The 64873-nt window shown below is 34.4% G+C and overlaps 4 protein-coding genes and 1 long non-coding RNA gene across 6 annotated transcripts; 3 read left to right on the top strand and 2 right to left on the bottom strand.

Moving 5' to 3' along the window:
• The first annotated feature begins 16051 nt into the window (after positions 1-16051).
• On the top strand, positions 16052-23981 carry LOC106665295 (armadillo repeat-containing protein gudu-like). 2 transcript variants are annotated; one of them, XM_014391619.2, is made up of 11 exons: positions 16052-16245; positions 19605-19889; positions 19955-20101; positions 20157-20366; positions 20425-20673; positions 20739-20843; positions 20902-21126; positions 22009-22308; positions 23226-23414; positions 23474-23695; positions 23751-23981. In XM_014391619.2, the coding sequence occupies exons 2-11, from the start codon at positions 19629-19631 to the stop codon at positions 23955-23957; spliced, it is 2115 nt and encodes a 704-aa protein (XP_014247105.1). In that variant the 5' UTR covers positions 16052-16245; positions 19605-19628; the 3' UTR covers positions 23958-23981. The 2 variants fall into 2 exon arrangements, with proteins under 2 accessions (XP_014247105.1, XP_014247106.1); XM_014391620.1 differs by lacking the exon at positions 16052-16245 and having other exon boundaries at positions 19605-19903.
• A 6277-nt stretch (positions 23982-30258) lies between these two features.
• Positions 30259-30989, top strand: LOC106665194 (endocuticle structural glycoprotein SgAbd-2-like). The gene is made up of 3 exons (XM_014391453.2): positions 30259-30354; positions 30434-30612; positions 30666-30989. Exons 1-3 carry the CDS (start codon positions 30289-30291, stop codon positions 30940-30942), a joined length of 522 nt encoding a protein of 173 aa, XP_014246939.1. The 5' UTR covers positions 30259-30288; the 3' UTR covers positions 30943-30989.
• A 4746-nt stretch (positions 30990-35735) lies between these two features.
• LOC106665265 (endocuticle structural glycoprotein SgAbd-2-like) lies at positions 35736-36446 on the bottom strand. Its single transcript, XM_014391588.2, has 3 exons — positions 36371-36446; positions 36113-36291; positions 35736-36059 (listed from the first exon to the last, which is right to left on the bottom strand). The coding sequence occupies exons 1-3, from the start codon at positions 36413-36415 to the stop codon at positions 35783-35785; spliced, it is 501 nt and encodes a 166-aa protein (XP_014247074.1). The 5' UTR covers positions 36416-36446; the 3' UTR covers positions 35736-35782.
• A 6074-nt stretch (positions 36447-42520) lies between these two features.
• LOC106665268 lies at positions 42521-52219 on the top strand. Its single transcript, XR_001340288.2, has 4 exons — positions 42521-42564; positions 43784-43882; positions 43965-44083; positions 50932-52219. It is a non-coding gene; the product is annotated as an uncharacterized LOC106665268 (long non-coding RNA).
• An 87-nt stretch (positions 52220-52306) lies between these two features.
• Positions 52307-62213, bottom strand: LOC106665267 (endocuticle structural glycoprotein ABD-4-like). Its single transcript, XM_014391589.2, has 3 exons — positions 62124-62213; positions 59702-59820; positions 52307-52646 (listed from the first exon to the last, which is right to left on the bottom strand). The coding sequence occupies exons 1-3, from the start codon at positions 62130-62132 to the stop codon at positions 52373-52375; spliced, it is 402 nt and encodes a 133-aa protein (XP_014247075.1). The 5' UTR covers positions 62133-62213; the 3' UTR covers positions 52307-52372.
• Between the last annotated feature and the right edge of the window lie 2660 nt (positions 62214-64873).

The raw sequence follows: 64873 nt of genomic DNA, 5'->3' as shown, positions 1-64873 counted from the left end.
AGATGGATAGACAAATAGATAGCTACTTAGATAGTTGGATACAGAGAATTAGAGAGAAAGTGAGAGCATAAACGAAGTTCTTATTATGGTCACATCAGATTTCGATTGAAAGATAAGTCTTAGGGATAATATTTGTAGGGATAATGTGTGTGCGCGCGCGCGCGCGTGTGTGTGTGTGTGTGTGTGTGTGTGTGTGTGTGTGAGAGAGAGAGAGAGAGAGAGAGTGNAGAGAGTGCAAATGAGAGTGAGAGGGAGGGAGAGAGAGAGTGATAGAGAGAGAGGGAGATAGTGAGGGAGGGAGGTAGAGAGCGCGAGTGTGAGGGAGGGAGAGAGAGTGAGAGAGAGATGGAGAGAGAGAGTGAGATGGAGGGAGAGAGAGAGAGAGGGTGAGAAGGAGAGAGGGAGGGAGGAGAGAGAGGGGAGAGAAGGAGAGAGGGAGGGAGAGAGAGAGGGGAGAGAAGGAGAGAGGGTGGGATTGAGAGCGAGAGTGTGAGGGAGGGAGAGAGAGTGAGAGAGAAAGGGAAAGAGAGACAGAGAGAGGGAGGGAGAGAGAGAGTGAGAGAGAGAGAGAATTTTGAAGGGGGTAAGCGGAGTGTTCAGAAAATTCCAATGGCGACGAAGGGAAGGAGGGAATTGAACACACGACTACATGTCACGCTGATAAATTTAGTTTTAGGATATTAAAAAAAATTTTAAAAATTCGTTTACTTCTATACAGTGATAGTCTGACCTTCATATTTATTATTTGTAAGTTCATTTCATCAGGAAATAAAAGCCAACATTTACCAGTCGACGTGACCTCTTTTGTTATCTCTCCCAAAAATCAAAGATGGTCTGGTCCTTGATATCACCGTAGATAGATTTGTAAATAATATTTCTATATTAAACTTTGCCTAAATGACCCTTCGTGGTTGAAGGTAGGAAAAAATATGTTACATAAATATACAGAATTTGAAGTCCAAAGAAAAAACCCGATAAAATAACACGAGTCTACAAATTTGATGTCAATGAATGAGACGATAGAAAAGGGATAAATCGGTTTTCGCAATTCGTTCCTGGCCTCTCACTTTTTATGTTCACACACGGCAATAATAATCGGTTCATCTTAGTGAAAACCGGTAAACTGCAGCTTCTCAAGTTTGGAATCCTGTTTCTGGAGGTCAACTATGAAAGCTCGCCTTTTTTTAACGGGCTATTTTATTAAATGACCCAAGATGACTTTCATGCAACTCACATTTTTATCGTTTCATGTTTATATTTGTTATTGTGTTAGGAGATTTGTATCCGTTTAACGGGAGTTGAGTTGAGTCACGTATTTGAAATGTAAACTGTTCAAAAATGAATTTGACCAATTTAGTAGTATTTACTTTTGCTAGCATTTTTATTTTATTTCATTGAGCATTATGAGAGCAAAACTTAATTCCCATAAGTAAATAAATTGTGCAATAGTACCTATTCGTTACATTCAGTATTCAATTCAAAACGAACCGAAGAACACATTTTTCCGATTAACAGCGAGCTATTTGTACGACTACTTTATTGACAGTGGTGGTATTGCGCGTTGTGCAGTCGAGTTGAACTCCTAGAAATTTCCTGATCACCCCAGAGACAAACCACAAAACGTTTATTCGTGCTGCTCGCAATATGGGGAGATATGGATCAGGTGCTGTTCAATCACCAAGAAACCGGCAATTTCGGCCAAGAGCTGAATATTTTACTGCATGTTCGCGAAAATCCGAATTCCTATCTCCGAAATGTTGGAAGGGATTTAGGTGTTTCAAAAAATAAAATGATATACATTTTACATCATGAATGTAATTCATTTACACACATTCAATGTACATTCATTTTACATAATGAATGTAAAATAAAATAGACCTACAATTTTAAGCTGTACAGCTCTTATCTTGTCCAGGGACTTCGGGGCTTTGAAGTCTGATTTTGAAGGCGTCTAACGTTCCTGGCACATAGTCGATTTGGTTGGCTGAAGACGTACTTCCACACGTACGTTTGGAACGGAATGAGCTGATGAATTCAAGTTCCTCTCTATTGGCATACGAAACAATTGGAATTTTTTAACGTGGGCAGAGGAAAATCCGAGAATTTCGTACTGTTTTCATCACCAAGTGGTTCACAGTATCAACGTTTGGTGTGAACTTCTCGGAAATAAATTTATTGGGCCTTGTTTCTATGAAATTAAATTAAAGGAGCACCATTTCCAAAGTGCAGGAATATAATAATAACAATAGGATGCTTTATTTAAAAATAATTATGATTTATATGTGTGGTGATTAGTGACCGTTCATCCATATTTATTTAGAAATCGTGAGATGCAATCTGGTGTTATGTAGGTTTCAGAAAAACATTTTCTTTATCGTGCCAACGTTGCGATCTTTATTGAGATCATCTTCAGGGCCGGGGATTTACAAACTTTGCTTACATATAACAATTACATTTTGGATGTGGAAAAGTGAATTCATACATGCAAAATATATTTTTTATATATTCAATCAAAGTATTTCTACTCACTCAAAGTGTTTGTCTTCTGTGTAATTGTGCCATAATTGAAAGACGATTTATAATTGAAAGTTCGAAAGAAACACACACATAACTTAGAAGTTATTAACGAAAATACAAACTATCTTATAAACTAAATACTCTAAATAACAATTTAACGATTAAGTACAAAAGATGTAGAAAATACCAGATAACATATATATGTAGATAGAGTGTTCTTTTTAGTGGCCCGGCTAAATTTCTCTTGAACCAATGACGCAAAAAAAAAAAAAAATACGTTTTTAATATTTTTTAGTCTTATTGTGAATTTTTTTTTTTTTTGCTTTTTTTGGAGAAAAAATGGCAAAGTTATGTCAAAAAGAAACCGAACCAGCATAATTTCAATGAAGAACTGAATATTTTCTGTATTTTCGCGAAAATCCAAATTCCTTTCTCCGAAATTTTCGAAGGGTTTTACATTTTTCAAAAACTAAAATTACAGACGTACTACGGACTTACAATTTTAAGCCGTATTCGTCCCATCTTATCCAGGGACTTCGGCACTCTGATTATGAGTGACGTATAACGTTGGTTGCACAAATGTCGATTTGGGAGGCTGAAGAAAACGTTCTTCCATACATCCCATGGACTGATGAATCAAGTTCCTTTCTAATGCCATACTAAACAGTTGCAATCGTGGGCAGAGAAAAATCCGAGAATTTTGTACTGTTGTCATCACCAAGTGGTTGACAGTATCAACTTTTGGTGTGAACTTCTCGGAAATAAATTAATTGGGCCTTGATTCTATGAAATTAAATTAAATGGTGAAATTAAATTCCGTTCCTCAATTTTTTAAGGTAGGTTTTAGCAAAACTATTAGATGATGTTTCTTTGCAAAACGACAAAGAAGAATTCTCCAGCTGGATGGATGCCCGCACACAATTCTTTGCAGGTGAGACTTTATTTGAATCGTCACTTCCGGCATAGGTGAATAGGACCTCATGGCTCGATCTCTTGATCTCCTCGGTCACCCGATTTAACTCCACTTGGCTATTTTATGTTGGACCATTTAAAAACAATGTCTACGCCAATCATAACTAGCAACCTCAGCTGAAGAATTGCGGCAAAGGACAGAAAATGGTTGTCAATCCATCTCCCCTGACTGTATTGGTCTGAGCACCGGTGAAGGGTGGTTAAAAAGAGCAAATCTTTGCATCCTTATCGCAAGGCAGGCTCGAACATGAAATATGATTAATAAATAGCAAACCAAATGACTGTTTTTTTCCCAAACTTTTTGCCATATCTTTGTCATTTTTCGACAAGGTTAAAATCCGATTTCACCACTGTTTTCAGAGAAAAAACATTTTAAAAATGATTTGGCTTGTTGTATAGAGTCCAATTTGAAATTTTGAAGTTGAACTAGGCCGGAAATACCCTGTATTATTTTTCTCCAAAAAAGATAACAATTTGAAACTAGACTTAAAAATATTAAACANATCTTATAAAAATTGTCGTGGAGGGATCAGGACAGTTGTTTCAGGTCTTTGAGATGAAATAAAAATAACCACACCAATTAAATACAAATGAACACCTTTTTTTCTATTTTTTGGAAAAATAAAAATGAACAAAACAGAATAAATTCTTTTTTTTTTAATTAAAATAAAATAATACAAATAAGTATCTTTTCTATATTTAAAAATGAACAATACTGATTAAGGCCTTTTTATAAAAAATTAAAAAAACAAAAAAAAACATTGTGCCGGCAATAATAAAGAAAATCAATTAACAGAAGTGAACAAATGAAAATAAAATGTTCTCTGGACAAATGATTACCCTGCAGCTCGTTAAAAGTCCAAGGCAAATAGTTGTCGAATTCGTATGAAGCCGGTTGTGCAGTCCGACGTGCAGAAAGATCTCTTCCCTCCGTAAAAAAGGCTGCTGAATCCAGAAAAGTCCAGTTGTCGTCCCCGGGGAAAAACAACGAGAGCGCAAACCACAAAAAAGACAAGCCACCTTTCTCGTCGCCAAGCGTTCCTCGTCTGCCAGAGCCGCCGCGCATCAAGCGAATTCTCGTGCAATCGCGCTCCAATTTGAATGTGGTTATACGACTTACGGAATTAAGAGGGATGGGAATGTCGTATGTTCTCCGTCGTTTACTATAGGATCTAAAATATCGGGAAAGTAAAGGTTAGAAACGTTTTCCTGTAATAACCAGCATAAAAAACTCGCAATTTTAACACCATTGCGGCGGATTAAAACAGGTCAGATGAAATCCGGTGTGGAAAAAATTGTTATTTTATGGACAGTATGGTAGCTATCATGATAAAAAATCCACAAAATCATTGCCAATAATGCATTGAACCTTTGATGCCAAGCTGAGATGGAAGGACCACTTGAAGAAAAAATGGACGGAAATAGGTTTAAGGTATAGACAACTATACTGGTTGATAAGACGTGGCTCCAACCTTGCTATAGAAAATAAAATATTATTATATAAATAAGTCATAAAGCCTATGTGGGCATATGGTATTCAACTATGGTATTGTACCAAAACACCGCAATATCAAAATCATACAAACACTCCAAAATAAAATTTTACGGAACTTGGTCAATGCACCTTCGTACATTGTGTTCCCGAGTACTCATCGTCAACAAGACAAGATCTTTAACGTCCGCACCTAGCCTATTCGGCCTTATCGGACGTTTTGATTCTCAAGATGAGAGCTGACGCACTTCTGCATACGACGGAATGGTGTTACCGCCGCAGCATTGGTGTAGAGTTTTCCCAGCCCCTAAGGGCCAGTACAACCACGCTTTCCGCTTGTCCACTCCGAATGATCGGGCCCGCATTGTGCATCGAGTCATATGCCGCACCCGAGGGGCTAACAGGCCGAAATACATCGGTCCCCCCGCGTGCTCCCTAGATAGAAGGCCAGTCTATCTCTCTGAGTATAGAGGCTCCCCCAGCGTAGAAACTTCCGGGAACGCCCCGGCAGCGGTTTAGTTTAAAGTGGAATTGCTAACCACCCCCTAGATGAGCACCGCCTACTGTAAAGTCTCTTATCGAGCTCAGCCTACACCTGCTACGCGCATTCGAGGGACGCCATAGGCTCAGTCTAGGTGGTTCGATCCTTCGCTTCCCCAAGGGTACCACGCCGGTCATACGCACAACAATGACAAGCATACTCGAGTCTAAGACACCGACTCACTACCCGCTTCCATTCGCTTACTTACGCATCCGAGGGACTATAGCATGATCATTACGTCTTCAACGCTTACATGCTGTCGTCCGGTCGCAACGTCTCCCGTGAGGCCGGGGGGTTTTACGTTGGCCATACGCAAGCTTCACTGAGGTCACAGATAGAAGAAGTTGTCTGGGAAGTGTCTAAGTTCCCGCCAGGGGCGTCACCACGCACAACCATGAGTCCATTCCCAATGTAACTAGGGCTGAATTTAAAACTTTTCAGTTACCCCGTGGTACTGATGGCCATACACCCTCCCCCGTCTTTGCAGACAGGATCTAGTGCACTGGCCCTCGTGTGACTCTGCTAAAGCACCCGCCGCCCATGCCGACCCTTAGGCCGACACGAGTACAGCTTGTGCTTTAGAGAGGTTGCCACGCCCTCTGGGCTGCATGCACCTTGGTACATAAGGAAATGTTAAGATCCATGAGGTCACGGCGGAAATTTGCCGCCAAACACCAGGCTCGCCTCAGCCAGCACGAGAATGTGGAACAGACCAAACTCTTAAATAACGGAAACATGGTCAGAAGATTAAAAAGAACAGAACCATATGAACTTGTATAGTTAAAAATGAATAATGAATATTGAAAAAATGTAAATCTTATTGTACCAATGAGTTTGTAAGAATGAAAACATTTATTTATTCTATAATACTATTGTAAAATTAATAGTTGGTCTAATAAGACCAGTTTTAATAAATAAATTTAATTAATGAAAAAAATAATGCAAGGATATTAGAATCCAAGCAAATCGACTCAGCCATGTAGGATAAAAATTGGCTTTGCTTTGGGTAAGGAGGTGGATGTCGACATCCAAGGCTGATCTGATGGGTAAGGAGGCTGTTGCCCTTACAGCGACCGGTAGTCTCAACGGATATACCTAATACCTAATTAGAAAACACCTTTTTGGGGAAACCGATAAGAAATGGAATCTTGCATTGAGTAGTTCAACGAAAGAGGAAGAAACGAAAACAACTTTCAAACAGTTGAGAACATGGTCTGGTCTGTACGAGGATCACGCCGCAACTAACCAAAACACTCACCGTACGGTGCATTAAACTTAAAATGAACAACACACTAGATTTTCAATATTTCTAAAAATCAAGATCACAGCAGTGCAAAAAAGGCTATTTTTTCCTTATACATTACAGTACATAAACAAAAAACCTTATCATTTGCCGAGGAATCGTACATAGATTGGGAAGAGGTTGCACAGCGAAAACACTACAATATCCTCAACAACCTGCCAATAAAAGCACAGGAAACTCAACAGGTTTTCAACAAATTTCTCATTGCATCCAAAGACACTTCCATATGTGAGCTAACTACGTATAAAAACCTATACAACATTTCAACACTCTGCACATAAAATAAAGCAAAGGAGGCTACTAAATATTTAAGGCATTGATGATTCCTTGAGGTAATAATTATCAAAGCTGGGTTGATGCAATCTAGTGACTATTAAAATGGTTAAATATGACAATAAATAGTTTAAATGTGTTTTATATACGTCATTATACGTAAAATAAAAAGAACATGTTTCCGAAGACAAGTAGAGCGGACGATACTAAGGGTAAAATATGAGTCACGTTACATATTTTTGAATATAATGTGAATATCAATGATTTTATTTTATAATTTTAATATTATCTCAAGTATATTTTGTTACGATGGTGATTTTGTATGTGGTCATACCTTTGGTTGACAACTTCCCCTGGTATCCATTGTAATAAAAAAAGTGAACTATGAAGCGCATCAGATTTTTTAGTCAAAGTGACCGTTGTTCTTTGGTAGGTCTCTGTGAAATAAGTGGTTGATCCTCTCAATTGCCTTGAGAGGATCATGAGAGAGAGTGATCTTAAGTTCCCCTAGCTCTTACGTTTTGTCTAAAACCTCATATTATTTTTTTTAAATGTAATATATTTTTTTTCAAAGTTAAGCCTTTCATTTTTCTTTATTTTAAAATTACAAGGAGTTGCCACAAGTACAGAGTTCTTTGCAAACCGGATCACGCTGAGTAGAATTTTGGGCCCGAAAGCCCTGCAAGCCTCGAGCGACAAATGTCTTCGTTCTGCTGTTAAACAAGGTGAATAGCTGTCATACTCCTCGCAATTATTATTTTTATATTTTATTATTATTTTCGGATATTTTAACATTTAACTTTATTTTTCTTTGTATTCTAATTTGATTTTATTCTCATTTGTGAAAACAAATGCCGCAACAGAAATAAAGAAAGGTCAAATCTTTTAGATTGCAGTGAAAAAATAAAGAGTATAGGGAAAAAAATCTTTTGTGGTTGTAAATTTGTTTTTAAGATGTTGACAGCGGTGATTTTTGTGGTGGGCATTTGACAGTCTCCGAATTTGACAATTTTGAGCCCTCCTGATTTTTAATTTTTAAAATGAGGCTATGTATACCAATAATATTAGAAGTGCTTAAAGTAATGAAACTTGCATATATTTTTTGTGAATAATGTATTTTAAACTTAAAATATCCTATAAGTTTTTATACAATCAATGAATGAATGTAAAATGTGTAGGTTTTACGGATTATCCACCTTGTAGTTTAGAAACGAATTTTGAATTCCGTTGAGAAAATGTTCCTTCATTATTGAATTTTTAGGCTAATTTGTACAAACGTTCACGAATGTGCAAAACGTTTTCCCCATTTCGTAAGGTGCAATATCGTCCATTATTAACAAATCCGATGATGGGTGGTCTTCGACTTCAGGGACTCCTTCGGCACGGGAGTAACACGACCTTCACCGGATTTCTATTTTTTCCATCGGTCACAAAAAATCCGCTCACTCGGAATAGACTTAAAAGAGGGTCCTGTCTCGTTTTCAAAGCCGTTTTTATTCAAATAAGGGCTGCTGTTGGCAGTTTCGACGATTAAATAAATAGCGAGACCCGGTCACCTTGTGGCCTTGTAGGGTCGTCAGACAATTTATCGTTTATTATACCTCGAGGAAGGTCGTACACTCTCGCTCAATTTCTATTCATCCTTTGCCAAAAATCCTTTAATTTGTAGCAGATTTATCAATGAAACAAGCACGAGCAAAAATTACTCTCGAAGGAAAATAAAATCCTTAAAGAATCAGGCTATCTACTTAACGAAGTAGGTGCAGTAGATAGGACATTTTATTTTTTTAAACTATCCATAAAATTTTCAATTCATTAATCTTTATATAAGGTATTGGTCGAGGTAAAAAAGTCAGTGTCACGAGCGGGATTCGAACCCACGACCTTCGGCTAAATACGCCGCTACTCTACCACTTGAGCATCGTGACTTCGATCCACTCGGACACCAACCTCCAATCTCAACCCAACCTTTCCAATTTTCCCTCATTTTTGCCATTTTTATCTCAACCAATAACTTACAAAGATTAATTAATTGAAAGATGTTATTTGGTCAATGGGATCACGAAATCTAATCCATAAAAGTTTATTTACGTCACGTTTAGAGTATAATCTTGCGAAGAAGCTTTCCGAGTGCTAATACGCGGAAGATAAATTACTCAAAAATCAAATGTTTCACAAAAGGATAAAAAAGCACATTTTTTATAATCAAAATGATAAATTGTTTTCATATGATAAACACTTACAATAATCAAAATGCCATGTCGTAAATCAGTTTGCAATCGCGTTGTATTCGGGCTGCAAAAGGCAAAATGGCTTTTCCACCTGCAATTTACATGAATTTGGTTGACAATAACATTCTGTAATTTATAACTTATTAAACAATGAAACTATCAGGAAAACAGTTTTTTCCATTTAAACTAAAAATCGTCAAACTTTGAATGATCAGGACGTCTTATTAACTAGATCACCCAAAAAAGCAGTTTTTCTATGTGTCGACATTTGTGAATTATCTAAAAACAATTGTCAATTACTTGGGGTTTTTAGCGACACGACTTCTGATGGTTAAAAGATCTCATTTTTCCTACACTAATTGTAAATGCTTTTGTTGACCTTTAAGCTCTTAATATTTGCTTTGAGCAATTGAGACGTAACTACTTATAAATAGTTTTTTCTTTCACAATCCATCTGGAATTTATTCTATTTGTATAAATGTATTTTCTACAAAAAGTCAGTTGCTCGTAAAATCTATGTACATGATATGTGCAGTGCTCGGTCCGTGAGAGATAAATTACTGAAATATCAAATGTTTCGTATAAAACGTTTAAAAACATCTTTTATTTTTTATAAGCACAACGATAAATAGCTTGAATGTAATAAAAATATATTTAAAAGATTCAAAAATGGCATGCTGTAAACTAGTGTGTAATTATGTTGTAACTGATCGTACTGTAAACACAAATTTTCCTTTTTTATATTTTTTTGAATGACACAAAAACCTTTCAGTTCAAGCAGGTTTGTCAAACAAGCAGGAACAAACCGTACTATGGAAGGAAATAAAACCATTCTATTAACATGATCATAGCTAGTGATCATAGAACATCTTTCCATGTAGTTCTCCTACAAATAAATTTACTAAATAAATCAGTAGTAGAGAAAGCATTTTAAAATAATTGTCCAGTAATTTCTTAATTTTTTTTTTTAATTTAAGACAAACCTTTTCCGTAATTCGACAAAGTTACTTCTTTAAAACTTACTTTGGAAGACTAGCATGCATTATAGAGCATGCATTCAAATAAACTTCCAATTAATTAAGGTTTTTAGTTGAAATAAAAAAGTCAGTGTCGCGAGCGGGATTTGAACCCACGACCTTCGGCTAGATACGCCGCTACTCTACCACCTTCAAATAGATTAAACGACATTTGAAAAATGGCAAAAAGAAGGGAAAATTTAAAAAAAGGTGGGGGTGGAGATGGGAAGTTAGTGCCCGAGTGGGTCGAAGTCACGATAGCTCAAGTGGTAGAGTAGCGGCGTATCTAGCCGAAGATCGTGGGTTCGAATCCCGCTCGTGCCATTGACTTTTTTATCTCAACTAAAAACCTTAATTAATTGAAAAATATTTATTGGTCAAGCGGACCACGAAAACTAGTGAATTCAAATAACTCTCTATTCTTAGCAGGAAAATGCACACACTTAACAAACATTTAGTATGCTACCCACTAAACCATTCTGTTTTAATTCCATTAAAATTAAAACCTTCAACACTTGTATAATGTGTAGGTTTCCCGATAACACCATTGGTAATGCCACTTTAAAAAAATAGAGATCGAATCTGCTGGTTGGGTCGAATGAAAGAATAGCAATAAAACTGTTGAGCTGGTGTTTACATTAAAATGTATTGAATTTGAAAGCCATGAGTGTTTAATGTTTGAGTTTTTATTTAGATTACGAATTGTGATGAAATGTACATATTTACCAACTCTTTAAAAACTGGCCACTTCTATATATGTAATCATGTTATCAGAAACCTAAAAACAGGGTTAAATGAAGATGACTTGTTTATGGCTTATTATGGAATTTTACTAATGGATCCTATGCGATCGGCCAACATTCAATACCGATGCTTCCGTTGAATTTGTGTTGTGGTCAAAAGTAATAAATACTAGTGGTGTATCAACGCCAAGCTTTCGAGAATTTGTATTGTCTTCCTCAGGGCACAGTTCTTTGACACTGCCACCAACTAATAACTAACATTTTTTACAAGGATTTCTTAAAAACTATTATCATAGCCTGTTTACCTAAACTTTATGCATAGTAAATACTTAAATAAATAATTACATAAATAATGCTTTTATAAATTACTAAAAAATCCATTGCTAAACATCACGGTGGGGAGCCTTGTCCTTTTCTAAAATCCCATTTTATATTATACCATTAATATCAGCTTTTAAATGGTGGGAATTGCTGTACCCTGGTGAATGTCCATCATTTGTTTTACAAGGCGCCGACCTGTATTTTTCTCTGTGGTCATGATTTTGACTTTATCAAATTTTTCGATAACGCAGTTCCAGGACTTTCTTCATCATCGCAATCATATTTATGTTGACGCACTCGTTCAGTCAGATATTGTTTGATTTGACTATAATATTTATTTACGTACATATATCTTCATAATTGTGTGAAGAAGAAGTTGTGGAAAAAATTTGTGACATGATGTATAACCATCTGTTTATATGTTAACTGATTATCTGTGAGTAGCCAAAAGAAAGCAAAAATTGCATTATTATTTTATTGTTTTATTAATTGTTATCTGGCTCTGTAGTGCCCTGAGGAAGACAATAAAAATTGTCGAAAGCTTGGCGTTGATGGTATGGTATGGTGAAAAAGGATACGATGAAGCTGGGTTTGCACTCCCCAGGCACTTCAGCCTTCTGGCTTATTGTACCTTCCTAGTTCCTTAATTCAGTACAATAAACTCAATCCTTCTTCTTAGAAGTATCAGGCCTTTGACTGTCGCAATTTGATTCCCCAATTTTTTTCGGTACGTTAGGTTAAATCTTCATTGAGCTGTTGCTTAACATTCGAAGATGATATGAGTGGCTGTTTCTTCCTCCTCATTACATAGTCTCCAAATGGGATCATCGCTGTATACACCAATGTTGTGTAGATGTTTTCTCAGATGCCAGAGACCGGTTAGTAGTCCTACCACTGCTCTGAGTTTGGCCCTCTCCAATTGCAGCAGTGCTTTTGCCAGTATTGGCAACATCATAAGTTTACTATGTCTAGCACTGCTAGAGTTTATCCACTTCTCTTTTTGTTTTGTTTGGATCCATTCTGCGTTGGAGGTTTCTATATTTGTTTTTGTTATCCCAAAAATATGTTCGGGGCCTATGTATGGTCTCGCCTCTTCTGGCCAGCCTGTCTGCTTTCTCTTTACCCAAAATTCCCCTGTGCCCTGGCACCCAAGATATCATCAGGTTGTTGTTTCCCCAGGTTTTGGAGATTTTGGATGCATTCACTGTCTAATTTTGAAGTGATTCTTTTACATGCTAATGCTTTAATGGCTGCTTGGCTATCTGATCTTATGAGGATTTTATTGTCAGTGTAACCTGTTTTAAGATTTTCCAGGGCACAAGCATTGATGGCATGTATTTCTGCTTGAAAGACCGAAGTGTCCCTAATGAGTTCATTGGTACCTTTATGGGTTGTTTGTGGGAAAATGCAAATAATAATTGGGGAGGGGGGTACAAACATAAGTGCTATATGAAAGACAATGATAACATAGTTCTAAATTTTTCAGGTTTGAAAAAACAGCCAAAAACAGTGACGCACCTACTATTAAGCGTTATAACTTAATTCCAAAAGAACTAAGGACGCTACCAAAATTAAAAGTGCTTATTGAGGGCAACCCACTGTACAGTGTAGAAGACTTAAAAAAATGCTTTTCTCAATGTGTCTTCTTACATGTATTTATTTTAATGTATTTTATTCATTGCATCTTACTATAATATAACAGATTGTTCAACACAAATAAAAACAAATAAATTACGCAATCGGAGATAAATAAATTAAGTAAAAAATATAGCATTTAAATTCATTCGTAAACTTGTAAATTTGTTTGTTGTTGTGACATTATTAACTGAAAAACAGCTGTATAAACTGAGAAATAATTACTTTTTAAACTGCTAAATCCTGGGTACAAATGACCAAATAATTTTATAATTACGTAGGACATCAATTTGTTATTGGTAGAATTTTTCATACGTTAATAGTAAAACTTTTATTTTACTTTTATGTTACGTAGCTTTAAAAACAATGATTTTTCCCAAACCGGTTTTCCGCACAACCCGATTGAAATTAAAACTATTTGTACGAATATTTTTTATAGCTTTTCAAAAGAGTTAGTCTCTCGTAAAACCTGTGGTTATAATCTTACGACAAGTGCGGTGTGCGAGGAGAATAAATTACCTAAATACCAAGTGTTTCGTAAAATGTTTAGAAAAAGACACGGGTATTTTTTTATGACCACAGTGATAAATAGCTTTAGTATAATACAAATGTATTTAAAAGAATGAAAATGGCATGTTGTAAATCAGTGTGTAATTGCGTTATAATTGTTCAGATTGAAAAAGACAAACTACCTTTTCCCCGCGTAATTTATATGATTTTGCACCACGCAACGATTTTTTTTTCTTGAAAACAAAATCTATTGAAAGAACCTCGCCTGGGTATCACCGGAAACTGAAAACAAACCCTTATGCCGGTAGAAATTGACGGATTTCTTACAAGATGACATAACCAAGCATTATAAATTTTCTCGTTTAATCGGATTTTTGGAAGTTGCTATAAATTATAATAAAAAGCGCATCCCGTTACGGGAAGGTTGCCTGGCTTTGGGTGTCACAATTTTTCTCAAGTCAAAGTGACGTCAGTGTAACCCCTTGACCCACTGGTGACATTTAGAAGACAGTTATTACGGTATTGCGCCCAAACTCTAATAACACGGCATCAAGTATTATTCTGTGTAAAAAAGATTAACTAATGTCACTGTACGTCCGATCTACCATTGCAAAACGTGCGTAACACACAATGAGTTATTCAGTTATGCAAGCAGTACAAACACAGAAGGACTAGATCTAGTTACTCATTTCTATATAAACAAACAAACAGGAGAAACAGTAAGACAAGGAAAAAGAAAGGGAGAGAGAGAGTGAGTGAGTGAGAGGGATTGACATACGTCCATACCCATAAACTTTTTATTTCATTTAATATATTTACTACAATCTGTAACATTATTTACAACAAATATTTAAATGAACAATTGGCATGGATTATGTGTCGTGAGGGGAGTTAGCAACCATTGTTGTTTTCCCAAATACAGAAGAGTACTAATCTTCGTTTAGTAGGTCGCGAGGCCTTCTCCTCGTCAGTCGACCGGTGGTATTATAGGTGTGGTTTCAATTGGATAAGGCAGCTCGGTTGGGCTGAGAGGAGAGTTCAGTGTGGAAAATGTTTTGGAAATCATTTTTTGCAAGAAAGGGATTTTGATGACGTTGTGAAGGGTGTTGTTGGAGACGTAGTAAGGAGTATTGACTACGATTCTGGGACTTTGGGTTGGAAGGACTGTATTATTGAGATTTTTTAAGGTTCGGCGATGCCCCACAATTTTAGTCAGTACTTCACTATTTTCGTGTTCCGCTCGACCTATTAATACATGACAATCAATTAAGGTTTTTAGTTGACATGAAAAAACGTTAATGGCACGAGAGGGATTCGAACCCACGACCTTCGGCTAGGTACGCCGCTACTCTACCACTTGAGCTATCGTGACTTCGATCCACTCGGGCGCTAACTTCCCATCTCAGCCCCACCTTTTGAATTTTCCCTCCTTTTTGCCAGTTTTCATCTCAACTAAAAACCTTAATTGATTGTCATGCATTAATTGGTCGAGCGGACCACGAAAATACTGAATTAGTGATTTAAAAATGAAGTACACTTCAATAAAGCTCTCCGTCGCCATTTCAATTGTCGTCGAGAATCCAAACCGATTACACATTTGAAAAATGGCAAAAAGGAGGGAAAACTCATAAGGTGGGGTTGAGATGGGGAGTTGATGTCCGAGTGGATCGAGCCCAGTTGGTAGAGCAGCGGCGTATCTTTTTCAACTTTTTTTTCAACTAAAAACCTTAATTGATTGTCATTTAGTCAGTACGATCAAATTGGTTTTAGTACTGTTTTGTAGATTGTAAGTTTGTTTTGCTTTGAAACGTTAGTTGCGTGACAGTAGTTTAGTAGTCCTGTCGGCTTAGTCGTGTGGTTCCAGGTTAGTCTTGAGTCTAAATTGTACCCAAGACTCAGTCTGTATTTGGGATAGGAGTACTTTTGAGGAGTATTGTATGAGGGGTTTACCTTCGGTGGGTGGATGATTCATGTGTGCTTTTGCTCTCATTATGCTTTATACGCCAGTGTTTGCTCCATTCAGCTATTTTTAAGACAGCTCCTCCGAAACAGTTGTGGGATCGGGATGAGAGGATGGCACAGCTGTGTGGTCAGTAAAGGATGGTGAAGTTGGGATATCTGCTGTGAAGAGGACGTAAAGGGTCGATCCACACTGCACTGATGCTCTCCCGTTTTGGAGGACAATAGTCAAACTGGGCTGATCTTCGACGGACTCTGAAGAATCGTTCAGTTAGGTAGGAACGAAGGATTAGGTGCGTTGCCACAAATGACCCGCGTCACGCCGCCAACATCTAGCAACCTTAAATAATATTACCTTAAAGAAAATTTACGATTCCATAACCTTTACAAAATTATACAGAAATATGTTTTTTACGTAAAAATAACTTCCAAAATATAATAATAAAAATCAAACATTCCAAGGCAGTCTCGTCCAGATAGCAATTCCTTTTAATGCATTGTGAAAAATGCAAAATAACGCTGTTAAAACATATTTTAAATTCTTCACGTTCTTCATTTAATAATGGATTCATCTTTAGGAATTAATCGTTAGAAACTAGGAAAATAAACCGTTCTCGAAATTAACCAGACCATTTCAAACTTGTTCTTTCTCTTATCGCCAGCTGATTTTACTATAGTTGTGTAGGTTTTCTTTTTTCCTGATGAACCTTGATTCTAAACTCTTCAATAAAGGTAAGCACTGTATTACTCAAATAAGGCATGAAAAAATAAACAATCACCAAGAGCTTTACAATAAGTAGGTTTGATCCGAAACTTGTAACAAGAAGCATGAGTTAATTTAAACTTATCCGAGTTTATTATTGTTTTAACATGTTTGTCAAAAGAAATTTAAACACACAATTCAAATGATCATCGTGCTGTACTATTTAAATGTCATACAAATGTATATAAATAAAAAGAACAGCCTCCATTATAGAATCAGATGTTTTTTTTTATTAATCAGTGGATACCCTGATAAATGTTGACCTTCTCGTTTTTCTTCTGCTGTGGGTAGTTCTCTGATACCTACTTTTTCGAATATAGTTGAGATAATTTAGCAACTTCTCGGTTAGTGGGTTAGCAAAAATGACTATGTGTAACTATTTTCCCGCGTCATCAATGCATTTTAAAACCGTGCGTTTTCATACGTTTTGTACTTTTTTCGGTTGGGAACTGCATATTTTTAAAACCAACTTGGATGACCTTTTGCATCCAGTAAATATAAAGACAACGTTATCTCACTACGAATAAGAAAAGCGACTACACTTAGAAATAAAAGTTTAATTTGTTTGGCGGTTTTTAAAAGGACACATACAATTTAATCCACTTTATACACTTTTTTTTTTTATAAATAGGAAACTATTCTTGTCTATGATTCTGTACTTTATTGTCTACTGCTTTATTTTTGCAATATTTTATAATTTTTTGACTGAATCTTAGTTATCGTTTGTAGTCGGCCTTCCACGCGCTTTTTTGTCTTCTAGAGAAAAATGTCATTGTCTGAACTTGACCGACTACCTCTGGCATAGCTAACCCCACCATCATCTTCATATACTGCGTAGATTTCACCTTGTGGTTGAAGAGAAGAAGTTAAATTTAGAAAAAAAGCGTATGAACAAAATGAGGAAGACGAAACATCTCAAAATGACAAAGAATATTGACCTAATTAAATAATTACTTAAACAATTAAATAAATTGAAGTTTTCATCAAGAAGGTAGAACATTAATATGACATTTGAGACATTAAAGGAATATTAATTTTTCCTATAGCGTTTTCTTCCCTTTATCCCTATCATTATTATTATTATTTTTACGGTTTCTTTAAATTTATTGTTAGATTTCAATATGATCAAGTGATATTTCAAACATAAAACTAACACATGACGTGTATTACATTTTTCTATGTTAATTTACTGGATTGTCGTTCCTCTATTTAATAATACATCAGCGAGACAAAGAAAATAATAAAATAAGATCATGTTTTGGATGATTAATGATTATGATGAGAAATATCTCTACTGACCAAAGGAAATAACAAAACCCATGATTCTGGCTGGCGAATGATATAGTATATAATCTGATTTTATTATCAAATTATATAAGTTTGACTAAATAAAAAAGTAAGAAAACACAAATGAAAACATAACAAAATTTTGAATCAAATTGTTGAAATTGAGTTAACTCCTTGCCAGAGATTTGGCACCGTGTTTGCATTTTTATACACAACAGCAGTCCTTTCAATTTATAATAAACTATATTGTGGGCCGGGTCGTCCGAGAGGCTTTTGCGCGTCAAAAGCACGATTCGTAGATGCCCCCCCCCCCGAGAACCTGAGCCGGAAACAAGGAATCGTCCTTACGCGATTAAGAATAGGCCACACTCGGTTGACACACGGGCACCTGCTCTTGGGCCAAAGCCCGCGCAGGTGGCCCTTATGCAGGGAAAGGTTGCTCGATGTGTCTCACATACTGGGAACATGCCTTGAATCCCTACAGGGAGCGTGTAGGCATGCCATCCAATCTGAAGATGGTGCTCGAGCACTGCAGTGAGTTTCAGTCCCCTGGTCCGCTTTTTAGTGGAAATTGGGTTTATTTTATTGGATATAATATGTCTTATGTGTTGTGTGTCTATATGTTTTGTCTGAGTGGATGTATTTATTAGCGTGAATGGCGAGGGGTGAGGGTGAAATATAACGTCATCATCGCCCCTCGAACGTTGCGAGCGTATGAGTGTGTGTTCGGGGTCGATGACGGAATATTTATAAAAGTACTCCATTGACCCCAATCTAGATTAGTTTGAGTATAGGTCGGTGGAGGAATATCAAATACTCCACCGACCAAACGGAATGAGTGTATTGTATGGATGTATTTATGTGTATGGATGTATTTATTTGTATGAATGATGGTGTTTGAAAGTGTAAATGGAATATAGACATAGTTTGGGGCTGAAATGACCTAGATGTCGGAAGCTCCAGTTTAAAAAACAATAAACAAATTTAAAAAAATAAAAATAAACTATATTTTTTTACATATAGCGTTTGATCATGTTGACCTTTTTCGTAGATTTCTGTTCGAACAACGGTTCCGTTTTTATTAATAAATAATTCTTATTCAAAATTTTTAGCATTCTGACTTCATGTTTTATTTAAAATTATGCAAAGCGTCCTATTTTGGGAAGACGACCTCGATTTGAAACGTCTGATGCTGCACAATTTGCTTAAAAAGTTGAAATACAAATTATCTTATTATTACAGCTATATAATAAATTTAGCTACTGACTATTGCTTAAATGTAAACAACGAAATGAAGAAAATCTACAATCGAAACCATTATAAGTTTCATATGCACAGTTCATGATTAATGTGTCAAACTTCAGTGTGTAACTACATCGAAAATATAACAACATAGTTTTTCTTGACCTCTCTCCGATTTTCAGTAATAAGTTTGATATTATGCACAATAGACCAATATTGGTCGCGGTGTACAGTTCGTTAAGAAGCCGGCTTCTATAGAATCTAATCTAAAGTTGATATTTCTGATGTTACTTAAATTTCTTAAAATCGGAGATCCTTAAAAACAGGCCAATCTTCTACCCTTTTCACCCGATACTTCGCGTTTTTATTTTTAAAAATGTTATCACACCTGAAAAATTTAAACAATGATTGGAAGAATAGCAGTCCCAACCAACGGACGGCGGGATCGTCCCACATATTGATGTTTCTTGAAGCTCGGTTCTCAAGAAAGAACGGTAACAAGGAATTTTTTTCTTCTTTGTCGCAGATCTGGATCAATGCATTTGTAGAACATAGTTATTCAGAATTAATCTCAGATCTTCCCCAAACTGTGATGAACCGTAAATTTATATACGTGTATTCTTCGAGTATCAGTACGTATGAGTAGAAAAGAGAGATTTGCTTGGATGGGGTGTTTCTGGTCGAGGAAATGTGTAAGCCGTTTAGTTGGGAGAGATAATTAATATCCGAGAATGAAATCGTGTATAGGTTTTTAATCCATTTTGCCCAAATTTACAGTAAAGTTTATTTCTGTTGACAGAGGCAAATTTTTAATTTTTAAAAAATGGATGGTGAGGAAAGTATCGAAAACGTTGACGTTCATTTAGAAGAAGATGATTGGCAAGTGACAGACGATACGCCCTGGTACTTAAGAGGCCCGAAAGTGTTCAAAGTGCCCAGCTTACCATTTTCCGATGGAGATGTCAGTACAGATACCGACGCTCCGACGAGAAACTTGGCGAAATACCAGCTTAGGCAGGGTCCAAGTATGGTCAACCTGGGCCCAGACTACTGGCAAATCAGAAAACTCATGAAATTCATGAAAGTATAACATTTCACGTAAGTTATGCCCACTCTGGGAATCCGTAAATCAGACAAGGCGTGTTTTAGGCCGGTGATGAGTCGACCACGGTTGTTTCATTGGCCTGCCTGGCCGATTACGATTTGATGAAACCTGAAAATCAATATGCCATAGTTGACACAGGCGGCATCGAAATCCTCATAAACACCTTGGGGGTCCAGAGCATAAAATGTATCGTAAGTATTCATGTAAAGAAATGACATACAGAACAATTATAAACATATCTATCAGGTAGGTGCGTTGAGGACGATAAAAGAGCTGATCAAAAACAAAAATTTAGCAATTACACTGATCAACATGGGCATTCTCTGTGAGCTTATAGCTCTTCTTTGCCACTCAGAAAGCGACATTATTATTTTGACAGTTCAAATCATCGATGTTTTCGCTGAACAGAGAAAAACGAGAACCATCATAAGGAAATTAGACGGCATACCAATGCTCGTATGTTAAGCCTAAATCCATAAATAAAGACATAACTCCAAAACAATGCTGATTTCAGATGGAAATGGTTGACATCGACCAGAAGATTCTTTTTAACAGAAGAGATAGATGCCCAAAACACAAACGGCTTTGTTTGGAAATAGCTATAACTTCTGTACATGTTTTGACACAGCTCAGCAAGTCAAGAAAGGTCAGGTCTGTCTTGTATGAAAACGGCATACTCAAGGTTTTAAAAGGACTTCTGACCGCCAAAGAAGAAGAGCTAAGAATAAGTGGACTTAAAATGATAACTAACTGTGCATCTTTGGTAACATATTTGCTTACTACTCTTTAATATATCTATAATAAACTGTTGTTTTTTTTTAAAATAAGCCTGAGTTTAGAAAATCATTTGAAATAGACAAAACCCTGAAAACAGTGCTTAACCATTGGAAGGATCCTGAAAGGGAGGAGCTCGTATTAAGAATTATATTCAAGGTTTCTTAGTTTTTTTTTTTTTTTTTTTGTGAAAATTATAACATTTTTGATATTTTAGTGTAGCGTAAGCAAAATAGGAAGAAATCAAGTTGTTGAATTTGGCGCTTTGGAACGACTCGTGAATCTTGTCAAGTCCCCGGCTTCTTTGTCGAACCCGAAGACTTTCAAATACGCGGTCGGATGTGTCTATCGCCTTGGCGTCCATCCTGGTGTAAGAGATAAACTGAATTCGTATCAACTGATCCCAACGCTTATCAGGCTGCTAAGCTACGAGAAAGAAAGTGTAAGTAGATAAAAAAATCATGGCGAAATAGATACAGGACACACATCCACTATACGTTAACTTTAAGTATTTTGTAAAACATTTCAAAGTATAGTCAGCTTTAATCGATTGAGCACAATATAACCGAATAAATTATTAATGATCAAGCACCGCACGAGGTGTGCATAAAATTTGACGAAAGGGTACTTCAAACCAAACTGGTTTGACACTAGTGCAACTTCATTGCATTTTTTATCAGTTGCATTTTTTGTCTTCCAAAAATTAAGATTAAAATGCGCGGAATTAAGATTTTATACTGGAAAGAAGAGGTTCAAGTTTATGAAAACTGGTTTTTGGATACCTTAAACAGGAATTTAGAGATGAGATTAAATGCCATTTTTTATCGATTTTTTTTAGAAAATTGATTACAAAGTGTGAATGAGGTCAAATGAAGTTCATACAAAATTAATGCATCAATTGATTTTTTTTTAACGCTCCATTGCTCGTATACTTTTTGTCGGAATTTGACCTTTAAGGGATTTATTGACGGTCAAATGAAAGAGACTTTACCAGTTTAGCTAATTACCATAAAACAGCTTGACATTCCAGATGTAATCGTATAGTATATCGCAATATAAAATCTATTTAAGCTGTTCGAGTTTTAGTTGAACGTAATGTAGTCATGTAAATTTTACATGCTGTACCCTAATGGCAATTTGGCTTGTATTACTTTTTATTTGCTCAAAGTTTATAATCAATTTAACTTGATTTTGTATATTCTGTGGTAAATTTTACTTTAAAATCGTCTTATGTAACACATTCATCAAATTTTATACCGCCAGTAAATATATCACTACTGTTTCGGTGTGGTATATACAATTGAACATGAAAAAATATTTTCAGGTCCTCATATATATAACTGGTATATTATCTTTTATGACGTCATATCCATCAAATTGGAAGCTGGTGAAGGACAGCGGTGGTTTGGAGCCGTTGATGCATATGTTGCAGTACAAAGCAGAATCCAAGTTGATGAGTAATGTGGCAAGAATAATTGGCGACATAGCCCACGATCCTTCCATTATGAAAGAAATGACCAACATGGAGGTCCTGAGACTCCTTTGGTCTTTGTTAAACTCGAAATCACCGAGAGTGCAGGAGCAGGCTGCACGAGCTTTGGTTCCAGTTATAAAGCAAACACCTGTAAGTAATTTTAATATTTATTTATTACTGATTACTAATTTATACAAGCTCTGCCCGCACATCACTCACCTCGCGCTTTGGTACTGCGGGGTCAGACTTCGGTGTCATCCGTCCTACTGCCGAAGTTGGGCTCTAGGGGCTGACTACAGGCCATTTCAGCTCCTAGGTAATCTCAAATCCAAATATACTCACACATAAATACAGCCATTCCTGTGTACATCACATCCACTCAGAGGAGTGGAGAACATGATATTCCTCTATGACCCTTTAAATAGGTAACTAACCTAACTGAGAGTCGATGAATACTTAGGTGGCCTTCTTACATAAAGCCAAGGAACGACTTCCCTCCATTAGATGGGACTCATCGATCAATCTTTCTCTGATGCTAGAAATATATGCGGGCATTGACACAAGGCATTGGGTGAGGCTGACCCTTCTTCAACGGTCAGACCCTCCGAGGTCCACCTACCGACAGTGTTCTTGATACAGTAGAGCTTCTCTGTCGTCCCGGCTCTCCGAAGCTGACATTTTCTTTTAATTATGTTTTCAATGTATTAGATTATAATAATCTCTATATGTAGCCAAGGAATGGTACCCTTAAATTAAGCGGGAGAGCAGACATGCTGGACACTTACGCGGGCATTCCCCAAAACAAATGTCCGGTGACAACATGACCTATTCTTAATCCTGATCCTTAATCCTTAATCCTGACGTGGCTTATTCTTATGAGGTGAGAATGATCCTTTTTCTATGGTTCAGGACCTTCGAGGGCAACCTAACGACAATCTTGATAAATGGGAGTTTCTCCTGACGGCCTATCGACGTCACTTGCTTTTAATCTTGTTTTTGTTATAGATTTAGCATCGGAGAGCCCGATTACAGTGATCAGGTTTTTTAATTTATTTTTTTTCGTTTAGGATGCAGGTGAAGAGATTAGAAATTTATCAGGCGCGTTGGATATTATTATGGGCCTCCTGGATTCTGACGATTTGGGTGTTGTCGCAGGCGGTTGCGAGACCCTTGCCAAAGTCGCCATGAACCCTGAAAACCTCGGCATACTCACGCAAATGGGAATAGTTCCAAAAATCTGCGAGCTGGTCAACGTCGTCAGTTTCTTGGTTTGTTTAAAGCATAGAATCAAGTTTTAACATTTCCGGTTTTCTAGCAAAGCGACGTTCTGCGTGAAAGCCTCGGTGTGGTGATTGCCGGAGTGGCCAGCGATCCTAAAGACAGCTTCGAACTAGGAAGGCTCGGCTGCATAAAGCCCCTTGTACAGTTCTTAGGATCATCTAACATCCAAGTTGTCATTTCCGCAGCATATGCACTATGGAAACTTAGCTACGATCCCATCAACTGCATTTCGCTTCACCAAGCCGGTGTTGTGCCTGTAAGTGTAACCAATTTTATTTTTCTCAGCGTTTTCTTCAAACTTGAACTTTCAGTTCTTGATTCAATGCGTTAAATCGGAAAACAAATCATTGCAAGAAGCAGCAGGGGGATGCTTGTACAACATAAGGAACTTGGCCCACGACACGGAAGAAATGAAGTGCTTCACGTTGCAAGACAGAGCACGGACCATGTCCGAATTCAAAGCTAGAGAGTCAGTTTTCATACCTCGTCCCGCCTACCCCGATGACGTTGAGTATTAACAAAATTACATCGTCGTAAATTCATTGTCGTTTTATTTATTTTGAAGAGAAGGGTTAAGTGTTTAAAAAAGTAGTTAGCGTTATTTTCTGCTACTTCATTATTAGCATTTACCCCTATGTCAAATTATATAATTTTCATACACTGCGTTCATACAAGACATAAAAACCAATAGTTCAATGCTGTATGAGTCAGTTTTACGCATTTTCCGTTTGGCGTGAATTCATACTTGTTATTCAGGGATAAAAGCTATGAATAATTTTAGGTTTTACAACACGAAAGAGGTTTGGCTTGCCTCGAGGTATTAGTTCAAAAATAGTCGATTTTTCAGAATAAATAAGTATCCTTCTTCCATACATATTAATCTGCAACTGCTGTCTTTCTGTTAAACTGTGAAATCATTCATATATATTTCTGCGTAAAAAAGTCATAATTATTTCTTGATATTCTTTGTTTTTGTACGGTTGTGAATTAATATTCTCCTAAGCTCTGTTATATTTATCTATTGCCATGTTTTCACGTTATTATATTTTTAATCAGAAATCGTGAGATGCGGTCTGGTGTGATGTAGGTTTCAGAAAAACATTTTCTTTATCGTGCCAACGTTTCGATCTTTATTGAGATCATCTTCAGGGCCTGGGATTTACAAACATTGTTTACGTTTAACAAATACATTTAGGATGTAGAAAAGTGAATTTATACAATGCAAAATATATTTTTTATATTCAATGAAATATTTCTACTCGCTTAAAGTGTTTGTCTTCTGTGTAATTGTGCCATTCTTGCGTGTCGTGTTGAGAATCTTAATCTCACTGGCACTCTCAACACGACACGCAAGAACGGCACAATTACACAGAAGACAAACAGTTTGAGTGAGTAGAAATACTTTGATTGAATATAAAAAATATATTTTGCATGATATAGATGTATATAGAAAACCCACAACTACAGACACTATGATACCAGCGGATTCTTCCCACCCATGGTCCCAAAAGGCTGCTGGTTTCATTTGGCTCATAGACCGGATGTTAAAACTTCCGCTAACACCTGATAACTATAAAAAATAATTAAAAACTATTAAAACCTTAGCAAAAAACAACTGGTATCAAGAAATATTTATTGATAGGTTGCTAGTTAAAAGAATAAAAAAATTAACTTTAAACGAATCAACAATAGGACTCAGTCACCCCACCACAAATGAATCAGTAGATTTCCGTTGTTTGCCATACATTGGTGAATTAACGCAAAAAGTTAGTAAAATTTTTAAACAAGAAGGTTTTAGAATAGCTTTTAGAAGTACGGGTTCACTTAAAAACATCCTCTCAAAACCTAAAGACAAAGTAGACAACTTGGCAAAAAGTGTGGTTTACAACTCAATTGTAACGATTGTGATATTAAATATATAGGACAAAGCGGTAGAGAAATAAAAACAAGAGTAAAAGAACACTTGCCTAAATCGAGCAAATTTTCGGAATTTAAGGACCATCTAAAAGAAACAAAACATAATTTCAATTCAAATTTAAATACAAGAGTGTTACATAGTTTCAACAAAGGGAAAGAACTAGATTGGTTTGAGAAATTTGAAATTAAAAAATGTAAAATTGAACAATATAAATGCATTAATAATATAACAGATTTTGATCTACCTCCCATTGTAAATATGTACATAAATAATATCAAACATCCAAATAATTAATCTAATTATTTTAATTGTTATTATTTTTATAGTAATTTATAGTAATATTAAGTATTTATTATTCTAATATTTATTTGTGTTATAATTTCCGCGTTTCGCACGTTCGAATTGAGCGTCATTAAAAAAATCAGCTGATAATTGGAACGTCGCGTTGGCGGAGGTAACAGCGGTTCACTTTGGCAATTCATGTCGAGAGACGTGGTTGTAGAAGTCCTTCAACCTGATGATGAGCTAAAAGGCTCGAAATCCGGATCGTTGCAAAACAACTTACTGTGAGTAGGAACTATCCTTTTAAAAAGTATTGAACACCACACTCACTCCATTATTTATCATTTGTATCATTTCTATATATTTTGCATTGTATAAATTCACTTTTCCACATCCTAAATGTATTTGTTAAACGTAAACAATGTTTGTAAATCCTAGGCCCTGAAGATGATCTCAATAAAGATCGAAACGTTGGCACGATAAAGAAATGTTTTTCTGAAACCTACATCACACCTGACCGCATCTCACGATTTCTGAATAATTATCGATTAACGGTCACTAATCACCACACACGTTATTATATTTTGTTCATTTTTGAAATATTATTATATAGACAGACTGCCGTTTTTCTAATATCAACAGAAGCTTTCATTTTTTCCAATCGGTACTTTATTTTATGGATGTGTTCAGGCCGTCGTCCGATAGCACGACAGAGGGTGAAACAGGGCAAGTCGACATTCACATCTCTATTTCTGCAAATTCTGTCTTGTACAAATTAAACTAATAGCAATAAATGTAGGATTCCAAAGACTAAATGCTGGGTTTCGGCACCTTAAAATGCTATCATCAGGGCTTTCCCACGGATGAAGAAAGCGATTAACATGGAAAACTATTGTACAAAACTTTTGGGTTTAAGGCTATGATGCACATGGCCAGCATAATACATTTTGACGGTGAAAACATCATAGCAGTCCAACCGGAGGCCACTGGGTCGTCGCTTTCTCACCCATTAATTTTTAATCCTATGTACATAGTTTCCGTAAATAGCTGTAATGTTAGTTTCTAAATATATAAAAAACCAAGTTTTGTAAATATTCTCTGTGATCACAAAAGTACCTGAAAGAAATTGCTAGTCAGAACAAAAAATAAAATAGTTGGACCTTTAGTCATATGGATTTTTAGCGAGATGTCAGTTTTCATTATCTGCAGATCGATCGACGAACATCATATCTAAGAGCAATAATTCAAATGCGCAAAGCTTGTTTTTCCTTTGATTAACTTCATGTACAAAATTAATGCATAGGGTATGAAACTGGATGTTCCCAGTCATGTATACTAGGTTGCACCAGAGCGAAACCCTTTTCCGCTGAACCGACTAACTTTTTTTAAAATTAATTTTCTTTTTATCCAAGGTTTTTGGTTGAAATGAAAAATTCATAAGTTTTGCCGGGTTTTATTTTAGAATTTGGAACAAATTTGTCGTTGAAAAAAAACGACACATTTGCGTCTATTTTTTTAACATTTATTTATCGGATTGGTACAAAATTACTGTAGGCTTTGAAAATTTATTTATTTGGTGGTGCTTATCATGTAAACCAAGTTAAATACCCAAACCTAATTTATGGATTATGTATGGTGATTAGTGACCGTTAATCGATATTTATTTAGAAATCGTGAGATGCGGTCTGGTGTGATGTAGGTTTCAGAAAAACATTTTCTTTATCGTGCCAANTTATATATATTTTTATATATATTCAATCAAAGCATTTCTACTCACTCAAAGTATTTGTCTTCTGTGTAATTATGCCATTCTTGCGTGTCGTGTCGAGAGTGCCCGTGAGATTTTGCTATTTTGTGTTTATATACGTTGGATTTTGAAGGGGTGGGGAAGAATGTCGGTATAGAAAAGATATTTTTGTATAAGGCATCGGCTTCTTTGAGGTGAAAAGAGCCGACGAAGAGAAAAAATGTGTTGGTAATGGTTCCGTCAGATTTTCCTTTCAGGATTAGATAGATAAAAGAAAGGGATAAAATAGGAAAAGGAAACCTAAATTGTTGGGAAATTAGATTATGTGAAAAATATTTGATGTGTGGAATGTAATGTGATGATATAGATATGTTATCTGCCTTCATGGGTTATAATAAATACTTTTATCTGTTATCTTTTATAGGGGAACATTTTAGTTTATATTGAATTTTATTAGAATGAGGACCTGCAAAATTAAATATCTCCAAACTAGATTTTCGTCAAATTTATTTGTTATTTAAACTTGAACGATGTGCGGAGGGTCGAAAAAGGAAAGGCGTTACTGGCAAAACTAGGCATAGGTTATACCAGAACAACTCGCGGGCACCTTCTGCCCAGAAGACGAAGCGTTTGTTCGATAGCACGAATAAAATAACGGTCGAACCTTTCAATTGTAGAAAGCTTGACGTTTAGGCAATATTTTCATATATCGTCCGACCTGTGTGAATCTTGAAGTATAGTGGCGAGCAGAGTTCGCTGTTCAGGTACCTCAGGGCTATAGGGATTTTTAAATGTACATAGTGTTTATGTGTTTGTTTTGGTATGTGCTGTGTCTATATTGAATTTACGATAAAATATTAAAATGAATGTAATTTATTAGCTTGAATGGATGGGGGTGTTTAACTCCGTTCCGAGGTACTATCGAGTACTCTGCGAGAGTGAATATAGCGAGACTTTCATGTATGGGATGTTGTGTTTATTGTAATTTATTGGAAGAAATATCATTTATTGGCGTGAAAGGTTGATAGATAACTCCGTTCCGAGGAGTATCGAGTGCTCTAGGGTAGTGTATGACATCTGGACAGCAACAGTAAGTTATTTGCGAGAATGGACTGACTCCACTCCCGCCTCGAGCAATATCAAGTACTCTGGGAGACTCAGTGTGACTAGACTTCGATGTTTGAATATGGTAATGATGAATAAATATGTTTTATATGGTTTAGCCTATTCTGTAGATGACAACCTGCGGTACAAATGAGTGGCTAGTATTTTAGGAAAATTAATAGGATAATTTTCATAGAAAACCACAGTCTTAATAAGAAATCAAGATTTTTCAAACGGCTCCGAATGAAAAATATAGACAAGAAATACAAGTAAAACACGCAGAAAGCCAGCATGACCTCAGCTTTTTATCAACTCCTAAACGTCCCATATTATTCAAGAATTTATTGAACGAGGAAAACTGTGATATTAATTTTATATATTATTATTTTATATATTAATATTATCATACACACCCAAAAAACGAGGATCTGGGATAAAAGACATAAAAGATAAAACAAATGAACGTGAGAGGAGTTTTCCAGTTTTATTGTATAACCTGTACAATTTCGAACAATGCCACAGTACAACACATTGACTACCACTCTTTGTGACTTCAAAGATAATTTACTTAAAATTGATAAATGCGTATTGATATATTATCCAACCACACGTGGGATATCTTAATTTTGCAGTGTGAATGTATTTATTAGCGTGGGTGATGAGGTATGTCAGGCCTGTGACTGAATATCGAGTAGCTCACAGGCCCGCCAAATTAATTTAGGTAATTATATATTGTTGTGTGATGTGAGGGACAGGTCACCGCTATCAAGGTTGTAGTAATACTACTGAGATGCTGCGACCTCTCCAATATGAATGTATTTACTAGCGTGAATGTTTTGTGTAAATGGACGTGATGTCGAGGAATATCGAGTACTCCACAAGCCCGTCAAAAGGAAATTAGTCTAATGGATGAATGAAATTCTGTACATACAATATGAATGTATTTATTAGCACAAATGGAAGGAGTCGGTAGGATTATGACTATCCTACCGACTTTTTATTTAGTTATAGGGGCAGGACTTCAGTCGTGCACCTGTACTCTGAGCCCTGCTTACTTGTGTACTTTGCGCCGTGTCAAAGACTAAACCTTGCGGCTTGAAGTATTTTTAACAAACCACGTGTGGGATGTAGGAACGAGCAACAAGACATTCCTCTGTTAGTAGGAAACAAAATTAAAAGAAGAGATATAGTGAATGAGAAAGAGATGAAGTTGAAATGAAACAAAGAAGAGATGTGAGAATGTGAGAAGCTTATATACGTGAGGTGCCGGGAATGACCCTAGTAGATAGCCGGGCGGAAAAAGAAAAAAAACTATATTTCTATACGTTCAATGTCGCAGCGTGTCGTATAAGGTAAGGTAAAGTTACCTATAAGTTATAAAGTCTTAAGCCGCAGTCCAGCAACTACTTACATGAAGTACCAATAAATCCTATTATGGCTATGGTAAATAATGTAAACCTGGTTGATTGGTTCACTGTATATTTGGTCTAAAAAAGATATTGTGTATAGGCCATAAATAAAATATTCAATAAATATTGTATAATGTTATAATTATAACGTATTATTTATATGTACAATAAGTTGTGTAATGGGGAATTGTTCGTTAATAATTAAGTGAAAAACAAAAGAAATAATTCCTTTTATACCAATAATATGTATTTTCAAAACGTCGATTTATTCTTCTAAAATAATTGAATGTAGAATGTGGATAATTTTATAGATACGCTTAAAGACAAAAAAATTCTTTCCTCTGATCCTTGGCAATAAAACAAAAACTGGGTTTGGCGGCCGAGTATATATGCAAGCCCGAAACGGGAAGATGTCACAGTCTGGTCTCGGCAAGCAAACCAACATGAACTCTCTTGTAAGATGATTTTCACAAAGAAATCCATAATTAGAATAACGGTTTGAATTGTTTGAATGAATACTTTTTTTTTCATTAGTTGGTACTCTTCTGCATTATCGGAGTTGCTGTTGCTCAGCAATACCAACAGCAATATTACACTCCTGCAAGGTTGGTTCAGCCCGTTCTAACCGCAAACCTTGTCCAGACCAAGGCGAAACCTGTCGCCGTCCTCAGTCAGAACTCTAACTTTAACTTCGATGGAAACTTCAACTACGAGTAGGTGGATAAGTGATAATCGAACATTATCTCATTTCTAATTTCGATTTTAGCTTTCAGTCTGAAAACGGCATCAGCAGCCAGGTCGTAGGAAGCGTCAAACCTCTCGGACCCGACGAACAGGCCCAGGTCTTGCAGGGAAGCTACTCGTACACCGCCCCCGACGGTACACCCGTAACCACAAATTGGTTCGCTGACGAAACCGGATTCCACGCTTCAGGAGACCACCTCCCAACCCCTCCCCCAGTGCCAGAAGCGATCGCCAGGTCCCTCGATTTCCTCAGATCCGTCGAAGCATCCCGGCCACAAAACGTTCAAGCCAAATACTAATCGAGCTGTTCCTTGTATATTACATGTAATATAAAATTTAAACTTTATTGACAACGTTATTTCAAACACCTTCTTACGCTTCAAATATTTCAGTGCATGTACCTGAAATGTTGAGCCGACAGTATGATGTTCAAAGTTTAGTCAAGTTGTCGTAGTTGCTGTTGCTCAGCAATACCAACAACACTCCTGCAAGGTTGGTTCAGCTTGTTCTAACCGCAAACCATGAGTTGAGTATGATATTCAAAGTTTAGTTTTTTTGACCAATGTCTGATTGGCATTAGGTGCGGCAGCTGGACATTGCCAAGAGAAGGTGAACATGTAGCACTGCAATTCAAACTGTTGTGCAGGGGCTTTTAAGAAAGACCTAATGGTGTAGAAAGTAGTTAATTTAAATCACGATTAATCTGGATCTCGAAATTGTCTGAATGAAAAGCAAATTAAAATTTTTGGCAAGTTTTTGACGAACTTTATAATCGTCATCAGTGCAAAACATTTATAAAGATATCTGAATATTGACTTAGCTAAGTTTTTACTAAATACGTTGGAATTTCCTTGAAGACCGACTCAGTCCCAACATTGCCAAAGATAGATAGATAAATAAGATTATAGAGGAGCCGACCTCTGTACGAACTGCGAACCGCGACCAGTACTGGTTTATTGTGCATCTATCTCCATTTACCTGTTTACCAGACTCCAAAGCTTTCCCCTGTGCATCCTTCAGGCCCCGGCATTTCCTCTCCCGGGATTAGGAATCTCAGCTTACATAGGCCTTCGCACCAACGGAGGACTTGTTCCGCTGTTTATTCTTCTTTTTGCCAAATATCTGCACAGGTTTGTTTCTACCACTCCTTGTCTATACATATGCCTCCGGAGTCTGCAGTGTCCAGTTAGCAGTTCAACTACTAGTCTTGGTACATTCTACATTTAGTAGTCCTGCCGTTAATTTCTGTGATGGTCTTTTGATAAACTTTTTCGCATCATCTGTCCCGGGCTACATTCTCATTGAGTGGAGGACTATCCATTGTGTAATGAATCCGCGTTTTTGGCAGTTTGGTAATTCAAAAAAGGTTTCAGGACCAATAGGTGATCTCATTGAATTTTCCTTGGCCATATATCGACCTCTTCGTTGACCCTCTCCCTTGTGTGCCCTCGCACCTAGAAAAGGGTGAATATTTTATTTTTCCCAAAGGCAGACAGAGGTCGAATGCAGTCCCAAACGACTCTGGACTTTACCCGCTATGCGCTATTGGTTGTCCGAGTAAATGGCTATTCTTCTAATGACAGTTCCCAGCCTTTTTATTTCCCTGAAACAGTGTTCAATAGCCGCACTTTGCGCTTGAAAGACGATAGCATATTGTCCAAGCCTCATATGAATTCTAGTCCTTGGTTTATTTTCGTAAATGCTAGCTCTTGACCCATATTGGGTTTAGGAGCCATCTGTGAAAAAGATATAGTCGGCATTAACTGAGATCCCTTTCTCCCAGTCTGCTATGCAAGGTATTTTTTGTGCTATATTAGCAATTTTTGTTGAAAACTGATTTTAGGGGTCATGGCATCAGTCGGCATCCTCAAACTTCTGTCTTGCTGAAGCCCCCCTCGAAGCTTTAGTTGCTCCCTGTTATGTGAGTAGGCTATTGGAGCCTGTCCCCGTGCATTAGCTGACGAATTGGCTCTGGCCTCTCCCTGCATTAAGATGTGTAGTGGTGGTAGATTGAGAAGGTTTTACATTGCCAAGGATTGTAACAGTATCGCCAACAACCGACAGGCCCACGTCTTGCTACACGTACACCGCCTCCGATAGTTCACCACAAACTGGTACGCAGGCGAAACCGAAGACGAAAGCAGAAACAATTGAAAACAAGCTTGGCAGATAACAATTGAATTTGTTTTTTCATAGGAACCATAACGAGATACAGATAATTCGTGAGTAAAAAAGTGGCAAATACTTTAACACTTTAAATAATCATTTTAAACTTTTTGTAAACGCCTGTGAACTAAGTTATTTCCTCTATGATATGACTAGATCAATTTTTTTGTCGCATATGATGGAAAATATATTTATACCAAACATACTATATAATAGGCTCTCATTAAAGGCCGGAAGGAGTTGAGGGTATAATCAGTGTTGGGCAAAAATTAGTCGTGCCTAATGATTAATTATTGATCACTCAGACCGTTAGTCATGACTAGTAATTAAATACGAGGCATGACTAATTTAGTCACAATATAGTTAGTCATGACTAAATTTCGATAAATCATGTTCAAATGGGTGCTAAAAAAATGAAAAATACACAACTTCATCACTTTTAAAAAATTTTCTAACAAAATTAACAACAAAAAAACGAAAATCCTTCAACATCTTATTTAACAAAATCAATCTTCCAATTATAAGTAAAACTACGTCGTAATGAAAAGCTAAAAAATAATGATAATAATAAAATAAATCCTAGAAAAAGCTACACTTTGTAAATCAAATATGTTTACATAACCGATAAATGGAAAAAATATTTCTTTGAATTAAAATTTATTCCACCTGAAAGGTGAGATTTCTACATTATTTGGAAAATACACCATCTAGGGGTCTTGGTTGTAATAAAATAGACATGAAGAATAATTATGTAACTTTGGTTTTCGTTTATGAAAACACTTTTTGAAGGTTGGCCTTGAGCACGACTTTCATCTCAAAATTTTTATCCGGAGTCTGTTCGATTTTGGTAAGTTGGTCATTGTAGCCAGAGTTGGGCGAAATCTAACTCATTCAATCATGATTAATAATTTTGATTGAAGTTTAATCATGATGGAATTAGTCATGAGTAAATTAATCATTGTATGATTTAGTCATACCTCATGATAGAATTAATCGTGACTAAATCATATAATGAATAATTTACTCATGACTAATTCAACCATGATTAAGAATTTTGATTGATGTTTAATCATGATTGAATTAGTCATGATTAAATTAATCATTGTATGATTTAGTCATACCTCATGATAGAATTAATCGTGACTAAATCATATAATGAATAATTTACTCATGACTAATTCAACCATGATTAAGAATTTTGATTGATGTTTAATCATGATTGAATTAGTCATGATTGAATTAATCATTGTGTGATTTAGTCATACCTCATGATAGAATTAATCATGACTAAATCATATAATGAATAATTTACTCATGACTATTTCAATCATGATTAAATTTCAATCAAAATTCTTAATCATGATTGAATTAGTTAGATTTTGCCCAACTGGTATACAGTATCGGATACCAGTTGGGCAAAATCTTAATCATGATTGAATTAGTTACATTCTGCCCAACTGGTATACAGTATCGGATACGTACGAAAGCTAAAGATTTTAGCTATAACCGCTTTTTATTTTAACTACTTGTTCAGTAGGCCAATAGGAAAACGTCGTTAAGGGTCAAGAGTTGTTTCCTCAATTTTTCTAATGTAGTATGATAACTATAAATATAACACATACCGTAGACACAAAAATTATATGGAAAGATTAAAGCAAATGAAAGAGATCGGAAAATCATGTGTTTTAATAAAAATATTTAATTATGAAAAACAAAATCGTGTTAAAATGGATCAGACCAAATTTCCTTAATTCTGAGGTAAGAGTAAAATTAGGTACTCAAATTCCGGTGTTTTAATTAATTTTCTTTCAAAATATCATAACTAAATAATTTTTGCATAAAAAAATGAATTAATGATCTTTTTAATGCGGTTTACATTAAAATAAATATATTGTAACTAATATAACGATAAAAATCCATATAATGCATATATTTGAAATATCAAATATCAGTATCAACCCCTATGCAAATGCTTTTTCCGAGTGTTTTAATCATAAAGAGAAAATGTATTTCTACTCGTTTCATTATTGAATTATGTACTCATTAATTTTATTATTGAACTTTTTCCTTTTCACCTCTCCTTGTATTTTTATGATATATGTATGTGTATTTTCTACATTAAGTAAAAAAAGGGAAACAATTACAAAATTTATTAATTTATAGAAGAAAAAAAACAACTAATGATTTGTTTGATATATGTATATCTTACTAATTTTTTTTTTTTTTGGCGTTATGAACTATGCATATTAGCCATGTGACAATTCATATATGTGTGTTCAAATTTGGGGGGGGGGTTATTGTGAAAAAAGGGCCAGAGGCGACGGTGGGAATCGAACCCACGACCGCGGCTTGAGAGTCTCTCATGCTAACCACTCGGCTACCGCGGTTCCCCTACTAAATTGTTATGTTAAAAAATTCAATTGTTTACGTTTTATGTAAATTATAAATTTATAACTAATTGTATTAACAACCCCTCTGATTGTCGTTGTCCATTCATGTCTGTTTAACTGTCTAATGTACTTAAATACATCAGATATAACGACGGTTGAATAAGTGCGGTCTGCACGGTACTGTATACCCTCAACCCCTTGCTGCCTTTAATTATGTAGTATGTTTAGTATTGGTACGTTTTCCATCAGATGCGAAAAAAAAGTTGATCTCATATCATAGATGACGTAAATCTAGTTTACAGCAACTAAATATTGGAATTTAAGAAAAGTTAATAATGAATTTAAAATTATTACTTTCGACAGAAGAAACAGTCTTTGTCTTCTCTTGGCAAAGCCCAACTGAACCGATTCATGACAAGGAGGTATTCTTAAAAACAAATGAATTTTGAATGTCATATTCTGTTTGGTTGAATATTTCATGTATATGTGCTGATTTTTTTAGGAATAAGAAGAGGTATTTGAAATAACGTTGTAAATAAAGTTTACGTTTTATATTACATGTAATATACAAGGAACAGCTTGATTAGTATTTGGCTTGAACGTTTTGTGGCCGGGATGCTTCGACGGATCTGAGGAAATCGAGGGACCTGGCGATCGCTTCTGGTACTGGGGGAGGGGTTGGGAGGTGGTCTCCTGAAGCGTGGAATCCGGTTTCGTCAGCGTACCAATTTGTGGTTACGGGTGTACCGTCGGGGGCGGTGTACGAGTAGCTTCCCTGCAAGACCTGGGCCTGTTCGTCGGGTCCGAGAGGTTTGACGCTTCCTACGACTTGGCTGCTGATGCCGTTTTCGGACTGAAAGCTAAAATCGAAATTAGAAATGAGATAATGTTCGATTAGCACTTATCCACCTACTCGTAGTTGAAGTTTCCATCGAAGTTAAAGTTAGAGTTCTGACTTAGGACGGCGACAGGTTTCGCCTTGGTCTGGACAAGGTTTGCGGTTAGAACGGGCTGAACCAACCTTGCAGGAGTGTAATATTGCTGTTGGTATTGCTGAGCAACAGCAACTCCGACAATGCAGAAGAGTACCAACTAAAGAAAAAAAAAGTATTCATTCAAACAATTCAAACCATTATTGTAATTATGGATTTCTTTGTCAAAACCATCTTACAAGAGAGTTCATGTTGGTTTGCTTGCCGAGACCAGACTGTGACATCTTCTCGTTTCGGGCTTGAATATATACTCGGCCGCCTAACCCAGTTTTTTGTTTTATTTCTGAGGATCAGTGGGAAGGAAAAAAAAGAGTAACCGGCGAATGGGGATGGCACCGGTCAAGCCACATTAACCTCGCATTCCGTACGTCCCCTCTAGCCATTTGCCAATAACCTCGTGAGTAAAAAATAATGATCTCTCTGTATGTATAAAACATCAGATTTTCTTTGTTTAGATTGGAGGAAGAGTATAATGCCATAGGGAGCGGGTTTCACGCCAGCAAAACCTGTTTTTTTAGATAGTTTATTCCTCCAACGTTTAGTCCCATTGCCCATTAACACTATGTAACATCTCTTCGAGTAAAATGCCAAATTTCTTCTTATTCTTAGCAATATTTCAACAAGCTTAAATATACGAATGCAAGTATCTTGTACTTAATACAACGTATTTTGATGTGAGGTAGTTAAAATGTAATCAAATTCAAAGAAAAATACTTTATAAGTCAAGGATCTTCATTTATAACTGGTTATAAAAGTTCTTAAACCTCCTGCTCTTTTTGACTCCTAAAATATCCTAATGCAATTATAAAAATATAATATTTCAAAGCATGATTCTTATTAGTCGAAAAGTTTATTTTTAATTATTTAACAAAGACAATATAGGACTACAGATGATATTTTGTAATGGATCCACTGGATTTACTGAATACACAGGTAATTTTATACATAATTTTACTAATAACAAAATCTTTTAAATTAATTAAGGTTTTGGTTGAAATAAAAAGTCAGTGTCACAAGCGGGATTCGAACCCACGACCTTCGGCTAAATAGGCCGCTGCTCTACCACTTGAGCTATCGTGACTTCGATCTGCTCGGACACCAACTTCTCATCTCAAACTCACCTATCGAATTTTCTCTCCTTTTTGCCATTTTTCAAACTTTTTATCTCGACCAATACCTTTCATAAATATTAATTAATTGAAAAATTTTAATTGGTCAATAGGACCACGAACTGTAATGGATTTAATAAACATATATTATAGGTCTTTGTATGTAAGGTCTTGGTTGAGATAAAAAAGTCAGTACCACGAACAGGATTCGAACCCATACTGGAATGTGTACTTATTTTCAGAAATTTCAGCTATTTTTCCAGCGAGGATGAAGAATTATTTTAACCAACTACTGTCTACATGAGGGAATATTTGTGCCCGGTTAAAAGAGTATATTTCAGATTGACTGTCATTCATTCAACCGAATTACTGCTCCTCTTCCTTCCAAGTAGGAAAATTATTATTATATATTATAATCACTAGTATTCATGGTCCGCTTGACCAATTAATATTTTTGAATTAATTAAGGTATTGGTTGAGATAAAAAAGTCAATGTCACGGGCGGGATTCGAACCCACGCCCTTCGGCTAAATACGCCGCTGCTCTACCATTTGAGCTATCGTGACTTCGATCCACTCGGACACTAACTTCCCATCTCAACCCCACCATTTGAATTTTCCCTTTTTTTTGCCACTTTTCAAATGCCGTGTAATCTTTTTGATTCTCGGCGACAAATGAAATGGCCACGGAGAACTTTAGTGAAGTATACTTCATTTTGCCAATTACATTTTATTAGGTTTCGTGTCCGCTTGACCAATAAATTCTTTTTAATTAATTAAAATTTTGGTTGAGATATAATAATGTTAATTCAAGCCATCAACGTGCAATGCCACTATCCATTATATTTAGTGATCTGATTGACCGAATTAGTTCTTTCGATTAATTATTCTTTGTATTGGTTCAAATGAATGGAGGATCGAAGTCATAGCTCAAGTGGTAGAGAGTGGCGCATTTAGCCGAAGGTCGTGGGTTCGAATCCCGCTAGTGACACTGACTTTTTTATCTCAACCAAAACCTTAATAAATTGAAAAGAATTTATTTGGTCAAGCGGACCACGAAACCTAATAAAACGTAGTAACAAAATGTTCACAATTATGTTCTAACCGGGGGACGCTTCATTCACGAGTCGTCCTTAAATCGCTCGTTAAAAATGTATTGAGAAAAATATGGGTCGTAAGATTTCTGGTGAGAGGTGAACTAGTTAACACAGTTTATAAATCTGTCCCAAAATTAAAAATTACAAGAAAAAAAAGAATAATTATGTTTTGCATGTGCAATCAGATCAAATTGATACATCTACATATAATTTACACTCACTGATTGCTATGAAACTTAATTTAATATGATAAATTCAGCTAATACTCACAAAAAGTAGAAATTTTATACTTTCGTAATCCAAATAGGGTTAGACTGATTGTAAATTATTCAGAAATTCAGGAATAATAATAAATACGCTATATACAATTGTTATATTTTTTGACAATAAATTGATTATTGAATATAAACCAACTGATTGGCCAGACTGGGCAGTTGACATCTAAAATGTCTTCAATTCCAGACGAGTAAAAGTTCAAGGGTTTAAACTGAGCCCGTAGCAAAACTAGAAATCTCATAATTCTTAAAATATAATCCGTAGGTTGGTATTAAAAACGAAATATGTTATCACATAGAATGAATGATGACATCGAATTAATTTTCTTTTTCCATCAAATGGCATGTTGTCGTTTAGGGCAAGACAGTGAATAATTCCTAGAAAATACTATCAGTTTTAATATAATTTTTCGAATTTTTCCAGGCAGTTTTCTAGTTGATATTTTTTAAATAATCTTAATAATTAATTGAATTCACTAGTTTCGTGGTCCGCTTGACCAATTAATATGTTACAATTAATTAAGGTTTTTTAGTTGAGATAAAAAAGTCAGTGTCACGAGTGGGATTTTTGATTTGTGACTTTTTTATCTCAACTAAACACCTTAATTAATTGTAATTTAATATTTAATTTTAGTAAAAGAATAAAATTTTTTGTAAAACACTATGTTAGTAGAAATAGTTTATGTTCAAAACATGCGTTGTCTAGATATAATTACATAGCATTTAGTAGTTACTTCACCAATAAAAAAAAAATAGATTGTAAAAATTGGCAATCTTCACAGGTAAAATAAAGGTGTATCTTTTTGTATTTGGTCGTGTTTTTCAAACATAAAATAAATTCATTTCATAAATTAAAATTGACTTGAATTTTTTTTATTGAAGTATTGTTCTCTAGCTATGAAATACCTAAAATTGTAGAAATGGTTTGAAAGGTTCAGAACATTTTCTAGTAGCAAAACTAGCCGGAACTTCATGAGGATTTATAGAACAAGTGTACTGTTGGTGGTACAAAAGCGTTAGCGTGTAGAAATTGCTAAGGTTCAAATGGTCTTGATTTTCGAGAAAAATTATAGGCGTTTATACCGGGCACTGCCCTCTTAACTTTCATATGAAGAATATGGGGAGAGCAGGGACAGAAACATGCCGACTCTCTCAGGAGGAACCAGAGACATCGGCACGTCCTTTCTGAATGTGAATCATACGGTACAGCCAATTTGGTAGGATATTTCTCACACCAAAATAAATCCACGAAAAGCACCAAGGAAAGTGTTTATATTAGTCTTATAAGAAAAACCATAATTTCTATAATTTATGAGATAACAACGATTGTCATAATTCTATCAACCCTCAACCCTTAACAAAAAAAGGTTCAAATAAGACATTGACTGCATAAAAATACAATTGATAACGTAGCTACTTAGTTATTAGTTAGTTAGCTAAAATTTAAAGAATGGTTTTACATATTTTGTTTACCAACCAAAGTTACCAAAGTGTTATGAGATCAGAGGTCTTCCCTAATGTATCTTCTCGATCTAGGACGTCCTAGGCTCTCAAAATGAAAACCAAAATGGCACTTTCTGGAACTAACCAACTAACCATTTGTGCGACTGTGAAAGGGAATCTCATTTATCCTTCTTTGTAAATGTAAACTTTTGGACTACAAGCGAGCGTTTCTACAGCGATCAATCATTACTGAAAGAGCATACTAGCAAATATTTGTCCGAAAATCTGTGATAAGTGTATTTTTGAATACTTATTTATTTATGTGTATGAACATTAATGTAGGTTGGTTTAAATGAGCGTATGTAAGTAGGTTTGCGTATATTTTAACTAAATGATAATAATAATCTCTAATATGAAAATATTGAGATCTCCTTATCCTATTGGCCTTCAATTATAAATAATAAAGCTAGGAAATTAGAGATAAAGCCGTGTAGGTAAAAACAATCAACTGGTTTTCTGATGTTGAGCTTTTGGCTGTCAATTTAATGTATTATGTTCTAAAAAATCAACACAAAGAACAATAAAAATTACATTTAAATTGAAAATAATCTCAATAATAATGCTAGGATATAATGGCATGAAGGTAAAAACACCAACTTGTTTTTAGTTGTCGAACTTTGGGCTGTATTTGATGCCCTCCTCAGAACTCTTATTTAATTAAGCGCATTTTCTGAATTGCAGGTTACATATGTGTTAAATTATATTGATTATTCAACTAACTTACTCAAATACAGCCAAAAGCTCGACATTAAAAAAATATTTTTTTTACCTACATGGCTACATCTTTGATTTTTTAGTTTTATTATTGAGAGAGCCATGAAGGTAAAAACACCAACTTGTTTTCAGTTGTCGAACTTTGGGCTGTATTTGATGCCCTCCTCAGAACTCTATTTAATTAAGCGCATTTTCTTAATTGCAGGTTACATATGTGTAAAATTATGATTATTCAGCTAACTTACTCATATACAGCCAAAAGCTCGACATCAAAAAACAGTTTTTTAAAATCTTCATGGCTTCATCTCTGATTTCCTAGTTTTATTATTGAGAGAGCCATGAAGGTAAAAACCTACTAGTTTTCTGATGTAAAAGTTGTTAAATAGGTCCGTATAAAATTTTGATCTCATTTGAATAAACCTCGTAAGAAATGACCAATTATCGTTTAACTCGTTGATGAGGAATTCTTCAATTTTTGTAAATTGTCAATGATCAACATTTATAATTAGAAACCGACAGATGTTCACGCTTAACAGCTCTTTAAGCGGGTGTCATCCTTTTATAGTAATGGGATTTTACAAACGAAGGGGCAGAAGTCGCAGACGAGAAAGTAATTTTGAAAGTAAATTCGGTGGGTGTCCTTGCGTACGTCAGTTTCGTAGTGGTCCAGGAACCGTACAAAATGAGCCGTTACGATTCTTCCTCCAAGTCGTGAATTACTTTGCCTTTGAGCTATTAATTTTTATAATAATTTACAAAAAAATGGATGTGGATGCCGGATATGCTATAAATAAAGAAAGTTCTACCTACCTCATCCCGTTCAGAACCACAATAACGCTACTGACAGAAATAAAATATGAAGATTATTACTATAATATATTTACGTTTTAGTAGTCAAATGACAAAGTTACTTCTTTCAAATAATTATTAAAAATAAATAATAAATATACATAAAATGTTATGTAAGTTCTTGGTTGAGATGGGTTCGAATCCTGCTCGTGGTACTGAGTTTTTTTATCTCAACCAAGAACTTACATACAAAGTACTATACTATACATATGTTTATTAATCCATTACAGTTCGTGGTCCGATTGACCAATTAACATTTTTCAATTAATTAATCTTTATGAAAGGTATTGGTTGAGATATGCCATTGAAAAATGGCAAAAAGGAGGGAAAATTCAAAAGGTGGGGTTGAGATGAGAAGTTAGTGTCCGAGCGGTTCGAAGTCACAACAGCTCAAGTGGTAAAGTAGTGGAGTATTTAGCCGAAGGTCGTCGGTTCAAATCCCGCTCATGACACTGACTTTTTTATCTCGACCAATACCTTTCATAAAGATTAATTAATTGATATATGTTTATATTTTCTATATCAAAAGATTTTTTCTTAAATAGATATGACAAAATAAGTTTATTAAAGTTTCATTTACAATTCCGTATGTTCAACACATTAAAAATAATTTCACAGTTACTTTTTGCTTGTTTTAATTTTGAAAGCGCGCGCGCGCACACACACGCACACACACACACACACACACACACACACTCTCTCTCTCTCACACACACACACACAGAAGTAAGTAGTATTGCGTAAATTACATAAATAAATATTTCACGGTAATAAAGTTTTTTGTTGATAGTGTTTATCTCACATACTTCAAACACACCCAGCCTTTGGTAAGTTGTTCAATTTCGATCAATCAATCATTTGTAATCTATAATGTTTTTCTAATTTTTTTAAGTTGAAAAAACTTAGGGTTGAAAAAATCTTTACAGTTCTGAACCCCTAATTTTTTATTCTTAACTCATTCCACATAATGTGTGGTGATTAGTGACCGTTATTCGATGATTATTCAGAAATCGTGAAATGCGGTCTGGTGAGATGTAGGTTTCAGAAAAACAACACGACTCGCAAGAATGGCACAATTACACAGAAAACAAACACTTGAGTGAGTAGAAATACTTTGAATGAATATAAAAAATATATTTTGCATTGTATAAATTCACTTTTTTCCACATCCTACATGTATTTGTTAAATTTAAATAATGTTTGTAAATCCCAGGCCCTGAAGATGATCTCAATAAAGATGGAGACGTTGGCACGATAAAGAAAATCTTTTTCAGAAACCTACTTCACACCAGACATCATCTCACGATTTCAGAATAATCATTCCACATAATATCCGTTCACTAAAATTCTTTAGACTTAAATAATTTTAAAAACCACCATAATTTTGATGATATAAAAATAAGTCCGTTATTTAATAAAAACTTTAAAAATCCTGGATTGAGTGAGTTAGTAAAGTAGCTTAGTTTTCCTTCATTCTACTCCACTTAGGGTGTCATACCATCAGCGTTGTGATGAGAAGAGAAGAAAGAGTTCAACGTTTTTTATTAGCTTTCAATTAATTTAGGTTTTTAGATGAGATAAAAAATGTCAGTGTCACGAGCGGGATTCGAACCCACAATCTTTGGCTAGATACGCCGCTACTCTACCACTTGAGCTAACGTGACTTCGATCTACTCGGTCACTAACTTCACATCTCAACCCCACCTTTTGAATTTGCCCTCCTTTTTCGCCATTTTCCAGTGGTTATATATCGTATTATTAACATCGGTTATATATAGTTATATATCGTAAAACTTCGTTTTAACTCTCTTCTGAGGCAAGGTAAAACGGGGTTATAACCGGGAAGCACTATTACCGGCAAATCATAAAAACAGCTTAAAATGAAGAAAATTTATTTAAAAACATTGAATGTACAAAAATGTACATATACATAAAATAAAATGTAACAAAACTTGTACTTATTCAATTACATATTAGACGTGCCTAGAATAAAGAAGCGTTCTTCATTTGTGCCGGTTTTCTGTTTATTATTTTACTTTTTTTCAGAAAATCTGTTGAGTTGGCTCAAATATACCGCGGAACTTTTGAGTAAGTTAGATGATAATATCGTGAGAGTTGTGCACATCGTAAGCAGTCAACAAACAGGTATATCCTCTTTAAGGACCTAAACCATTTTAAGGCAACGTTTAACCGTTAAGGATATATTTCATTTTGTTGCCCATGTCAGAATTTCGATCCTGTATCGAGGACATAGAATGCTTTCCATGTCTCATGTGCTTGATCCCCTTAACATTTAAAACGTTTGAAAAATCTCAAAGCCTTGCACTCTATGCACGTCATGCTTAGGTAGGTACGAGTTCAATAATGTTTAGTTAATAGCTTACTCAATTTCACACATCTGATAGTGAAAATAGTTAAATTCATAGCCAACTACCGGCAGATAATTTATACATGCCGCACAAAACTTTTGAAATACATGTTCAATATTTTATTTTTCGTTCTTTGTTTTAAATAAAGTGTTAAAAATAAATCAATCTATTTTCATTTACAGTCCAATTTTTACTTACTTTTACTGCTATTTTGTTATCCCATAAAGAATCACCCTGACCATAATGATAATAATTTATCTGGTAATTTTTTTTATTTATTCTAGAATTTTTAACGTAATTAAAATACAGAATTATTAGTACATTTTCTAAAACATTCGTAAGAAGTACAAGGTTTAAGTATAAGGTTTTTAGTTGAGATAAAAAAGTCAATGGCACGAGCGGGATTCGAACCCACGATCTTCGGCTTGATACGCCGCTGCTCTACCACTTGAGCTATCGTGACCTCGATCCACTCGGGTAAGTGGTAGAGCAGTGGCGTATCAAGCCGAAGATCGTGTGTTCGAATCCCGCTCGTGCCATTGATTTTTTTATCTCAACTAAAAACCTTAATTAATTGTAATATATTAATTGGTCAAGCGGACCACGAAATTAGTGAATTGTAAATAATTTCATATACAATTATTTCAGTTAAATTTAATCATCGTCAATTCTAGTGTCATCAATCGTCAATAGTAGTGGCCAAGTTTTCGGAAATTCTATTTCGTTTCAAATTTTCACACAAAAATGGCTGTGGTATATCTGGGATACATAATGATATTCATGACATGCACCGGCGATGTAAACATTGTTCAACAATCGGAACAATTCAAAACCACACTTTTGACATACCTACACAGGTTTAATAAAAAATTAATTCCATATCTTTTCCATTAAACTTTTAAGAATAGTCGTATTTGTTGTACCGTTAATTATTAAAACCATTTGAAAACAATTTCAGTAGTTGTCAACACATTTATTTTACTTTTTTTCTAAAAGGAAATAATGTCGTTACTGTAATTAATGTTATTGAAACGATTTTTTAAAAGTGATTTTCAAAATAAACGTCTCAAATGTAACAAAAAACACAAGTTATAATTTGGGTTTTTGTAAATATTTTCATTTAATTTTTATAATGCATACAATAAAAATAAAAGTGTTTCCTTATATATAAAATGTAAGTTAATGAACACAAGGATAAACCCTTGGTCCACGATATCCGACGGATTAACTGTAAACTGCATAGAGAAAGTTTTTTATACTACCTGCCCAGAGATTGCGCTAAGCATTAAATATAAATTCCATAAATATAAATCTCCATAAATATATAGTTAAATATAAATATAAATTTCCATTTTTTCATAATATTTATGTGAAATTTTGGTCAAAATTGGTAAAACTACCTATCCAGTCACACGTGAAATATTGTTTTAATTCTATTTGTTTGTGTGCGTTTTTTATTTTTTGAGAATTGCGATAAAATTGTTTGATTTTTTAACGTATATTTGATTGCCTTCATAGCACTACATAACTTATAAACATTGGAAAAAAGCGTTGTTGGTCTATATGAATCCTGGAATTTATCAACTTTTCATAAATATGTTAGTCGATAAAAATAAAAACGCCAAATATTATTGGCTACGTAAATTTGATAACTATGATAGCTTTAAGTTTGAAACCGTGCCAATTCACTTGAACTGTGTTTATTATTTATCTACAATTAGAACCTGTTTGTTAAAAATTTTCCACAAAACAGGACAATTTGGTGACAAAATATACACCATTTATTAAAACGTTCTCGCTGAGTTTTTGCAAAGCTTAATTTTTTTTTAAATTGTTAAAGAAAAAAACGGTCTTGTCTTCTTACGTGTTTTGAAAAGAACCATTTAGTTTTTTTGCATTCATCTATATATAGCATTTTTCAGTCAAATGAAACTTTTTTTCAATCAAATGAAACCTTACTTCAAGAAAATGAAATCCAAACATTAGGGTGTTTTATAAAAAGGCACAAGTAATTCAAATGTTAGTAATTTATGCATACATTTTTATTGCCTCAAAANTTTTCTTGAATTAAGGTTTCATTTGGATGAAAAAAGGTTTCATTTACTTGGAAAGAGGTTTCATTTGCTTGAAAAAAGGTTTCATTTGCTCCGAAAAAGGTTTCATTTGATTGAAAAAAAGTTTCATTTGACTGAAAAATGCTATATACATCCCTCCGCACAAACTTCAAGCTTCGAAGGAAAATTCCTATACTTCGGTTGGAATGTGCTCAACAACTTGATCTACGCACCCTGAGGAATTTTTCCACATGTATTTTCACCGCGGGCTTGGCAATACTGAGTTCATAATTGTTCGCCTTTTGAAGGGCACTGCATTATCCACTTAAGTATTTTTATGATAGCCTCAGCTCTTCCATAAGGAAATGCAAATAGGTGTTTCGCTCCTATTGTAGATCTATAGCTTATTTTAACTTTTTCCGTAATAAATTAATCCCTATTTGCTTAGTGGACATAATTGACCATGCCTATTATTCCAATTATTCTTTTTATCTAAGGTTTTTAGCTGAGAGGAAAAATAGGTGTCACGAGCGGGATTCGAACCCACGACCTTCGGCTAAAGAAGGGCCTGGGTTCGAATCCCTCTCGTGACACTTATTTTTCCTTTATATTTATTTATATGTACATTTATGTATGTTTTCGACTGCTCTGGCCAGGTCGCCTAGGTACAGTTTCAGACGTAAGGAATAAAGTAAAATATTTCCTCAAAAAATGTTTTTTGTTACTTTTTATGACAATTTGTCTTGGTGCATGTTAAATTTTGAATTTATGCTTCTAACACTTTTTGACGTGTTGGCGTACATTAAGTTTTTAAACACCTTGGTCGAATGATGCTCTTAATGTTAATCGTAAGTATCTGTTGTTAATTTATTAATAATTAATTAATTTTCGCAAGTTTATTTTTAAGAATTATTAAATCATAAATGTATAAAAAATATTTCATTTCCCTTTCATTTTTTTACTGATCAGTTTTGAGGTTTCACGATACAATGTTAAGATGATCGACCTTACAACCTTGATAATCGGTCCTTTATTTGTCCCCTCGAAAGGTAATAAAGTTGTAAATGAAGTTTCAACGATAAAAGGCGCTTTAAGTATGGTCAAACTTGCTTCCGTCACATGCTCGGTATCTTTTTTCGCCTGCCTCACTTCAGTCCAGGGTCAAACCGGTGTCTTCATCCGCCTTAGTAAATCTCGTACTATAAATTTAACCGGCATCATTCGCATTAAGAGACATTTATAATCTATCTAATTCTTTATGACTTTCGTTGTTTTTTTTTTAAGTACGAGATCGAAGGTTGATTCCATTTTCACAGGTTTTTTTTTGCCAAGTATCAACGCTCTCTTTGAATTTTTGGTATCTTTTCCTTGAATGCACGTTGAAAATGTATTTTTTTCAAGGAATGCTCTCGAAATTTAAGTGGCTCAGGTATCAAAGCAATCGATTATAAAATTCGTCGAATTTATTCAATTCTTCCATCAATGTCATTCCGACAATTCGATCCGTCAAAAAAATGGCTATATTATTTTTAAACTCTAAACCAATTAGAAGAGTTATGAAAAAATAAGAATTATATATATTTTAAAAAATTATTTTCTCTACGGAATAAGGAAAACATCTAAAAGAAATTATATAAGTTTTATATTACATCGGCATGAAACAAACCGTTCAAGATTGAAAAAAGTACAAAATAATAGCATATTTTTAAAACTATTTGATTAAAAGTAAGTTTATTTTTTTAAATTTAATATTCTTTCCTTTATAAAGTACATTTCATATAATTTTCAATACAATTTTTCCAGTGTTGTTTTATTTAAAGACAAATAGTGTTTAAAACATCTGTATGCTTAATTATGAATCTAATAATTTAGTTCTGCAAAGTCATATTGATCTACTTATATATATATATACATGAGAATATAGATAAAATATTTATTGATTTATATAAGCTCAACTCTACATTCGCATACAGAATCGAACTTATTACTCCACGGATAAGGGTCTTACTTCGCCCTTATCCATCTTGCCCAACAAAACCCATCCATATGAGGATAAGGTGTCTCACGTGGAAATGATCCTGTGACTTTTTTTTTTGAGGAATTAGTAGTGAAGTACAATGGGAGCATTATATTGATATATGTTTATTTTTTATTTATTTATTTTTTTATTTCTTGACTGGGCCTTCCGACATCTAGGTCATTTCAGCCCCCAACTAAGTCTATATTCTATTTACCCTTTCAAACACTACATTCATGCAAATAAATACATTCATACACATAAATACATCCATACAGTACACTCATTCCGTTTGGACGGTGGAGAACTTGATAATCCTTCACCGACCTAGACTTAAACTAATGTAGATTGGGGTCGATGGAGTACTTTTATAAATATTCCGCCATCGACCCCGAACACACACTCTTACGCTCTCTACGGTCGAGGGGCGATGATGACGTTACATTTCACCCTCACCCCTCGCCATTCACTCTAATAAATACATGCACTCAGACAAAACATATAGACACAACAGATAAGACATATTATATACAATAAAAAAAAATTTCTCCTAAAAAGAGGAACAAGGGTCTCTGAAACTCGCTTCCGTGTTCGAGAACTCTTCTTAAGTCCGGCGGCATGCCTACACGCTCTCTGTATGGAGCCAAGGCATGACACGCCTCTATTATGTGGGACACATCGAGCAACCTTTCTCTGCATAAAGGGCACCTGCGCGGGCTTTGGCCCAAAAGCAGGTGCCCATGGTTCAACCGCGTATGGCCAATCCTCAGTCGGGTGAGGACGATCCCTCGTCTCCTGCTCAGATTTTCTGAGGGCCATCTACCGGTCGTGCTCTCGACTCGCAAGAGCTTCTCCGACGACCCCGCCCACTGACGCTGCCATCTTTCTTTTATCATATTTTTAACTGCGTGTTTAGCGTCAGGGGGCCTGATCGCGATGGTCCGATCTGGAGGGTGGGACGTACCGGCTTTCGCCACCTCGCCCATGTGTCAACCGAAGATATATATCACTATATGTCAATATATGTTTATTTCCATGTAAATATGTAAATAGCTCTAAACTATGTCTATGTATAAAAAGTGCTGGTTATTAACTTTAAACCCTCGTGGTAAAACTATTTAAGTCAAATTTGGTCGAAAGAAGATGCAAAAGCACACTGGGTTCTTTCTCGACCTAAACATTACACACAGCCTGTATGGCCTAAAGACTTACTAAATGTGACTTACTAAATTTTTAAGTCGAGAAAGAACCCAATGTGCTTTTCAGACATCTCGATAATATCTATTTGTCTATTTGTAAACTCGAATATCTCACATACTTAAATGGAAAAAATGTATTTACGTATGCCCTAATAAATACTTTTCTAGGTGAGAAAAAGATATATGTTTTTGTCTACTTGTTTTTGCATATGTTTCGTTGGTTAACAAGTGAAGTAGTGCATGTACAGTTATCTGGAATATAAAATATATAGGTTGTTAATATAATTTTTCTTACCCTATTTTACCCACCTAGCAAATAACGGCGTAACGTGAATAACGGCGGTGGTACGATAATAAGCATGTGCCATAAATTTTTATAATATAGTTAAAACTAGATAAGTGGGTAAAGGGATAGGTACCAGAAGTCAAGATTGAATTAAATAAATTAAAAAACCAATTGAATATGACAACTAAAGTGAAAGGGACTTCGGTGGCCGCAACGGTTTAAGCGTTGATACGGCGCTTATCACTGTAAGGTAGGGGAAAAACATCCAGTGTTCGAATCCAGCGACCCTGCATTCGAACCCGACATAATTAAAAATCTTTCTTTTTTTTAAATAGCGGCACCCCGGGGTATAACGCCTCGAAAAAAAATTTTTTTTTTGACAACATCCCACTCTCCTATACTCTTGGAGTGGAAAGAAAAGAACATATTTATTAACATGTATGTTAGACACAATAACAAAGAAAAATCCATCCACATCACCTTACTCTCCGTAAAAAGTTCTCTTCCCCAGTCTAATTAATATTCCCCTCCCAACTGCTGACAAGGTGTGGTATCTCGGAGTGTACGTCGACACACCCTTGACGTGGAATCCTCACTGATGATTGAAACGTCAAGAAGTTATGTCACGATATAGGGCTTTTGCACGACTTCTGGACAAACGCTCGAACGAGTGGTATGTTATTAAAAGTTTCGAGTAGAAATGACGCGAAAGAGTTAATAGAGAAGATCGCTGTATAGTCTACAAATGTGAGCGTGGTGGTTTTAGGATATTATAGTCAGCTGTATAAACCTGGTATAATGCGGGAAATGGCACGTTACCCCGTGGAACCCCAGCTTGGATGCGAAAATATTCTGGGAGGGATTGCCTTCACTAACTTCTGAAAAATCGGGTAACTGCTGTAGAAGATGGTCTAGGGAAGGTGCTCTTGAACAGCGAGCCCGGGTGCCAAACTCGAACAAAAGCTTGGCTTATTTATGCCAAGAAAGGACGCAGAACAGTTCTGCCTCATCTGAAGAAAGAAGGTCTACCATATGATGGCACTGTTGTTGGATAATTGAAAGCAGTTGTGAAAACGAAATTGTTCGTCGGGGATTATATTTTGATAATTTAGGATTAAAATAATTTTTTAAATAGGAAAAGAGTGGAAATTCCAAAGTGCTTCGGTTATTTTTTTCAGGAAAGCAATAAAACTGCATAAGTCAAATGGTAACTCAAAAACATTATTGAAATATATTTTATTGGTAATAAACTAGTATATTCTTTCGCAGCTAGTACAAGAAGCTTATGCCAAGAAAGGACGCAGAACAGTTCTCCCTCATCTGAAGAAGGAAGGTCTACCATATGATGGCACTGTGGTTGGATAATTGAAAGCAGTTGCGAAAACGAAATTGTTCGTCAGAGATTATATTTTGAGAATTCAGGATTAAAATAATTTTTGTAAATAGGACATGAGTGGAAATTCCAAATGTTCTAAGTGCTCCGGTTATTATTTTCAGGAAAGCAATAAAACAGCATAAGTCAAATGGTAACTCAAAAACTTTATTCAAATGTATTTTATTGGTAATAAAGGAGTATATTCTTTCCTTAATATGCAAAAAAAAAAATGAAGAAACGTTCTATATACCGTGGTGCATCGAACTCTTTGAATGAAAACTATATTGATACATAGAACCTGGTAAACCTAAATAATTTAATAGATGAAATTAACTTATAAAGATAAATCATAGTTTTAATTATTTAGAATGTTTTGATAATAGTTTTTAGCAGTTTCTGGCAAAATTCCTACATGGCAGAGAAATCTTTTTTCTTGTCATCCGACAGGAATGACTTCTGAATCAATGACGTATAAACTTTTTTAATACCATCAGGTTTACCCCTCTTTTAGTACATTAACACGTTTGCACAAGTCTGTGTCATTGAAAGTGGACTTATACTGGATAAAACCTGGATCATCTTTAGACACTTTTATCGTAATAGCCTTTGTAAAATTTACTTTTAATATAGAGTCATAGGCGTGTTTTAAATGTAGAAAGTACGAATGTTCTAGGTTAAGTAGCTAATACACCATGGCACACAGAACCTTTGGAAAAATCATATGTCCCGTACTTAAACCAGTGCCATCTTTGAGGAACGTAACAAACCACTTCTAAAGAGGTTTGGTACATAGAGCATTATTAGGCTTATTGGCGATGGCACATAGAACATTAAGAAAAAACACCTCAGTTTTGAGAAAATTGGAACTTAGAACGTTTGGAATTTTCACTCTTCTGGAGATTTCCTAAAATTTTACTCAAAATGGGTGGTAGACTTATTGACTCATATGACGGAGTAAAATGTGTTGGTTTTTGTTTAGGGAACGTTTGTGTTTCCATGTTACAAGGAAGTAGATACGTAGTAGAGAATTAAATAGGTATAAATTGAATATAATGGCTTTTTTTGGGTAGGTGTTTGAGGATTTTAAGAGTTTAATTTATTTTAAGAGTAAAGTTTTAAGGTCAAAACCTGGAGCTTTCTTTGATTTGAGATGTTTTATGGCCGAAAGAATGTCTAAAGATGAAAACTCGTTAGCTTTAGACTTTTTATATAAAACCAATTTATATTTACATAAGGTTCAAAAGCAGAGGGCGTTAAAAATGCTCATTCTTTTAGCTTTACAAAGCGGAGTTTATTACAAAGATTTTACAAAGATTTTTGGCACAGTTTGTTCATTTAACCTTGGGGAGTTTCCGGCGTGGAAGGGAGTGTGGCGAGATAGTCGAGTGCCCTCTGGATGGCCTCCGGTACTGGAGGAGGAGTCGGGAGATGAGCTCCCTGGGGAACAAAGCCGTTCTCGTCGGCGGTGTAGGTCAACTGGATGACCTGACCGTCTGGAGCTGTGTAGGAGAAAGACCCCTGGGCCGTCTGCACTTCGTTGGGCTCTCCCTGGCCGAAATTTTTGACGAAGCCGCTTTCCTTGGCGGCAATGCCGTTACCGGTTTCGTATCTGAAATTTAAGAGAAGAAAACGAATTAGAATATATTTTAGAGTGCTTTTGAAACTAGCGGCCCAGAAGGGCTTGGCACTACACGCCAGGGTAATGAAAATTTACGTGTGTTCTAAAAATTGTTGTAGAAACTCAACTACAAAGATTTCGACAATTTCACAGAAAACATGATCACCTTCCCTTCTATGTAATTAATCAAAATCCCTGAATTGATGTGAACATTAAAAAAGGACAAGCATACTTTAACTACTTTTAATCAAGAATATTTTTAACACAACCATGTGATTTTCAACATTATCATATTCATACCTCATCCCACTCCAGCAAAATTAAAATCAATATTATAATAAATATAATTGATAAATCCCTTAATTTAAGTGACAATTGTTTCCTACAAAAGAGTAAATTAAAAATTGAAAATATTCTTGTTTCTAACGGTTACCCCAAATTACTGATTAGTAGGGTTTTACGTCAAGAATAATAATGTTGCTAGGTAGGCAGAGTAATTCAATCGTTAATAAAAATAAAAAATTTAGTTCCTTAACCTTTGTTAAAGACATGTCCAAAAAACGAAAAGTTTTACTTGAAAATGAAATTAATAATGTAAAAATATTATAATTAATTAAGGTTTTTTGTCGAGATTAAAAAGTCAATGGCACGAGCGGGATTCGAACCAACGATCTTCAGCTTGATACGCCGCTGCTCTATCACTTGAGCTATCGTGATCTCGATCCACTCGGACACCAACTTCCCATCACAACCGCACCTTTTGAATTTTCCCTCATTTTTGCCATTTTTAAAATGTCGTGTAATCGGATTGGATTCTCGACGACAAATTTGACATGGGAAGTTAGTGTCCGAGTGGATCCAGGTCACGATAGCTCAAGTGGTAGAGTAGCGGCGTATCAAGCCGAAGGTCGTGGGTTCGAATTCCGCTCGTGACAATGACTTTTTTATATCAACTAAAAACCTTAATTAATTTAGATGAACATTTTTTTCAGCATATAGTACTTATCTAAAAGCATGATATATATATATAATATTTCATTTAAAAGTACATAAATAATTTACATCAACGAACATTCTCTTCAATTAAATGGATTCAGAAAAGATTTAACGGTGCAGAGGGTTCAGTGCTTGTCAGCACAGAGGGCCAGACCTCTATAGACTTGCTAAACCCATAAAAATGCATGGCAAGGACAGCCCAATGCACTTGGAATATATTAGTCGATTTGGAAAGAAAAGTTCGGAAAATTTCAATAAACTGGATTAAAGCGCACTCCGGCATACAGGGAAATTAAGAAGCGGCCCGAAAAACTTTAACTAGAATGGAATGAAATGTGGTAAAACACTGACAATGTGAGCCCCACCAAAAAATTGTATCCAACAATATCACAAAGTCTAATTATATAGATAAAACCACACAGATTTACTCTGGTCACTGAAAACAAAAAGCACACCTAAAAAGGTTCATCAAGGATGACTTTTGCAAAGCCCAAAATTGGGAACACATTTTCTTGAACTGTACCAAGTTCGACAAGAAACGATCCAATTTGATACGTGCAATAGGCCGCAAATATTTTTAAAATTAATTAATACATTTAAAAATGAATTTGTTCACTTATGAAAAACTCAATTTTGATTAAATTTAAATTATTTAAGATATAATAAAGTTAATTCAAGCCATCAACGTGCAATGCCATTATCCATCATATTTAGTGGTCTGATTGACAGAATTAGTTCTTTCAATTAATTATTCTTTGTATTGGTTGAAATGAATGGAGGATCGAAGTCACGATAGCTCAAGTGGTAGAGCAGCGGCGTATGTAGCCGAAGGTCGTCGGTTCAAATCCCGCTTGTGACACTAGCTTTTTGAATAATTATATCTCAAATCTAGATGAATATATCACTTATTGTAAAGCACGTGTAATATGTCTTATGAAGCATATAGTAAACAAATTCCCTCTTATTAGGGGTACTCGTAAGAGGGGAAAAAGTTAACAATTCCGAAGGTTCTCAACAGAATTTCACGATGCTCATCCCAACAAAATTGTATCACGTAAGGTTTTGACACTCCATGATTTACTGCGTCATAAACTTTTCTTAAAAGGGAAAACATTTTCTGCATAATTTTGACTTAAAATTTGACAGCCGTGACGCAAAGGATAAAGATCCTTTCATCCGTTCCCTCGTTATTTCAATTGTTTAAAATTTTACGTTTAAATTGTCGGGTTTCAGGCCGTTCAAGAGGAAACGCAATCACCGTTCAAGATAAGCATTAGTGAGTCGTTAACGAATGGTTTTTGTTAAAGGAAGCATCAGGTAACGGCTGTGATGTCTGACAAATTGCATCATCACTTTAAACGCTGAACATTGTTCATTTAACTCCTTCCTTGTTGTTAATTCACTTTTAGTGAATATACAAAAACTAAAATATTATTTCCAGTTAACTTGAACTCATGTAAATATATTTTTTTAATGATTAAAATTGTTTTAAATACCGTCCTACTAATTAATCATAAGTCCATTTTAAAACATTGTAGATCGATAAATAAGCGCGCTCTTCCGACTTAGTGCTTAAGTTGAAAGTTCAGAGAATTCACGCTGTATCTTTCGATTAATCATATCAATTCATATTATCACAAGTCGATTATAAGAAAACATCAAAAATTTTATTTGCCATATAAATTATACTGGTGTATTTGTAAATAAAAAGGCAAATCATTGATTGGTGTACTCGACTATTGAGAATTGAGGTGAATATAAATATTTCAAAATGGTCCGATGCAATAACTAAATCCGTGAAACCACGGAAACAAAAGAAATTATGATAATATTTGATTAATTTTTAACATTTTTAGTCGTCAATATACATAACTGAGTATGTACAGTAATACTTTATGGATTTTACTTTCTTTACATTAGTAACAATAATTTGTAAGCAATGTAGTAGTTGTAATTAAGAATAAAACAATGTAACACTAATTAGTACCAGTCATGAAATTGATTATTGTTATTTAAATAAGTTAGGTTGCCCAATATTTTTTGCAGTTGCAATATTTGTAATTTTTTTAACAACTAGCATTAGAATAAATTCAGAGTTTTGAAGAAAACTTTGAATTGAACATATTTATATAAATGTGTGGTGATTAGTGACCGTTAATCGATATTTTTTTAGAAATCGTGAGATGCGGTCTGGTGTGTTGTAGGTTTCAGAAAAACATTTTCTTTATCGTGCCAACGTAGAAATACTTCGANTTTATATAACATGTAATAATAAAAATGACAATATTTAAGCAATATATGTAATTTCTTTTTCTGCAAATTTTCGACACCTGTTGTACTAAGATTTTAAACGTGTTTTTTTATAAATATTTTGACTACAAGTTATTAATTGTTGTTAATGCTTAATTTCGGCTTGTTTTGTGTTCGGTCTTTCTTAGCTTTTCTTCTTTCTCTCCTTCAGCGTCATTTTCCCTTTCTCGGCCTTCTTTTTCTCTCTCTCAGTCTCTCACTTTCTTTTTCTCAATCTTCATTCTCTCTCTCTTTTCCTTCTCTTTCTCTCCCACAGCCTTTTATCTGTTTTAGCCTTGGCTTTCGTTCAGGATTGTATTCGCAACACTCATTTGAAATAAAATTGTCTTAATTACGATAAAATAGTTTTGATGTTCATATTTTTTGTAAAATTATTTATTTAAGTATGCTTTGTATATGTATTAAAGTAAGTTAGTTGGTATTAGTAATTGAAATAGTTAAATCGTCATAAATTGAACTGCTGTTATTGTAATAATAAATTTACTTAAAATTAAAACTATTTTAGTTCATTATTAAGGTGGCATGTTACTAATGCATAATCGTATGAGTAAAGTGAGGGGGACAGTAAAGGACGGAGCCAAATTAACTTTAACCCCTTATATCTGTCCATTACTTATGGGAATAATATAAATTAAAGAGAAAACTGAATAATTTGGGGTGGTTGTGTATGACATGTTTGATTGTGATACGTGAATTATTAGTGTATAGTAGTGTATACAGACATGGTGTGTATACAAAGTAAAAACAGTAAAGACAAATAGTACAAAAACCCAAAACGGTTCATGGCTGTCAATTTATATTTTGTTGTTACATAACTAATGCGTTGATATTATGCACAAATTATCATTATGGTGTAATCAATTTTAAATATCACTTTAAAGAGTAAAAGTTCAAAATAAAGGTACACGATGAGTAAGAATTGATGGCGACAATTCATGTCAGTTCATTGGTATTCAATCACTCGAATTTCTCCTTGTGTTTATTATTTAATCGGTTATTACCGCAGCACTGTTGTGAAATGTTTATAGCGTTTCACAATGATGATGCGATCGTCTCAAGGCTTTTTTCTCGATTTTAATTCGGTACCGCTGCAATTGTAAAACTCGGATCCTAATTCCTGAGTAAATAAGGGAGACGTTTATCTATGAAAGGAACGCGGCGGAGGGGCGCATTTGCATGTTGTTTTGAAACGTATTTTCGCATCCCGTGTTGGGGTATTTCACGTAATTTGCCCCAACGTCCTTGGCTGAGAGCCGGCGAGACCTTTTTCCTTGCTTTATACAAGACTCATTAGGAGAAAAAGCAAAAGGATCGGATGGGAAAATCCTAATTCGTGCACTTCTGATGCTGTCGGAGGCCGGTAATAGCCGGTTGTCTTCGGAAGCGTTTCGTGACATGCCTCGTGAGGTAACAATATCCGAGTTGTAACCAGCTTAAAACCGAAAGACAAAAAAAAAACAAAAACCGTAACACAAACATTAACATGATTGTTTTCAAATTTTATTTTATTATATTTTCAAACTTTAAATTCTAGAATACCAACTGACAAAAAATAAGGCTACAACGTAGTGCAAAGAAAAACTACTTCCTCTAATCTAAAAAAGGAAGTGTGAACCAAAGGAAAATGCCCAAGACTACAGCTAAAAACTTTATCACACTGTGTAATTTCAATATTAATTTTTAGAAAGAAATACTTTCTTCATTGGTTGTAAAAATCTGTAAGTCAAAATATCTAAATTAAATTAACAAATAACCAGATACAGATTACATTTGATTTTAAGCTTAATTAATAAACTTTTTTAAATTATGTCTAATATTTTACACATAACAGATAAATTTTTTACGTTTATCAATATCTGGACATTCTGGTCCACTTATTTTCACTGTGCTTCAGGACTTGTTGCGTCATGTTATTTTTCCATCAAAATCTGTTATAGACGAAATACAATACAAATCAAATGCTGATAGATTTTTTTAAGAAGTTGGCAAGGCGCTCATTACTTTAAGGTTCCCGGAGTCGAATACATACTTACAAATGGGCTTTTTTTTATTTGTTCTTAAACACCAACCACCCTATAACCTCTTGTGGAAATACCCTCGTAAAACCTCAAATACATAAAGAAAGTTTAATAAGCCAACGTAACTTGTCGTATAAGTGTGAACTCAACCTAAAGAATCTTCAATTAAAAACGGTTAAAATAGCATGTTTCAACATAGTTTAGATATGTAGTAGTAACATTTTAACTAAATTACCAATCGTTTATTATATATTATGGGCAATATATTGCAAATGACACATAGCATTGTAATTATAAGTGTGAAAAAGTTGTAATTTTCTAGCTTTAAATATATTTAGATCCCGGTCTTTTTATTCTCGTTGAATGAAAATCATTTGCGATTAGGCATTTTCTAATCTGATGCGCATGCATGACAAATGAGTCAAATAATAGAAAAAAACCATATGTTAAATTCAAATCATTGATGTTTCCTTTTATGAAAAGTTGAAAACCATAACGTGGTACAAAGATAAGTTAACTCCTCTATATTTTAAATATATATAAATATATATGAATATTTTTTTAAGGGAGATCTAAAGGAATATTTTGCATTATGAGACAAAAACGTAAAGATAAAAGCATATATTTTTAAGATCGTACTACGAAACAATTGTTAAGTCCTTTATAGGTGAAACTTAAAAAAAGAATTTTTGAACAACGTAACAAACAATCAGATGTATTATTTTATTTTTATTACATTATTTATTGTGAATTAATATTAAATAAAGTTAAAATATTGTTTTTGGCACAAGGTGTTGAACTAATTTTAACTAGTTCCAATTTTCTCAGTAGATCGAAATATGGACATTCTGGTCCGCCCATTCTCGCTATATATCTCATCTGTTTCATTTTATGTCTGTACTATATGTAACATAGGTTATTCAAAATTTAACTTTATTGAAAAATACCGTACTAATTGTTATTATTCGATCCGTTTAAAAAAATTCCACATAAATTAATTTTGATTGTATGGCTAATTTTTTAGAACTGTAGCACCGACCTTCTTAAACAATTAATTTATACGAGGTTTACTGTGATTAATGCACATGCGGATGTTACTTAATGAATACAATTAAGTCCTGTTTTAATCTCTTTGGCCTTTAGACTCACAAGATCACGACGATATATTTTAAATTTCTTGCATCGTAACACATAAAAACAATTGAAGAGTTGAAAAATGCATATTTATATTAGCCAATCGAATGATCAAATAGTACAATTTTAAGTCGTTTTAATTTAAAAATTCCTTTCTCCTGTTTAGCAATTGGAAATGTTGAGGAACACGTTTAAGCTTTAGGGCTTTTTCAACGGCTTGTCAACGCGGATCTCGTGCGCACGATTCGTCGTAATTTACGGCAATCAATTTAATTTATTTATCAACGGGTTGGTCCGTGTCTTCTCGAGGTGCGCTTTGGTCAGATATGTTTTGTAATTTTGGTAATGATAGGCGATGTCGGACTAAACGTGGATCAGGACCATTCGCGACGATTAAAGTTATGTAGCCTTACAAAACTATTTTGTTAAGAATAATAACAAAACTTTTTTTTAAATATATATATGTATATATGATCATCTAACAATGAATCTTTTTTTCCTTAGTTTTTCAATAAATATCAAGTCATTCTTGGAAAAAAAATATTAACCATTAAACTATTTTAAATTAACGGTCGAAGTAATACTTACTCCCAGTTGTATGTTCCGTCGAAGTTGACGTTGTTCTCGTATTTAAGGATCGGGATGGGTTCCGTGGATGGGCCCTGGGGGGCGGAATAGGCGAGAGCCAAGCACGACAAAAGGACCAACTACAAAACAAAAGAGAACAAAATTAAATTTAATTGAACGAGAATTCTGAAATTAAATCGTGAAGATAAACTTAAAATAGACTTCAACGAGGGGGGAAACTGGGTCGAGACGGTTTAGTTATACTAACCAACAACACATATCGTTATTGAGTGACAAACAATTTCGCCCCGTGACAAAATCGACTCAAAGAGTATTTTGAAAACAAAATCAGAATTATTAATTACCTAAAATTATTAAATTACGAGTTATTTGACTTTTATTACTCCGACATGCAAAACTTTTGACATAAAAAAATCGAAACTAAACTCCACAGTTTAATACAATAATATAAAAAAAAGGATGATTGTGCTTTATCCGCGTATATAATATTCTAGCAAATTTTAATCGAAGGAAATACAATAAATCGAAACGTAAAAATTACCAGACAGTTTTACAAGATAATTTTGATACGGTGAGAAATTCAACAGTTGTAAAAACAAAAAAGCATTTTTTTAAATTATTTAAAAAAATTAAATCTATTATAATCTATTATTATTCTATATATTAGATAGAGATTGTACATATGATAAATTCTTTTTCAAAAAACTAGTAGTCAACCAATTACCTTGAGATCTTATGTTATGAAAATTATCAAATTACCCCACATTAAATAAAAATCATAAAATAGTTATCGTTGTAATAGATTTAAGTGAATATAATTTTTCGTGAAACGAATGATCTGTCTTTTACACTAACATTTTTAAGATATTTGTTTATTTTTTTATATTGGCAATTGTATTAAAAGATTTTCTATAGATTGTAAAATTGATTAAAATCCATTGTTTAAGAATAATTTAATTTATAAATCCAAAATTCTTGTTGTAAATTAAGGCGTTTGTCCTATCACTGTATAGGATTCATTTAACTTCATACTAATATTTATATAATAAAATTTATTATTCATGCCTTATTTGAACAAAAACTTGTTATATGTTTTGTAAGATTAGTATTTTTGTCTATTAACCCATTTTTCCACAAAATTTCACAGTTACATTTATCAAAATTTGCAAGTTAAATTTCAATTTTTCAACATTTAAATATCAACGGAAACGGTTGACTTTTAAATTCCATTTAACCTTTTTTATGCTCATACACTACTACTAAAATATACCTAGTGCGGGCTTTCAAATTATAATATTATACAATTAAATTATACAATTATTATATACAAAATATAACTTTTTTGTTTAATTCTTACACTAAAATTCACCATTTAGCATTTATGGTTATTCAAAAATTACATAGGTAAACCAAAAAGCAATATAAGTTTGAGCGCAATTTAGAATATTTTAGACCACAATTAACAATTCACGATATGCAATTTACTCTTAATTTTTTCATATTTTCCTTTGAGGAAAATTGACGAATTTAAATTATTTTAGTAAAAAATTGTGCATTATAACAATAGTAAATTCAAAACTATGATATATAAGAATAATTTAATTAAAAAATTGAAACTTTCAATGGCAACTGGGCAAAATTTTAAATTTCAAGAGCAAGAAATTTGATTTTTTTTGTAAATTTTACTATCACACTGTCTCAAATCTGATATTAGAAAATCCTTGTAATATAGACAGAAAAATATTATCTCCACATTTTTTCAATTGTTCAATCATTTGTTTAATTACAAATTTATGATGTCTTTAATTAAATTGCATAACTTGTCGTTTAATAATATTAAATGATAATATTTATACGAAGATTTGTTTAAAAAAAAAAACATTGTCTACATGATAGTAAATTATGATAACCCGTTAAAAATGAAATTTAACAAATATTCATAAATTTCAATTTAAGTTAACGAATAAAAATTATATCGTTGAGACAAACCCTTTTTTTATTTTAGAATGTTTAAAGAATATTGAACAAATGCATAAATTATTCCAAAAATTTAAGTAATGACTACGTCGGATATTTTGTGAATGTGTTTTAAAAAATCTAATCAATAGCATTTAATATTCTTTTGAACTACAAATTGAAAATAAAAAAGAATAAAACAAAGATATTTCGAGTCTTGTAGTTAAACACCATTAGATACGAAAAGAACATGTTTTTTGAAAAATGGTTAAAATTTTTCGTTATGAAAATTATACTAGGTGTTTCCTTGATAATAATTGAAAATTGAAAAGACACAACGCGTAAAATTCAATCAACGGCCATCCGCCTGATTGTACGTCTTGGAAAGAAGTCCACACCGTTCCACAGCGTTTCTAATAACGAAAGCAACAAGCACTTGTATATCCGTTGAAAAAGCACTAATCACCTTGTACATGATAGCAGGTTGATGTCTACTGATGTCTGTCGGCAACTCCTTCTCAATATATAGGATATCACCCCCCGCTTTTGTACAGTACCATTAACATAATAGACAACCAAAGGTCGGGGCTGATTCCCCCAGCGCCCCCACCCTTCACTTGCAATTCCACTATTCTGCAGATTGCGTATCCCAGGTATTGGTGTCGAAATATTTCTAGTTTTTCCTATTTCTTCTCATATTGAATACGAGCTCTGACAATTCTACAAGGACAGTAAAAAAAATTAAGATTGGTATTGTCTAATTTATTTATAATGTTTATTGTTTAAAAATATGAACTTTTTCTTTTTACACTTACACATTTTTATTCAACATATATTTATCCTTAAAAGAAAATCAAGTGATACTTCAATTGGCTTTTATATCTCACTTTTCTTATTAACCAAGCATATAATTAATTTCTATGAACAGTTAATTTTATGTTTTTACTTGTACTTTGTAAATTTTGCCTTTGTAATGTGTCCAGTAAATCGCTTTGCTTATTTAAATCTTCATTTCCCGTGTTCTTATCTTAAAATTTGTATTTCGTTAAGATAGTAGAGCTCATCAATCAAAACTGTTTTCTTTTCTTGGTTTATTTTAACTTCCCATTTTGTTTCAATCCCATATTTTTTTATATTCTCTATAACATTTACTTTAATCACTGACAGTTCAAATAATTAAAAATTGTTCACCAAGTACCTTAAAGTTATCTGAAACCATTATTAGTATTTACTATAGAACTATACCAAAAAATAGTTTTCACTTTTACCAAGTTTAACTGAATTTTGCGTTTCTCCTTCTAACACATCCACATAAATTATTTTAAAAAGAATTGTCACTATATTGAATATCTAATACAGTGCTAATATAAGAGTTCAATTTTATCTTAAAAAATTATTGCTAAGACCAATTTGACTGAAAAATATTAAAAACTTAAAGAAGAAATTGAATATTACATTTTATTTCAAAACAGCTTTATTCGTGATTTTAAAACGAAATTCTAATAATGAAGGGTATATTAAATACGTAGAAAACACGTTAAAAATTAAAAAATCCCTTTTTTTACTTTTTGCGATTGTTACTATATAACTGGTAAAAGAGGTAATTATTGTTAATTATTTAAATGAAGCACATAAACACATACACACATTTTCTCGTATACAATACACAGTTTTTTTACATACAATATTTCACGTCACATACATTATAAATATATATAAAAATTGTGTAAGTGTGCTTCTCTGTACATCACTCTTCTCTCTCTGCCTCTCTCTCTATCTCTCTCTCTCTTCCTTCCTATCAATCTCTGTCTATCTATCAATCCCTTCCCGGGTGTATATCTTTCTCCATCTTTCTCACTCTCACTCTTTCTCCCTAGCTTCCTCAATCTATCTCTTACCCTCTCTCTTTCACTCACTCTCTCTCCTCCCCTTCACTCGTCCACTTTCTCTCTCACTCTCACTATATCTACATACATATATCTGCCTATCTCTATATATCTTCTTATCTATTTTTATTATGTATCAATTAGTACTCATAAGATCTTCATCAATTACTCCCATGTTTTGATAGTTTTTATTTTATTATTTGAATTTAATGATCTTCGTTTTAATATTTACAAATGTAATCGATTATTTATAATAATTACTCTAAAAAGCGTTTTAATTTTCTAATATTTTTGCACTTTAACGGTTGCCAAACGCAATATAGAATGGAAACAAAACATAATAAATATTGATTAACTGGCCATAAAAATTGCAATGTGACACAAAAAATAAATAAATAAATAAAAAATTGAATAAAAATGCCATACCGGCTCGCTAGCTCAGGTATTCGTCTTAGTATTCGAATACTATTTTATTATTCTGCAAGCGCAAGCGCTTTATGGAATCTTTTTCATAATCCGTGGGTAGGGCCGAAATCGCGCAAACTTTACAAACAATTTTTTTTTCAGCAGAAATTCGATATCCTATAATTGTTGATTTAGAGAGAGAGTAAAGTAAAATAAATCCTGACATACAGGAACGTTTTAACAAGTGTTTTAATGGTTTCAGTAAACAATTGGGTTTCGAGGGCGTGCATGTGCTTTCCAGGGATTCGAACGCACAACCACCAGCGTGGCAATACTGTATATAATACCTAACCTCTCGCCACCTTCGGTTTCACCCCCACCTTTTAGGGAGGCATCATTTTGGCTAATTAATATTTTCCATTTTGAAACCAAGATAATAATCAATATATTAAAACCAATAACAGTATGGTTATTTATATTGTTTTTCGACTTTTCAACCGTAGAAAAAAAGAGATTTGTATTGGTTAAACAAAGAAATCTTTTTTTTTAAGATTTTCAATGTTCTTTTGTTAGGACGGGACAGTAAGGAAGACAAGAGTTGAAAAGAGGTTGAGACGAAATTGTTCTTTGGTACGGTATGGTATGGTGAAAAAGGATACTAGGAAGCGGGGTTTGCACTCCCCAGGCACTGCAGCCTTCTGGCTTATTGTACCTTCCTAGTTCCTTAGTTCAGTGCAATAGTCTCAATCCTTCTCCTTAGAAGTATCAGGTCATTGACTGTCGCTGCTGTAATTTGATTCCCTAAGTTTTTTCGGTACGTTAGGTTAAATCTTCACTGAGCTGTTGCTTCGCATTCGAAGATGATATGGGTGGCTGTTTCCTCGTCCTTATTACATAATCTGCAGATGAGATCTTCGTTGTATAT

Source organism: Cimex lectularius, unplaced genomic scaffold (assembly GCF_000648675.2).
Source record: "Cimex lectularius strain Harlan isolate CLEC.00 unplaced genomic scaffold, Clec_2.1 scaffold186, whole genome shotgun sequence".
Lineage (NCBI taxonomy): Eukaryota > Metazoa > Arthropoda > Insecta > Hemiptera > Cimicidae > Cimex > Cimex lectularius.
The sequence above is the reverse complement of the archived record's forward strand: the minus strand, read 5'-3'. Positions and strand labels throughout refer to the sequence as shown.

What these genes read in the sequence shown, in the direction of transcription:
- LOC106665295 (XM_014391619.2), top strand. Translation starts at nt 19,629, where the DNA reads ATGGATGGTGAGGAAAGTATCGAAAACGTTGACGTTCATTTAGAAGAA. An exon ending in TAACTAACTGTGCATCTTTG is followed by an intron (nt 20,674 to 20,738) that starts GTAACATATTTG and finishes TTTTAAAATAAG; the next exon opens with CCTGAGTTTAGAAAATCATT. An exon ending in TCTGCGAGCTGGTCAACGTC is followed by an intron (nt 23,415 to 23,473) that starts GTCAGTTTCTTG and finishes CCGGTTTTCTAG; the next exon opens with CAAAGCGACGTTCTGCGTGA.
- LOC106665194 (XM_014391453.2), top strand. Translation starts at nt 30,289, where the DNA reads ATGCAAGCCCGAAACGGGAAGATGTCACAGTCTGGTCTCGGCAAGCAA. An exon ending in AAACCAACATGAACTCTCTT is followed by an intron (nt 30,355 to 30,433) that starts GTAAGATGATTT and finishes TTTTTTCATTAG; the next exon opens with TTGGTACTCTTCTGCATTAT. An exon ending in GATGGAAACTTCAACTACGA is followed by an intron (nt 30,613 to 30,665) that starts GTAGGTGGATAA and finishes TTTCGATTTTAG; the next exon opens with CTTTCAGTCTGAAAACGGCA.
- LOC106665265 (XM_014391588.2), bottom strand. Translation starts at nt 36,415, where the DNA reads ATGTCACAGTCTGGTCTCGGCAAGCAAACCAACATGAACTCTCTT. An exon ending in AAACCAACATGAACTCTCTT is followed by an intron (nt 36,292 to 36,370) that starts GTAAGATGGTTT and finishes TTTTTTCTTTAG; the next exon opens with TTGGTACTCTTCTGCATTGT. An exon ending in GATGGAAACTTCAACTACGA is followed by an intron (nt 36,060 to 36,112) that starts GTAGGTGGATAA and finishes TTTCGATTTTAG; the next exon opens with CTTTCAGTCCGAAAACGGCA.
- LOC106665267 (XM_014391589.2), bottom strand. An exon ending in GACGGAACATACAACTGGGA is followed by an intron (nt 52,647 to 59,701) that starts GTAAGTATTACT and finishes CTTAAATTTCAG; the next exon opens with ATACGAAACCGGTAACGGCA.